General features: G+C 47.4%; 3 long non-coding RNA genes across 20 annotated transcripts; 2 read left to right on the top strand and 1 right to left on the bottom strand.

Annotated features, from left to right (window-relative positions):
• The first annotated feature begins 14,356 nt into the window (after positions 1 to 14,356).
• LOC130854048 (uncharacterized) lies at positions 14,357 to 26,156 on the top strand. 8 transcript variants are annotated; one of them, XR_009053954.1, is made up of 5 exons: positions 14,357 to 14,601; positions 16,855 to 17,039; positions 17,503 to 19,847; positions 21,437 to 21,882; positions 24,348 to 26,156. It is a non-coding gene; the product is annotated as an uncharacterized LOC130854048 (long non-coding RNA). The 8 variants fall into 8 exon arrangements; XR_009053952.1 differs by having other exon boundaries at positions 16,855 to 17,698; positions 18,268 to 19,847; positions 24,348 to 26,155; XR_009053950.1 differs by having other exon boundaries at positions 16,855 to 18,140; positions 18,268 to 19,847; positions 24,348 to 26,155.
• Positions 26,157 to 27,357: 1,201 nt separating this feature from the next.
• LOC130853608 (uncharacterized) lies at positions 27,358 to 50,564 on the bottom strand. 11 transcript variants are annotated; one of them, XR_009053825.1, is made up of 12 exons: positions 50,462 to 50,564; positions 49,013 to 49,579; positions 48,654 to 48,716; positions 44,281 to 46,883; positions 43,898 to 44,053; positions 41,713 to 41,740; positions 41,174 to 41,353; positions 39,319 to 40,316; positions 38,618 to 38,875; positions 38,354 to 38,463; positions 35,725 to 35,919; positions 31,853 to 32,892 (listed from the first exon to the last, which is right to left on the bottom strand). It is a non-coding gene; the product is annotated as an uncharacterized LOC130853608 (long non-coding RNA). The 11 variants fall into 11 exon arrangements; XR_009053823.1 differs by having other exon boundaries at positions 41,174 to 41,740; XR_009053827.1 differs by lacking the exon at positions 41,713 to 41,740.
• Positions 50,565 to 52,430: 1,866 nt separating this feature from the next.
• Positions 52,431 to 66,425, top strand: LOC130854035 (uncharacterized). Its single transcript, XR_009053946.1, has 3 exons — positions 52,431 to 52,553; positions 52,642 to 52,740; positions 66,046 to 66,425. It is a non-coding gene; the product is annotated as an uncharacterized LOC130854035 (long non-coding RNA).
• Positions 66,426 to 67,021: the final 596 nt, after the last annotated feature.

Raw genomic sequence — 67,021 nt, 5'->3', positions numbered from 1 at the left:
TGTGAAAATGGTATAACATAGTATAGTTTTTAGTTCAGAATAAGTGCTTAATAAATGCTCTCGTTCTTCCTTCTACAAGTAATACTCTCTAAATTAATGGGTGCAGCATATTTCTTACAGTAGAGCATTTGACCACATGTTTATTTTATTCATTCCCTAAACATTCCATATCAGAAAGGCAGATCTGCTGTCATTTTTATTTTATAACTGTAAATGTAAACATATCTAGCTTTATTTTTATATAAGTTGAAACAACTTTCAAAAACAAAAAACAAAATACCCGCTTACCCTAGCCTCCTCTTCCTGTCTGGTTTAAACCTAGCTGATCATCATGAAGGCCTTCCAGGCCTTTCACAGTATCTTTTCAGGTTCTTCTGCTCCTGCTTCCCTCCTCTTCCAACCAGACCTGCAGCCCACCCACCGTTCCGTAGATATACTTCACACTTTACTGTCTTAATGTTCTTGCCCTCCCTCATCTTATTTTATCAAAATCCAACTCGATTTCCAAAGCCTATATCTTGTACAGCAGTGGTTCTCTGTGTTGTCCATGTTGTCAGAGGAGTCCCCAGGAGTCTTTCAGGGGATCCACATGGTCAAACTTTTTTTTTTTTTGGCTGCTTTGGGTCTTCATTGCTGCGTGCAGGCTTTGTCTAGTTGTGGCGAGCGGGGGCTACTCTTCGTTGGGGTGTGCAGGCTTCTCAGTGCAGTGGCTTCTCTTGTTGCAGAGCACAAGCTCTAGGCATGTGGGCTTCAGTAGTTGCATCATGTGGGTTCAGTAGTTGTGGCACACAGGCTTAGTTGCTCCACGGCACGTGGGGGCTTCCCGGACCAGGGATTGAACCTGTGTCCCCTGCATTGGCAGGCAGATGCTTAACCACTGCACCACCAGGGAAGCCCTATAAAGGACATTCTTAAGTGAAACTAGCTTTTGCTATTGCATGTGCATGGTGCCACTGCTTTGAATCATAAGGTGCCAGCAGTTTTTCCTATATTTGTACCACAAGTATAAATGTCAATAAAGTGAAAACATGAAAAAGCACTAACGTCTTAGTGTCATGAAAATAGGTTTGGGACTTCCCTGGTGGCGCAGTGGTTAAGAATCCTCGTGCCAATGCAGGGGACACAGGTTCAATCCCTGGTCTAGGAAGATCTCACTTGCCTCAGAGCAGCTAAGCCCGTGCACTACAACGACTGAGCCTGCGCTCTAGAGTCCACGAGCCACAACAGTTGAGCCCGTGTGCCACAACTGCTGAAGCCCTCGCACCTAGAGCCTGTGATCCGCAGCAAGAGAAGCCACCACCCACACCACAATGAAGAGTAGCCCCTGCTTTCCGCAACTACAGAAAGCTCACGCACAGCAACGAAGACCCAATACAGCTAATAAATAAAAAATAAAATAAACAAATTTTAAAAAGAAAACAATGTCCTTCATAAAGGCAGTAAGAATTATGCATTGTATTAATCTCAAGAGCATATCTTTTTAATATTCTGTGTGACTAAATGGGAACTACACAAAAAGCACTTGTGCAATTGAGTTGTGAGCTGAACAAACCACTTTTGTCATGGAATCCATTTTTGCTTGGAAGAACAACTGACAGACAACTACAGGTATTCAGATTTATTTAGCATACATTTTCTCAAAAGTTAACAAAGTGTGGACTTCCTAGGTGGTGCTGTGGCTAAGAACCTGCCTGCCAATGCAGGAGACAAGGGTTCAAGCCCTGCTCTGGGAAGATTCCACGTGCCATGGGGCAACTAAGCCTGTGCGCCACAACTGTTGAGCCTGTGCTCTAGAGTCCATGAGCCACAACTCTTGAACCCGTGTGCTACAGCCATTGAAGCCCACGCACCTAGAGCCCGCGCTTCGCAACAAGAGAAGCCACTACAATGAAGGAGGAGGCCGCGCACCACAATGAAGAGTAGCCCCCGCTCGCAGCAACTAGAGAAAGCCCGTGTGCAGCAAGGAAGACCCAATGCAGCCAATAAATTAAATAAATAAATAAATTTATTAAAAAAAAAAATTAACAAAGTGAGTCACCTCCAGGAAAATAACTGATAGATTTGTTGCCAGTGATACAATGTAAGTCTTCAAGCAAAAAATAGAATTTTGGAAAACATGTATCCACCACTGAGCATGAGACTTTCCTGATGAGACTAGTAGTGATTGGAACAAGTGATTTGTAATGGGTTTAAGTTAATTAAATAGTTTTTCATGTTCTCAGTTTTAATTTCTAATACAATAAATATCAATAGATATAACCACAGAAAACAAGTTCTTTGGGGTTTGTAGTAATTTTTAAGACAGTAAAAGGATCCTTTGACCAAAAAGGTTGAGGACATTCTTGATTACCTCCTCCTCCCTGCCCCTCACTCCAGCCTAAAGATGTGATTTCTCGCCCTCCCACCCGCCCTTAAACTTTCTGTTTCTCATATAATGCCCTGTATTATAATTATCTGTGTGCTTATTGTGTATTCATCTTGGAGATTAGATTTCAAGCTCCTAAAAGTCTTGAATGATCTCCTAGTGGTACAGGGGAAACTGTCTGGGACTGTTGTACCACTGACTTCCTGGGGCACCGTGGCTAAGCCACTGTGTCTTGGGCTTCAAATTCAAAATGAGAGTTGAATTTAACGACATATGAGTTTCCTTACAGCTTGAGATACTTGAGTACCATTCCTCTTAGAATATGTTGTGGATCCAGTTGTTGTGCTAGCCATACGTTAGGAGATGGGGTTCGTGTTGTAGGAAAGAGCCCAGACTCTGGGGTCAGAGAGATGGGGGCTTCAAAAACACATGACCTGCATCCTCTTGGAGCTTTCAGTCAGTGATGGGAAGAGGTGAACCACTGACTGCTGAGGCCATGAGTACTCTCAGAGAGAAGTAATCAGGGTCCTTAGAGAGCACAGATATTGAAATCCAAGTGGGAGGGAAGGAGGCCCATCCTTCTTGTAGATGATGATTCTTAAGTTGTTTCTAAAGAAATACAAGTAAATTTCTTTGGCTTGATTTATACTATAAATGTGGGAGAATGGTGTGGTAAGATATGCTGTACTGGAGAGGTAGGATTGAATTAAGAAGCTGTCCCATGACATCCCATGGGATGGAAGTGGAACTAATTGGAAGAATGCAGTTGAGGGAAGAAGATGATGAACACTTTCTCCAGGTGATGCACACTATTTTTCTGGTACTTTTGTTCACAATCTTCTCCTTCCTTCCAGGAGGACTGCACATCCGCATCTGAACTTGGAGAGAATGACATCTCAAACTTTGAGAATGAAAGGACCTCAGGGAGGCATTCCAAGAAAGCCATGTTAGTTAAGGCTGTGTGAGGACATGTGAAGTTCACCACAAAGGGGCATTCTGGAAGGCGTGGGGAATGGAGTTGGCCAAAGAGGCAACAGTGCAGGGAAGAGGAGGAGCAGGGGATGCCTGGAGATATTGAGCAGTGTTGAGATGAGAGCCTGGGAGGAACTTACATTTCAGCCAAAAGACAGCAGAGAGAGAGATCTGGGGGATTGGCTGGCCTCACAGATCTAACCAGACTCTGGTTCTGACTAGAAACAGGGTGGTTCCTGTGCAGGACATAGGCTCATGGCCCTGGATGATGGCCCACGCCACTAGGCTGCTGTGTCTTGAATCTGGTCAGCGTCTACCCTTTGCTCTCAGGTTTACATAGAATTGATTCTGATAAAATCCAAATTGTTAGGAGACTACAAAGCTCATCTCTGGCTAGAAGAGTACAAAGTACCCAAAAAAAGATGTTTTGTAATGTTTTGTCATTGTCTTCAAAAGGCCATTTATAGGAACTCTGAATACTAGTGAGTGAGGCCTTTCTTCTCAAGGATTTGTTCATCAAAACAAGTTATTATCAGGGGGCTGCGAGGATTGAGATTCAGACAGATAAAGAGGACCAGGAAAGACTGCTGGCCCAGGCTTCAGTTTTGCTAGAGATCAATACTAGAGGAGAGACAAGAAGGCTGGACTCAGGAGATAGTTTTATCATTATTTTTATTTACAGATGAAGAAACTGAGGCACAAAGAATTTGCCCAAAATCACATAGGTTGTAAATAGCAGAGTAAGATTCAAACCTAGATCCACCTGACTGCATCTGCGTGTAAAGGGAAAGGAGAAGTTGCCTTCTGCAAGATGAGCTAGGGCAGAGCCTCAGTTGAGTAACCCAGAGTTTTCACCCTGGTATTCCCCAGCAGAGCCCTGGAAGACTAACTGATGAATACGCTGGACTGTGAGAATACACAATCCCAGCTTTACCAGAATTACACTTTCAGATATTTTCCATGACTTTGTTTAGAGGAAGCAAGATACAGTGCCCAGGTGTAGCTAGGCTTCAGGTTTTCTCCGACAGGTGCTGACATCCAATGAGAAGGAGGCCTGGTTATATGCAGCAGGAAAGAGTTCCAGAGTTCATTAGTCAAGTCTTCCATGGGCTCAGGAATAAGGAATGAGAGCCTGCCCTGAACTTGATAACCCTGGGAGAATATTAGGGCCTGGATTCTTGTCTAGCTCAGCAGTTCTTAACTTTGGCTTCAGTTGAGTTGCCTGGGGAGCTTTAAAAAGTGTCAGTGCCCAGACCCTAGGCCCAGAAACTCTGACTAATTTGTTTTCAGTGAGGCCCAAGCATCAGTATTTTTAAAAAACTCTCCCAGTTACTTCAGTGTGTGACCAGGGTTGATAATCTACTAGTAGTGATATGACCTTGGACATGTCACATTCCTCTTAGGGCTTTGTATCCTCACCTGTTTAAAAAACAAAAAAAAATTTGCTAAGAGCCCTTACTGCCAGTATAAAACTATGAGGTTATACTAAGTGATTTTTAATGTCCCAGGATTAAATTTTTATGAATGTCTTTTCATGCTGTAAGCATTTTAAAGTAATTATTTCATTTAGGGTTCAGGGTATATTGTCATCAGTGTTTCTCTTAGTACCTAGAAACAGCGGGGGGTCAGTGCTGAGTCTGAGGTTTGAGTCCGATAATGACTTATGCACCTTACATGGAAACGAATAGCAACCTCCAAATGTGGACAGTGGACAGTACAAATCCTTCTCCACTAGAAGCATCTCAGAGGCCACCAGAAAGGGAGTCATTGGCACCATCTTCCATCGCAAAGAGCAGCACTCACTAATAATATTAGGTAGAAAACGGGACTCTAGAAAGTAGATGAAAGACTTTTAAGTCAATAGAGAAACTTTACATAACTTAGAAGCCAATGTAAGTTCTTGTATTCAAGATTTTTCTTTTAAAATTGACATCCACAAGATGTGTAGGGGAAACTATGAAAGATTTGCTCTCAAAGAATATGATTTTTTATTTTTACATTTTTCTTAAGGGATAAGGGATTAAACAAGATTTTTCCCAGTGGATTGAGGCATAGCCTACGTCTCTTCAGCCTCAGCATCTGGAGCCTGGAAGGACTCAGCAGGGGCCTTCCAAGTCCCTTCTTTTGGTTTCCCCCCACAGCTGACTATGCACTAATGACTACTCAGGCTTCTTTCCACTCAGCTTCTATGGAAGACGTTTATATATTTAATATAATTGCCAGCACATTTATTCTGAAATATCCCCCGTCCAACAGTAAACCCAGGAAATGAGGAAGAAAGGATTTGTATGGCCCCACCTGAAAAGACGGAGATGAGGCAGGCACGCAGCACCATGTCGCCAGCAAAGGGGCTCCGTGCCCCTCCTTGCCTTTGCCGTGTTCATCAGCACTTAGTGCCCTACACGAGCTGCTGGAGTGGGTGAAGCGAGGAGCACAGGCCTGGAGGCATGTGGCCTGGACTGGAATCTGGGCTCTGCAGCATGCAGAGGACATGGTGTCGGCAGGTCACTCGTCCATCCCAAGCCCCTTCTCCCCCACCTATGGAACAGAGACAGTAAGAACGCTGACCTCGCAGAATTGCTGGGAGGAAGTGAGTGAGATAACCCACGTGAAACATTTAGTATGGTGCCCTGCACTTTGTAAGCGTGAATTCTTTGCTAAGATCTCTGTCAATATAAAAATGCATACCTTAAAGATAACTTTCTGCCATAGTCCTAGATAGGTCTTCTCCTTCAGCGTTCTCCATTTTGCCTTAAACATGTTTCAGTACCACCAAGTTTTGTCGTATAGCTGGAGACCCAAAGCAACCCATTTAAAGGGAGCTTCAAAACACAGGTGCGTTTCACCTGAAGTGCCCGCCTGCACTGTACCATGTTTGGGGAACAGGGCCCAGAGGTGCTAATTTTCAGACAGGAGTAGAGTTGGTAACACATGGGTCATTTCCTAAGGAACTGTGATAATTGGTCTTTTATGTTAGGTGTCTTTGACTCTGGGCAATACCAAAGATCAAAATGTCGACAGCTGCAGGCAGAGCTGGTACAGGGAGGTGATTTCACAACCGAGTGAAATTCGCCGCTGGACATCCCCATTGGCTCATCATTGATCCTAATGTGACCAGAATGGAAACTGCTAACCTATGTGTCAATACTTGTGCTGGAAACACGCATTGCTCCCAGAGAGGGAGAAAGGAAAGCACTTGGTTAAACTTCCCCTTTCATAGTCTAAAATTCCTGCTGCAACTTCGGGTCAGCTGTCTAGTCATCGACCCACATTCTGAGCCCAGCACCAGCCATCCCTGAGGCCCGGAGGACCAGCAAAAAAGGAAGTCCTGAAGAAGCCAGCTACAGCTCGTCACAGTGGACAAGAAAGGGACAGATTTTGCTCCAGGGACTTGGGATTTAAAAAGACCCATCTCTGAGTAAGGCTGACTTAGTGAAACTAATAAATTGAGAATCTAGCCCATAGGGGGCAGACCTGTACTGAGGACTGGATCTCATTTCTTTCTAGGGCTTTGGTCTCTGGGAAAAGCACCCAGAACACTCTTAAACATGCATTCTGGTTTTTTATCAAAATCTGCTTGCTGTTGTTAAAGATACCTTGTAGTGGCGGAGTGAAATGTTTTTCTCTGGCTGAAAAGAGAAATCCTCCCTAGTCTAAACCACCTGTCTTTGTTCTTAGGAGGAAAGGGTAGGCACCAAACACTGGATCAGTCTTACTGAGGAAGTTTCACAGCCCTTTCTACGTGGAAGCACTTGTCATCTTGAGCTTGTGAACCCACCTGAGGAAGAAAAGTGGACCATTTTAACTGATTCACTTCAAAAATCACCTCCTTGAGCACTTCAAGGAATAGAATTGGATCTGAAGTTAAAGCGGAGCAATGAAATGACTCCTCACAAAAGATGGGAAGTCAAGGTGACGGGCTTGGCAAAGGCAACTGAGGAAACTGCAAGGGTAAGCGAGTTTGTGCTGACAGGCTTTCTGAGACCAGGAAACCATATCTTCATGACCTTTAAGCGTGATTGTTCAGCATAAATGTTCCCAAAATACAGTGATTTGGGTTTGTCTTGTTTTTTCATTTAAACATACAGAAAACGAAACAGGAAATAAAAAATTATTTCATACTCTCACTTTTTTGTGTGTTGAAATACAATATATAAAAATGTGAAAATCTCTCCACTATCCCAAAAGGTAAATACTGTTCATTTGATGCCCATCCTTCTGAACTTTTGGATGGATGGTTAGATGGATGGATGGATGGATGGATGGATGGATGGATGGATGGATGGATGGATGATAGAGATATTTCCTGAAATTTTTTCCTTAACAAAAGTGGAGTCCTGCTATTTGTTTGTTTTTACCAGATAGTATATCATGGACATCTTTCCAGACCAGTGTGCATAGACTTATCTCATTTATAATGCTCCATGGTATTCCATGGTATGCATGTTCCAAGATTTCTTTAACTAGTTTTCTATTTATGGAGATTTCTGCTTCAATATTTTTCTGTTAAAAACAGTGCTTCAGGGAATATCTTTGTAGAGATATCTGTACACCTACTAGTATTTCCTACAGATTATTAAAAATGGGATCTGTGGTCAGATTCTGCATTTCTAAGAAGCTTTCAGGAGATGCCTATAGTGCTGGTCTATAAACCATATTTTGAGCAGTCAGGTCATGTAAGTAGTCCATCAAATAACAAGTCCAACTAACCTGATATATATCCACATGCCAGAGGCCATGTGTATACCTTCTGGTTGATGGTGCCAATGGAGCCCAGCCTTTCCTACGCAGTGAAATTATCCTAGACCATCCAAATCAGCCTCTCTGCCATCTAAACACAGTACTAGCAAGTGACCACAGTTAAGGTGGAGCAAAAGTGTTGCCAAGGCCAGCCCCATCTGAATTCATGGTCCACAAAATCGTGAGATTAAGTGGTGGTGGTTTTAAGAAAAAAAAAATTGCTTGATCTAATTAGCACATTTTTAACTTAGATTATATTGTCAAATTACCCTTTCACAAGATTGCATCAATTTATATATTAATACGAACTATGGATGAGAGTGACTAGTTTCTTCCCTAAAGGAATGGGATGAAGAGTCTATATTTGTTGATCATTATTAGCATTTTAAAATATATTTAATTATGAAATATTTCAAACGTACAGGAAAGTACAGAAAGTAGGCTAAAATAGTGGTTCTTACATATTTTTATCACTTCTTGCATCAAATTCAATACTTATTTTTCTCCAGAAAATTGTCCACTTCAGCTACATTGCTAAATTGTGATTTCAACCCAAATTTGGTTAACTTCAAAGCCCAAACTCATTTCATTTACCAGCTTCCCTTTGCCTATAGTGTAACTCAAATTATATTTGGATAAATAGAAGTGGAAGTTTCAGACCTTGGGTCATACTGTGTGAGTAGCTTCTGAAGATCACAGAAATAAAAAGGAAAAGAACAAACATCTGACTGGTCCTCTGGCTCTCTCCTCCCCTCTCCCTTTGCTTTGGCACCACCAGAGGCTGCAGGCAAGATATAAGCCATAACCTCGGAATTAGCAAAGGGCTTCATGGGCAAAGGGGGACAGGACATCGGGCTGGAAGGAAGTTAAGAACGTGAGATCATCAGGAGGTTCCTGTTGGCGGGATTGAGAATGGGAGGAGGTCAGGGAGAAATAGGGAAATGAAGGATCTTTGAGAAATGCCAAGGAGGAAGAGCCAATCAAAGTCATATTCCAAAAAGAAATTGGTGTGTAAATTATGACCACATGGACGGAGAATTCAGGCAACCCAGTCCCCGCCACCTGGAGATAGGAGCACGGAGCTCCCAGTGCAGAAGCCCCTGGCACAGGAAGGCACCTGACATCAGTGGTATTCTCCTCACCTGGGGCAGGTGATTGAGGTAAAGAGATGGAGGGCAAAGCCCTGCGTTCAGGATGCCAGAAGGCAGCTGAGTCCGCTTTTCAGCTGCTGTTCCAATTCCCTGTCGGCTGCCAGGGAAGCCATGAGCCCACCACCCGCAGAGGAGGGCTCCCCACAGAGCCTCCAGGGAGGAAGAGCCTGGTCTGCCTCCACGTACTGTGACTCCCGGTCAGTTAGAAAATGAAGGCTCAAAACAAAGTCACAGAAACACGGATACTGTTTAAATTGTTACCATGAGCACATTACTATATATAAACGCAAAATCACAAGCCATGTGATAATGACAGAATTGAATGACATGGAACATATAAACTGCATCTGTATTTTTTCTCTTTTACGGTGCATTGTAGGCAGTAGTGTCTATGGGGTTTCAGTGGTGTCTTTACCCCCCACTCTCTTCACCCCCCTGTGAGCAGCTGCTGCTGTTCTTGCCCTCCCACAAGGGCGGGATGCCAGGAGCCGCCAGTCTGAAGTGATATGACGAACGTTCAGTCCTGTAGCTCTGTCTCTGCCCCTGAATTTATTGTCTCGCTTGCTGTAATATCAAAATCCCGTGTGCATGTTCCCACGGAGCCACCTGTCTTCCTGTCCCTCAACAGAGCCTGTGCCCGAGGGTCACCCATCCTCCAGCCCCACGGGCCAGCCTGGGTGCTCCGGCATCACCCCGCAGCAGGTCGGTGTTCTTCCAGCCATCGCCACATGCTGCCCGTCGCCCCCCTTGCTGCCCCTGTCCACTGACAACCACAGCAACTGCCACCACTGCGCCCCTAAGGTGAGGGCCCTCCCGGTTCTCACAGGGGTTCCCTCAGAGGTGAGGGGCAGCAGCCTTTCTAGGGTCACAGGCACTGGCACAGGTTTTCAGCTCTGCAGGAGTCCCCCGGCCAGTGGGGGAGCGCGCTGCATCGGGAGGGCGTTAGAAGGCCTGCAGGGGAGCCCCCAGAGTGCAGGGCGCACGGGGCAGGAAGCACATCAACTGCACGGTCCGCTGATTCGCCACCTGCTGGTCCACTTAACGTCCATGAGCAACATTTAAACACAGGAAGGAACTGTGAATGTTCTTGCTAGGTGCTCTGACAGCCAAGCTCTCTTCAGGGTTTCAGCTTAGTATGTCCTGGAGGTACATGCGTTATTCCCTGATTATAAACTGCGTGTTTTCTGAGCAGGGATGGGGCTTTAGCACAGGGGTCGCAGGGAGAGAAGAGGACATCTTAGCATAGGAGCATCAAAACTGGAAAGGACTTGGGACTAGATCATTAACCCAGGCCCTTTGTTTTATAGATGAGTCAATAGGCTTGAAAAGTTGAAGGGACGTGCCTACAGACACACGAGTCAGGAACTTCTTTAGATAAGAGGAGTCTTGGAAAGTATCAAGTCCAGCCAGGGACAGGTGGGCCCCTGGGAGACAGGATCTTTGATGTCCTACCCCTCCCTCCCTTTGACCTGCCTAATTCTTCTCCCTCTCACTTGTCAGGTGTGTGATCTGCCCAGGCCAGATGTCCCCCTGAATTCTTAATCCCTCTTTCTGCCTCCCCTAACTCAACAAGGACAAACCACTTCTGCCCAGTCTGTTGTGGCCTCCCCCAATGAAACGAGCACCCCCCCGCCCACCCGGCTGAAAAACGAGCTGATAAATAAATGCCCCCTACCCCAGCTGTTAAGAGCGGATAGTAACTTCTAGCGGTTCTGCACTCTCATGGATATTCTCTTTGTAACTTAATTTTTGAAAAGGTAATACATTCATATGGCTCACAATTTAAACAATATAAAAATTCTCATTCCTACACCCACCTTTCTTCCATTGAGCCAATTCCCATCCCAACTCTCCGCAGGTAACCATTTTCATTAGTTTCTAGTGTATCTTCTCAGAGTTTCTTTATGCTCATATAAGCAGATACAGATACGTATTTACGGAGAATTCCTAAAAGATTTCAGAACTGCAAGCCAAAAGAATCCTGCTAACAGTAGAACTTTAGACACTTTGAAAATCTCATTGAGCAACAGGTCTTTCCCAGAGCCCTTTTGTCACGACTTAAAAGTGACTGCTTTCTTGTAGTTGAAGTTCCCAATGTTAAAGAAAATTGGTTCCAATGGGACTCTATAACAAGATCATCACCCAAAAAGAACCACAACCCACTGCCTCATTTCCAGGTCTGAAAGGAAGAAAGGGTGAGATTGGGGAAGCTCTGAGACCCCTCTCTTCATTGGCTGATTCATTTGTTGAACATTCTTATGGGCCAGGCACTAAGCCAGGCCTGGGATCACAGATATAGTCCCTGTGCTCATGGCAAAAGGAAGACAACATAGACCAATGCTATCATTTAGATTATTTCAATTGCAATGGACAGAAAATCCACCAAACAGGTCTGTGTTTAAAAAGCGAATTGATTATCTCCCATAATTGAAACGTGCAAAGATAGAGTTGACTTTAGGTACCGCTTGATTCAGAACCCCAGCAATGTCCCTAGGAGATATCTCTTGGCTCTGTTCCCTCTGAGTTGGTTCAACTCTCACTCATGATAGTCCAAGCAAACTCAGGTTCCATATCATCACTCACTCAGGTCTGTGGAAGTGAGTCAGTGGTTTCCCCCAAACCCAAATATCCAGCAGTTGAGTGTCCTTAGCCCTGATTGGCTTAATTGGCTCACCTGCCCATTCCTGAACCAATCACTGAAGCCTACAGGGATGGACTATACTGATTGGTCTAGCCTAGGTCACATGTTCCACTCTCAGCGCCCAGGGGCTGGGTCAACTTTATCCAAACCACGTAAGTGCAGAGTGACGGAGGGGTCGTACCCCTAAATAAGACAAGGGTACTATAGCCCTACACACAGAATAGGCTACTGAGGCACAAACACAGGAAATGTCCACTCCATCCATGTAATTACAAGCACAGTGAATATTTCAAAGGGAAATTGCAGGGTGCCGTGGGGGGCCTGCCCCAGATCAAGGCGTCAGGGACGTTCTCCCTAAGGAAGGAGCGCGCATCAGCCAAGGGAAGGTTGTGGGTTTGTATTCAAGGGAGGGAAGCCTGTCTTGGGAAGGCCCAGATACGGGAGAGAATGAAGCCCTTTCCCGGAACTTAAAGATCTACAACGTGACTGGAGCTCAGCGAGCAGGAGTGGGGAGTGACCAAGACCAGATGGGAAAGGAGCCCATAGGATGGACCTGCCACCTTTAATCCAAGCCGTGGTCCACTGCCAAGCTCCACACGTGGTGAATTCCCTGTGTTCAGTCCTGTCGCCCAGCACAGTTGCTGGAGACCCACTGCTGCGGGAGTGTGCGGGTCCACCCTGGGCAGATCACTTCCCTGCTTGAAAACACACGAGTTCCACATTCAGTAAGGCCTTTAAGGCCCCGCCCGCTCACCAGCTTCCTGTCTCTCCCACTCTTGACTTCTCCCTGCGTTGCTGGTCCCAGGTGCCTAATTCAGAAGGGTATTGGGAGGGGAATCCGGCCAGGTGGGGGTACCAGCTGAGAGCCTGTCCTCAAGACCTGGCCTCACTGTACTCTCCGCTGGACACCCACCCTGCGAACTGAGGCCCAGATAGCAGCTGTCTCAGAGTGTGGAGTCCAGAACAAACGTGGGGAGTTAGCAGTAATCTTCCAGGGTGAGGGGAGGGAAGCAGAGCAAAAAGACGGTCCTGAGGGCTCTCTGGGCTCAGAAAGCTGCTGAAAGCTTTCTCCAGACTCCAGCTTTGAGCTCCTGGGGAAATGTTTCATAACTTCTTTGAGGGAAGCCATGGGAAATGCAACTTCTTCAGAGTCTTATATATAGGAAGGTGAAGAAAGCAAGACAAGAGAGCGTTGGGTCTATATTTAATGCTTCGTACGTCTTATCTTAGGTTCTGGGCAGAATTTTCTCTCCACTTCCTCTCTAGTTTCTGCTCTTTCTGACTTATGTTTAAGCTGCCCAGTTTACATAGGTGTTTTTAATTATGTTGCCTCCATCACTTTCTGGAAGTAGATTAATAAATAAATGAAAGAAGGATATTATGAGAGTGGGTTGTTTTTTTTTAATTCCAAGGAGCCGCCATAGGTGTAAAATAATTTGCTATAGATCTACTCCAGGCCCTCCTGTGTTTTAAAGCATTTCCTTATCTCATGTCTATGCTGTCAAAGCGGAATCAGAGCCACCACTGGTGGACAGTCAGCTTCCTCCATTTAATCAGTTGCTCATTAATACACAATATACAATTTCCTCCTGACAGCCCTAGTGTAACCACAGCTGCAAATGCACATCTGTGTTTAGCTAGCAGACCGGCCAGGCGCACGCCAATCATCTCTTTTATGCGAGACCAAAAAAGTGGATAAAGCCTCACAGGGGCCCCAATGTCCTCTTGAATGTGGTTTATGTGCAGTAATTGCCATCTGCATTTTCTCATTCATCAGCTCAAAAATTACACTCCTCCATATCTACTCTTAGCCTCTGACCTTAGGGCTCCACCAGTGCAACCCCTGGTCACCAAATCTCCACCGCAGCTCCAGACCCTGCCAGTGCACGGCTCCTTCTTCAGCCTCCAGCAATGCAATAAATCTCCACTTTGTCTTTCTTGACGTTAAAACTATGTGAAGTCAGCACAGAGCTTCTTGTTGGCTGGTGTTATGACTGTCAGCAAAACGGGGACGTCCTCCCACCTGAGGGGAGACGCCTGTGGCATCCAGTCCCCCACAATGTTGGGAGTCCCCTCACCAGCCCCATGCCTCAGTGTGTCTGCCCGTTTTCCTTTCCCCAGAGCATCCCCAGGCACATTACAGAGACGGCTGCCAGCTCTTCAAAGCAGAGCTTGATCTGTCCGAATGTCTGTGTGGCCACTGTTTCTCCCTCCTCCTCCCTGCAAGACACTGGAGCTGCACAGAGATGGGGCAGAGAGAACCGCTCTGGGCTCTTCATCTGGCATGCTTCCCAAGCAGGTGCTCCTCACTGCCATCAGCCAGGGCTTGTCGACACCTGCTAAGCCCTTTCCCAACAGAGAAAGTGAGTCCAGCCAAGAGCCTGAGAGCAAGTATCCCCCACCCCGAGGGAGGTCATGTCTGAAGCAACCACCTTTCTTGCAAAGCCTCATACTACTTAGAGTCTTCTTAAAAATAAGCCTGGGTGACTTACCTCCCACACCCAAAGCAGCCTCTGAGGTGCTTTGCTAGCTTAAAGGCCATCCACTCTTGAGATGGCCTCTCTCCGTCTCCCACAAAAGCAGCGGCTCCTGCAATCGTTCTTGGCTATACATCAGAAATTTTCCCCTCCACTTCAGGAAGATTGATTCAACAAGAGTAACCAGCCTGCACAGAGCTGGGGCAGGCTGGAGGAGCCAGGCCAGTCGGGAGAACAGGGCAGGGCCCTACGGAGGTGAGGAGGTGCACCTACAGCCGTGCTGCTCGCGTGTGGTCCTGGTGGGTAGTGTGGGATCACTGGGAGCTTGTTAGAAATGTGGACTCGCCATTCCTGCCCAGGCCCACTGGATCTGATTTTGAATTTTATAGATCCCTGGGTGATTCAAATGGGAAAGCTTGAGAAGCACTGGATTCTCTAGGACTCAATGATTGATTAGATCAGAGTGAGTCTCCAGGTCCTTTCTTTAACTTTCCCCTACAGCTACTGTGAATAATAAATGCCAGGCACAAAGGTCTTCATTGTGCAAAGCGAGAAAGCACAGCTTTCCTTACTTACTTCTAGTAGCAACTCTGGGAGGTTGGAATTATTATCCTCATTTTATAGATGAAGGAACTAGGTTTAAAGAGATCAGACTACACGCCCAAGGTTACAAACTCGAAGAGCTAGGATTTCACCCTGGGCTGCTCAACCTCTAAATCTGCCACTTGAGGCAGGAATTCTTTGCTTTGGGAGCTGCACGTAAAGCCCCAAGGAAAAAGCACCCCCACTTAAAATCCGTGCTGGCAATCACTCTAGGAATCTGGACTGAGGCTCCCTGGGGCCTGCCTGCAGGGATGGGAGGAACAGGAGGGGTTGGGCAGGGCGGTGAGCTGCTCCCATGAAGCAGCTGGGCACAGGTCCCAGCACCCAGCGCCTGTCCAGGCCTGTCCTTCAGCAGCAAGCACCCGCTCCCTCGGAGAAAACAGAGCCCTGTGGGCCTGGGCCTGACGTGGCAGCTCTGGGGCCAGTGGGGGACACAGTATCACAGCTCTCCTTGCACATGCTCCTCTGGAAGCTGCCTTGCCTGCAGCTTCCCTGGGTTACAGCCCCCAGATCCAAGCCCTCTGTCCAGAAGTGCAATTTACAACTGCCCTCTCCAGATCTGCTGCAGGAAGGGAGACCCCTTCCAGGGCCCGAGAGGCGGCTCTTGTCTAACACTCGGAAATGAGTTGTCCGAGGAGACCCACGTGCGGACAAAGCTAGAGACGTTATTGGGAAGGGGCGCCCACGTGGCTCGCGGTGTCAGGTTTTGTGGTGATGGGGTTAGTTTCCGGGTTGTCTCTGGCCAATCACTCTGACGCAGGGTCCTTCCTGGTGGTTCAGGCACCACTCAGCCAAGATGGATTCCAGCAAAAAGGATTCTGGGAGGTGGGTAGGACATATGGACTGGAGTCTCCTCTCTCCTTTTGACCTTTCCCGAAGTCTTCCGGTTGGTGGTAGCTTGTGAGTTTCACATTCCTTACCAAGACCTCCTGTTTAAGGTACCTCATGCAAGTGGTTACTATGGTGCCTGGCCAAGGCAGTCACTTTCAGTCAGTGGTTCCCCTAACAAACCTAGTGCCAGGGTCACTTCTTTGCAAAGTCTGCACAACTGTCCCAGGCAAAATCAAAGGCTCTAGCAGCAGGGACAATTCTGCAAATGTTAATTGGGCATATATTATGTGCCCAGTAACTATGCAGGGTGCTTTTATATACTTCATCTCATTTTTATCTTTAACCTATTGAGATAGGTACTATTATTCCCATTTTACAGTTATGGAAACAGAGGCTGGTGGGTTATGGAGCTAGGGTTTGTCGACTGAAAAAAAATGCACAATGTGAGATTCGTGAGTTAAGTTTCATTTGGGGCAGAATGAGGACTATAGTGCAGAAGACAGCGTCTCAGAGAGCTCTGAGGAACTGCTCCAAAGAGGTGGGGGGAGGTCAGGATAGATGTGATTTTGGTGCAGGGGGCATACATGCAGTCAAGCACGTGTTTTGGCAGACGCTTGTGCTGGTCATGAGGAGCAGATGTCTGTGAGTGATTTTAGTGCTTTTCTAGATATTAGAAGATGCAAGAACTTGGGCTCATAAAATCTTCTGGAAATAGCTAACTATCTGAAGGCCTGTTCTGCCAGTTTTTCCCAGAACAGAGAGTGCCTCATGCCTGATCTCCACCCTAAACTCTTTTTAGGGTGTGCTGAAGGTCAGCGATTACAGTGGCTAGTGACTGAATCTTTGTAGAGGCAGATGGCAAGTGCCAATTTTCAGTTGGCAGATTTAAACCCAGTCTTAACTCCAGATCTAATACTTCTTTACCCAAGAGCCACATTCTTCGTAGATTTAGTGTAGGACTTATCATATTACTTGATAATGACTCAACGGCAAGTGTGTGCACTTTTCCAGTAGACGGTACACCTTTAAAGATCCCCAGCTTAGTCATCTTGTATCCCCATGCTTACCTTACAGTGCCTAGAACATAATATACGCGGAATAGACTATATTGACTTGAAGTATTCAGCAAACTTTCACCAAGCAAAATACTGTGCCAGACCCTGTGCCAGGAGCGAGGGCTACAAAAATGAAAAGCACATAAGAGGGTGAGGGGACAACCTGCATTCGACACACGAACGCTGCCGCGGAGCTAGGTGCTGGTGAGAGTGGAAGAAGGCCCCAAGTGCGGGGGATGCCTGGGGAAGGAGCACTGGAGCTCAGGAAGGGGTGGGGGAGACACCATGGCTGAGGCCTCCGGGAGACTGGAAACGGGAGGAACTTGCCACAAGGAGGATGGGCCGTTTCAGGGGGGGAGGAGCAGAGGCTGCAGCATGGAAGTTTGAGAGAGCCTGGCTTGGCGAGGGTTTTAGGGGAATAATAAATAGCACTCTAAACGGGGTCGCTCCTCCCCAAGGCACAGCTCAGCCCAGCCAGTGAACCCTGGCAAGTGGCACCGGCCGCAGTTGAATGTCTGTGTAGGGTGAAAGGAAGAGACCCCGCTGAGGGTGCGCGGTCCCTCCTCCCGCGTCACAAGGAGCCCACCCCCAGGCCCAGGAGAACAGGACTGCCAGGAGGGCAGCTTCTTCCATACCATTCCCTTGGGAAGTCTGAAATTCCTCCCAGTCTATAGAAATAGAAGACACGAGGCATAGTCCCACCCCCGCCCCAGCGTTCAGAGAGGAAGTCCTGCAGGGCCACAGGCTGCACAGGTAGGGGGCCTCGTGTGCCCTGCAGCGGGAGAGCTGAACCCCCCAAGGGCCACGGATGAAAGGAGAGCTGCATGGAGACAACACCTGGGAGGCACTCTTGGGGCTGCAAGGTGAGGAGGATGGAGAGGAGGACATGAGGGGGAGATTAACCTGTCAGGGGCCACCTCAGAGCTCTGGCCAGGGCTGCGAGGCTGGGAAACGGCGAGGGAATGGAGAGCTATTTAGGAGGTGACACACAGAGTCGATGATTAACTGGGCGTGACAGACAAAAAGAGAGAGGGAATCAGGCTGCACGCCAGGCTCTGGCTAGGCCGCTGGCTGGGGGCAAGGGGACCGCGCTCTGGAGACCGAGAGCAGGAGGGAGAGAGGGTGGCAGGGGAAGAGGAGCTCATTAGGGGACACGCTGGGTTCGAGAGCTATCAGAAGCCACGGTGCCCAGAGGCGTGGATCCTGGGAGAGAAGGCTGGCCTGCAGAGAGATCCAGAAGTCAGCTGACTAGAAGGAGGCACGCTTCCCAGGCAACAGGAGCCTGGAGTGAAAAGGAGCGTGACAGTGAGTCACCAGGACGGCTTTCTCTGCCTCTGTCTCTCCCCACTCCCGGGGAACTCCCGCTCCTCTCAAACACGTCCCAGGGAACTCTTGAACTTGCTTACTTACTTGAACTTACTTCTTGAACTAGACCTCTGCAGCCACGTGGCATCCATGGTCCATGGCTCCCCCTCCCTGCTCCAGCCCACTGGGGACCACCCGGACTCAGAGCCATGCCTGGGTCCCGAAGCCCACCCAAGAGCTCCAGGGCCCACTGGCAAGGGCATTGATGTCTGCATTGAAAGAACAAGTGTTCAACAAGCAGGTGAAGTTGACCACTATTAGAAGCAGCTTCTCTGAAAACGAACAAAACCCACAGCAGGCCAGGCCCCGTCTAGAGCAGGGCTAACTCACTCAGCCTCCACTGCCCCCCTCACCGAAACCACCCCTACACACATCACCACCATCACCATCCCCAGGAATGTCTCCAGCATCTCTGCACCTGGGGATCCAGGCCCCACGGACACCCTAGCCTCAGTCCAAGTCTGCCTCCATTCCTACCCCAGGATTAGCATCTTTCCGTAATGATTGGCTCTGAGAATATCAATTTGCTTCAGAGGGGATAAAAATCCCTAGCCCACCCTGACTGTGCAACTGGAAGGGCATGGTCCAAGCAGACGAGGATCAGTACCCAGAGTCTAGATCATCCAGTCTGCGGCCCAGCATCATCATTCTGTTGGCGCTGCCCTCAAAGCCCATGCAGATTCTAGCCACTGCTCATCACCTCCATCGTTCCCAGCCACTTCTCTCTTGCCTGGATTATTGTGACAGACTCCCAACTGCTCTTCCTATTTCTGCCCTTCAGCCTATTCTTAACACAGCAGCCTGAGTAAAACACCGACCATGCTCTGCTCAAACCCCGTCTTCCCATCTCAGAGTAAAACCCAAGTCCTTACAAACCCTGTGGTGAGGACGTAAGCCTTAACACGACCACCACCCCACACACACCTTGTGATGCTCTGACCTTGACCCTGGACTACTCGTCCTTATTCACAGTGCTCCTCCAGTCCTCAGGCGAAGGACCTTTGCTGTCCACTCAGGCCCTTTGCACCTGCGGTTCCTTCAGCCTGAAATATTCTCCCTGTGCGTGGCCACACGTCCCCCTTCAGTCCTTGCTCGCAGTCTCAATGATTACACTGTCTCAAATGTCATCACCCATACACACACACGCACACAGACACACACACACACTTCCTACCTCCTCACCTGCTTCATTTTTCTCCTCCGCATTTCTCACAACATTGTTTACTTAATGATCTTGTTGATGTGTATTTTATGAAGATCAAACGTTGTTTGTTTTGTTCCCTCTGATCCGCCATTGCCTAGAAGAGTGCTCGCAGACGTGTGCTGGGATAAATCTGTGGGTTGGTCATGATGGAGGGAATGAAACAGTAGCTGGGCTCTTCGCAGGAGATCCCCAGTTCCCTCACAAACAGACCTGGGCGAGTTCGTCCACTGGGCTCCTGGACAGGCACAAGCATGCCTGAGAACTGGGCAACCTTGGCTTCCTTCAAACCAGGGAGCCTTGCTGGCATGCAGGGAGTGACTGAACCCCCCGGGTGGGAGAGAGCTCTCTGGGGAACAGGGCCGCTGAGAGAGCCGGGGCCTGGGAGGACAGCTGGAGAACCGGCATCCCCAAGACACTGTCGGATGGCAACAGTGAAACACTCGGTAAGCAGTGTAAAGTCCTTTACTCAAAGGGCAAACAACCCCAGGGGTAGGGGTGGGGGGAATACAGAGCCTCACAAGCCGAGGAGCCTCCTCCCCAGGGATTTGGGCAAGAGCGAGTTTATAGGGCTTGGAAGGGATGACAGGAAGCAGGGGAAGGTTGGCTCGGAGGTCAGGACGTCCTTGCAAAGCCAGCAGGTCGTATTTTCTAGTGCGCGGTGAGCCGAAGCCGAGTTAGAGGACCATGACTGGTTAGGTGTCCCATAAGTGCTGCCTTAGGTTTGTGAGATCTGAGATGTGGGCCGGGCCACCAGGGTGGCCCCCATTCTGTGGGAAATACGAATTAGGAGAGGAAAGCAGCTGGCGGTGGGTGGGGGGGGGGTGGGGGGTGGGGGGTTGGGGCGTGAGTGAAGAAAGAGGGGTGCCTGAAAATCTAAGGGAACAGAAACTTGCAGGGGGCAGAGAGGGAGCTAGCTGACAGTGAGTGCGGCCCCTGAGAGTCACCAGGCCAGACCTGAAAAGACCATGTCGGTGGGCACCTGGGCGGGTGCCAGGGAAGTAGCACCCGTGGGAGTGAGGAAGTGGAGACGGAGCGAGGAGGCTTTCCACCACTCGCGGCTGCAGGAGGACCGCCATAGGCCGATGGGCAGAGATACATGAAGGAGACAGCCTCATCTCCAGGGAGGGGGAAGCCAGTGTAGAAGAGGCCGAAGGTACAGGAAATCCAGGGGAGGCGGGAAGATGAGCCAGCTGCCTGTAGCTCCGCGAGGAGATGGGGCAGAAGGAAAAGGCTGCTCCCAGAAGCTCGGGGTTGGGGACGGGATTTGGAGGAAGCGGGCGTGCCTGTGGACCCCTTTTTTTAAAAAATAGGAAGTGGGCTCATTCCTGGGGGCGGGGTGGGCCGGAGGAAAGGGTTAGCGTTGAACTCGCGAAGGCAGATGGGAGCCTGAGAGCAGCTGCCCCTGGATACTGGGGTGGGGGCCCCTGGGCTCTGCGATGGAGGCGGTGGAGGCGAGCCTGGGTCCCAGGGCTGGGAGGGGCTGGGAGTGCGGTAAGAGAACTGCAGGACCTTGGGGAGGAAACTGAGCACGTTAAGTGAGAGGAGGCAAGGAACTCAAGTTCATAGCGAGGTCCCAGAGTAGACGGATGATTGATGGGAGGGAAGGAGAGACGGGGCTGGGGAAGGGTTCAGGCAGGAATGCCAGCAATGGTTCCGGCGGTGATGCGAGCGATGGGAGTGATGGGGAGCGGCGGATGAAGCTTGGCTTGCCTGCCGTTCACCTCCTGCTGTGCGGCCAGGTTCCTAACAGGTCGTGGATGGGGGACCCCTGCTTTAGAGATAGGATGACAAGGTCCATGCTGTGGCTGTAGGGAGAGGAGGCTGCACGGATTGTCAGCATGGAAAGAGGTTCGTTGACACGGATGCTGAGGTCTCCCACGATGATGGCAAAGTTAAAGGGAAACTAGCACCTAAGTCCTCAGAGCTTGTGAGGAAGACCCTGGCAGGGGAAGGCACTAGTCAGGCTGGCAGTGGACTGCAGGGGACCGACTGGGAGTTGCCTCCCTATATCCATCCTCTCATTCCTCCTCAGCAAAAGGGATTGGATTTTTTAGCACGAACCATTGTCACCCAGCCTCTTAAAAATCACATTGCCCAGCCTCTCTGGCAGCTTGGAGTGGCCACATGACTACCCTGGGGTACTTCTAGAAGACGACCTGGGACTCCAGCGTGTTGACTGAAGCTTGCGCTGCACACTGGGACTTGAGGAGGGTCCCATCCTTAAAAAAGGCAGAGCTGTGGGCGAGAGTAAGCCTGGGTCCTGAGACCATGAAACCTACTTACCCGCCCTGGACCAGCTACCTCTGAGACTTCTTTGACTCGATAAAATCTTGTGTTTGAGACACTGTTATTTTAGGCTTTCTGACAGCAGGGAAATTAATCCAGAACATTACAGATGGTGTATGAGCAACAGCCCAGATTTCAAAGGAGGACCATTTTGAAGCTACAAGCATATCAACAGTGGCTTCCAGGCTTGAGGTAAGTTGGGGGTGTGAGAACAGACAGCGTCCCTCACAGGGGCTCTGGGCAGCTGCAGTCCTTCCTTAGCTCCGCGAGAAGGAAGAGGGAGATTCTGCAAAGAGCTAGGAGCCGTGGGGGAGGGTGCTGCCGATGGAACAGGGTTTCTAAAAGGCAAACCTAAGAGGCCTGGGAAGGAGCTTGCAGTGAGAAGAGGAGTTGGGAGCCATCAGGTCAGAGCTTGTGGGATGGAACACAGGAGGGTCTCTATTTAAGACAGAGGTCAACACTGAGAGCCCAAGGCCTAGCCAGGCTCACATTTTTCTGTAGAGTTTGGCCAGTCTCCTGCTGAACTTGAGGAGTTTGAGGAGACTGGGCTTCCTTCCTGCAGCTGCCTCCTGCTGGTAGAGAGATGGGCAGGAAGCCAGCGCAGGGTGGGGAGGGCAGGGGAGAGGCTGCCGGCAGCAGGGGAGCCGGAAGAGGAGCTGCCCTCAGCTGAGAGGTCCTGAGGGTGGGGCCCCGTGTTTCCCAGTTTCTTTCCTCGAATATTTCAATCAAGTATTTTCATTGTGTGTTTCTAACCCAGCTTCCATATTAACTTCAGAGGATTCTACATTTCTGCTTAAAGGGCGGGCTCTTAAACAGTGTTGAAAATGTAAACCCCGGGGCAGGCCTGTGGGTTTTGAAGAGGACTGTTTTGTAGGAAGCAGCCTGCCAGGCCGCCAAAGGAGACCAGCAGAAAACTAGCCAGCAGGAGACCCGCTCAGGAACGGTGGCAGGATAGGAACCTGGGACCGGAATTATAAAGGGGCAGCTACAGGGGTCAAAGCCGGAAGAGAGACTCGTCCCAGAGTGAAATGCAGGGGCCACACATGAGAAAGGAAGCAGTGTCCCTGATGAGGACTTCCCGGAGGAGCTGGGTAGACATGCAGTTACGTTAACTAGTTCACAGTGCAGACCCAGGACGAAGTCCAAGAGTCAGTTATAGGAATTTAGCACAAAGTTGGGTGGATTTACAGGCAGGAATTCTTGCTGTTGACACACTTTTTTTTTTTTAAATTTTTATTGCAATATGGTTGATTTACAATGCTGTGTTAGTTTCAGGTGTACAGCAAAATGAATCAGTTATACATATACATATATCCACTTTTTTTTAAGATTCTTTTCCCATAGAGGCCATTCAGAGTATTGAGTAGAGTTCCCTGTGCTATTCAGTAGGTTCTGCTCAGTTATCTATTTTATACATAGTAGTGTGTATGTGTCAATCCCAGTCTCCCAATTTATCCCTCCCTCCACTTATCCCCTGGTAACCATAAGTTTGTATTCCACACCCGTGCCTCTACTTCTGTTTTGTGAATAAGTTCGTTTGTACCTTTTCTTAGATTCCACATATAAGTGATATCATATGATATTTGAGCTGATGATGCCTCGAGTGAGACGTGGGCAGAGGGCTTGGGGTGGGGTGGGGCTGGGCTTGGGGGTAAGATCATGGCTTCCAGCTACGAGGAGGGGAGGCTAGCAGAGGTCAGGGATCAGAGAGGGCCCGTCAGGTTGGGTGAAAGCTGGCAGCCACAGCCACTGTCCTGAAACGCAGATTCCTCTTCCTTCTGTGAATCTCAAATGGAGGAATTCAGCCATACCACCAGAGACAGCGGCCCAAACCGTGGCCGTGGTGCCTGCAAGGAGGGAACCGACGCTTTCCCATGGACCCTGGACCCTAGAGCGTGGTTCTTACTGAAATCACCTGTGCACTATAATCAAAGCAAAAGCAAAAAGCCTGATGTTCAGGTCACAGCCCCAGATCAATCAAATCAGAACCTCCAGGGCCAGGAACCAGGGCCCAGCGGATTGTCAAGCTCTCCAGATGTCTGCAACGTGCAGCCAGAGTTAGAACCTGAGGTTGGCCCCTGGCTCGGCCATAAAGCTGTGTGACTTTGGGCAATTTATCAAACGGCACTTCAGTTTTCTGTGTGAAATGCAGCACCACCTTATAGGGTTCTTGTGAGGCTGGAGTGTGCTTAGGCAGGGCCTCGCATGTCATAACTCTTTGCTAAGCACTAGCTGCTATTATTAACGCTAGTCAGGATTCAGTCTGCAAACCCAACCTGAAAAGCGATGGTTCGTCTCTCTGGCTCTTTTAGGATTTGTCAGATCTCACCCACTTAAATAGTTGGCATGGTTCGTAGAGGTGGGGGTGGGTCAGGCTCTGTGGTGCTGGGTGATCATGTGCTGGTATTTTCTAAACAGGACAGGAGAGAAAACCAAGCCCCACACCGGCTGGTCATTTATGTCTTAAAATGAGAAACTACCTTTTCAGGAAATCGTTATCTCCATTGTACTTTTGGGGGGAAGTGGGTGGGTAACAGTTTTATTAAGATGTAATTCTCTTACTGTATGTTTCACCCACTTAAAGTGCACAGCTCAGTAGTTTTTAGTGCATTCACAGAGGTGCATATTCTCATTGTTGTTGTTTTGTTTTCATAAAGCATTTTCCAAGGGCTTGTTCAATTCCTGCTGTGTCTGGTGATCCTGGTCTGGTCGTGGAAGCTTGGTGTTAATCCAGCCCTGGTTCATCACACACGTCAACACGCCTGGTATGGATGGTTCCCCAAGATGGGACTGAGTGTGATGCTGTTCAAGTTATTTTCAAGTTCCTGTAACAGAAGTCACGTCAGAAAAACTAAGGCACCAGCACCACGGGGTCCAGCGAGCAAAGCCATCCCCTTGGCAGCCAGCCCAGGGAGGAGACAGACAGGAGGGGCGGCGAGGAGGAGAGTGGTCGTTCTAAAGAGAGGGGGACGGAGGGGCGTCGAAGCCTTCGTCTTCCCCTGGCTCATGTCTCACTAGGGTTGGTTAAGCAGGCCTCGTCTTGTCCCACGAGAAGTAGGACAGGTTAGCGTGTTCTAGGCTTGAAGCACATGGGGAAGTTCAGCGCTCCCAGAATTCCCAGGTGGAAGCCCTCTGGGAGGCTCCACCATCTTGAGAGGTGACTGAAGTGGGGGTTCCCTGTGTCAGTTGCAGGACCCTCCGTTCAGGATGGAGCCCTAAATTCTCCCCATCTGCCCGCAGGAATATCCCCTCATCCTTTTGTTTTTATTCAGCGTTAGAGATAATATTTCTCTGAGCAGTCTCAGCCCCCAGTTTCTACAATTTTAGCCAATCCTTTTTTTCTACCATCATCTTAGGTAGTTTTCAGAAGTGTGTTGTTTATATAAACATTTACACACAAACTAAGGTTTTATGCTTTGTGATCTCCAAACACAACTCTCAGGTCTCCACACCAAGAGCAGTATTTCCAGACTCCTGGCCAGAGATGGAGCAGTCATGAAGAATCTCGGGGAGTAAAGAGGCTTCTGACTAGTTAGATGGTGCCAGAAACTGTCTCTCCCACAGAAGGTCTGGTTTGCTTTAAACCAGTGCTTCCCTAACTTCTCAAAAGAAGTCTCTGTTTATTTTTGTATATGGTGTTACAGAATGGTCTCATTTCATTCTTTTACATGTAGCTGTCCAGTTTTCCCAGCACCACTTACTGAAGAGACTTTTCTCCATTGTATATTCTTGCCTCTTTTGTTGTAGATTAATTAAACCATAGGTATGTGGGTTTATTTCTGGGTTTTCTACCCTGTTCCATTGATCTTTATGTCTGTTTTTGTGCCAACACCATAGATAACCAACACAGACCTGCTATATAGCACAGGGAAATATAGTCAATATTTTGTGATAACCAGTAAGGGAAAAGAAACTGAATCACCGTGCTGTACACCTGAAACTAACAGAACACTGTAATCAACTATACTTCAATTGAAAAAAAAAAAGAAGCACCTGTTTAAAAATGCAAATTCCAGAACCCATTCCCCAACCCCCTAAAGCAGAATCTCCAGAAGTCAGGAAAGATGGGTCTACAAGTACCTCCAGGTGATTCTTATCATAGGGAAGCCCCTTTTTTTTTTTGATTGCAGATAACGCCTCACTAGAGATTCCAATTTAATGAGGGGTCGTGGGCCGGGTAGGCGGAACCAGGGTGGATGGATGTTTTTGAACACAGTGACTCTGATGTGTGATCTACTGAGACTCACTGCTGACCTTCAGGCGTACTTTACCTTATTCTCACCAGTTTGATCAAAGCAGCCAAGCTTCAACTGGGCTTCATAATGATGATTTCAATCAGGTTTTCTCCCTTTTGGATAAGGTATGTTAGTTTTCTTTATCACCATTATTTAAAAACAAAAACAAAAGCTCTGCTTTGGAAACTGTCCTGTGCATACTTGCCTCACATAGCCTTCTCAACAAACCACTGAGGTTGGTTCTATCTTGCCCCACTTTACAGATGAGAAAATAAGCTTCCTACTTGCCTAAGATGGCCTAGCGAACACGTAGCAAAGCCATTCTCACCAGATCCCAGACTAGCCGCCAAGTGCTACGCCCATGTGCTCAGCCTGCCCAAACTGGCCCGGAGCACAGGGTGGCACGGAGCCAAGAAGCCTCCCATGACCAGTGTCCCAAGTCAAGAATGAGTCTCCTCCCAGAAGCACACACAGCTGCTTTGTATCAGGCCACCAATGGTGGGCTGTGCTGGAAGTCCCTTTAGGCCAATCATTCCCATTGAAGCATAGGTGGCGCTTCAGAATCACCTGGGGAAGGTGTTAAAAATGATACCTAGGTCCTATCCTCAGAGATCCTAACTCATTAAGTCTGGGATGCAGCCCAGGAGGCTGGAAGTATAGCCGATGATTCTGTTGCAAGTAATTGGAGGGATAGGATGAAAAAAGAAAAAAGGGGAGGAAGAGAAGAAGGAAGGAAGGAAAGTATCAAAAGAAAAGAGTGCCCTGGGTGAGCAATCAGCCCTGACAGGATAAGAAATCCCTCGTGGAGGGGAGGGGCGGGGAGGCTACAGCCTAATGACTTCTCTCTTCCTCCACACCTAGATAATTTTCACTCCTCCGTCAAGTCCCTGTTCCCCTGTCACACCTCCTCTGTGCTGTCTCCATGACTCCAGAAAGAGTTAAGGAGGCCCCCTCAGGAATTCATAGCCTTTAAATCTAGGCATGGGTGCGCATTTTCCTTATCATATTGGCTCAAGTGGCGGTGTTCACCGCTTAATGCTTGGTGGGTGAATGACTCCCCTTGCTGGGGTGAAGCCACACCTCCGGGCTGCTGTCTGCAGAGCTGCCTCTGGGCTGCTGGGGAGCTGGAGGAGACCCAGCTGTCGAGTGGCGTCCAGGCGGGCCTGAGCAGATGTTCAAAGACTAACAAGAGCTGTTACTGCTCCAGAGGTGGTACGCCACACCCCCACCCCCACACACAGGCCGAGACGCTGAGCCCCTTGAGAAGACTGGCCCCGCCAGACCCTTCCCTGAACTGCCTGTGCCGTGCCCGGTGGTAGGCATTGAATCAAGGATGCCGATAGGTTTCATCCAGCTTGTCAGCTCCAGTTGGGGGTAGCAGCTGCCCGAAAGGCCCTGTGGACGTGATGGAGACGGTGTCAGATTCATGGGAAAGAATGCTGAGAATGATTATTAATATCTGCCAGGGGCAAAGGAGGTACTTGCCCGCTGAGTGTTTGCCCACTGCATAAGTTTCCTGGGACTACCACAACAAATGACCACAAACTCAGTGGCTCACAACAACAGAAATTTATTCTCACAGTTCTGGAGGTCAGAAGTCTGAACTTAGTCTCACTGGGTCAAAATCAAGATGTTGGTGGGACTGTACTCTCTCCGAAAGCTCTCAGGGAGATTCCTTTCTTGCCTCTTCCAGCTTCCGGCAGCCCAGGTATCTCATGGCCTGTGGCATCACTCCAATCTCTGCTCCCAGCCTCACGCTGCCTTCCTCCCTGTGCTCAGATCTCCCTCTCCTTTCTTTCATAAGGACACCAGTCACTGCCTTTAGTACCCACCCCAAATCCAGGATGACCTCATCTCAAGCTTCTTAACTACATCTGGAAAGACTCCTTTTCCAAATAAGGTCACATTCACAGGAACCAGGGGTTGGGCCTTGGACTTTTTTTTGAGGGGTAGGGAGGAGTGGGCATTCAACCCACTACATTAGGCTTATACTAAATAAATGTCAGTAATTAAGTGTCCTCTCCCCTCTTCGTTCCCCACCTCCCACCCCCTTGTTCACGCCTTTCAAAACCTAACACTGGTGAACCTCCCCTCCCACTAGGGACGGATGTGCCCTGGTGCCAGTTTGGGCTCATTTCAGGCCTCCCATCCAACAGTCAAACCACAGGGGATGCGGAGGCCCGAGAGAGGCAGAGAGCCTCCCACTCCGACAAGGATGGTAGAATGAATGCCAAGCGCTCTCGAAATGTCACCAGGCGATCACGGGGTAGAACCCCCTACCTCAGGGTGTACCAGACGCAGAACCCAGTGTAAGAGCATGGGTCCAGCTCATGGTCAGGCTGTCCCCACCCCCCTGACTCACGCTTCCCCTGTGCCCACCATGTTCCACCCCGTCTCAGCATCTCCTGCGCAAAGGTCACCTGCATCATGAAAGGCAGTTGTGGTGAAGACCAGGCCACAGAAGACCTGCTCCAAATCCCCCTCTGCCACCTTCTGTGCAGCCTGACCTTGAGCTGCTCATTTCACTGTGAACCTCACTGTGAAATCAGACTAATAATGATGCCTACAGACTTAAATCCTTTCTCCAGCCAGGCCAGGTATTATTAAACAGGTCCTTCCACAGAGGCCAGATGGGCTGAATGAGTAAGTATGAAGGTTCCAGGTCCCCACTAGGCTGTCTATAAGCTGCTTTTTTTGTTTTCTTTTTACTGAATAAAAGTGTCTGACAACACAGCAGGTGCATCGTTCTGCGTTCACCAGGCTTGAGCACACTCCTGTCTTTAACCAGCACTTGCACATTGGTAACTCCTAAATCTTCTCTACCTCCTGCACATCTGATCGCCTGACTCATATCTCGATGCTGCCACCGTCAGACTCTGCATCTCCCAGGCCTCACCTGCTCCTCGTCCTGTAACCTTCATCTGCGTGAGTGGCCACCCAATCCAAACAGGTGTCTCGCCTGCACCCCCAAGTCAGTCACTGAGTGTTACTGGTCCTTCTTCCTTCACATGCCTAGACTCTCTCTCCACCTCTGTATGTCCACCGTGTCTTCCCATAAAGCCACATCATTTCTCAGCTGAAGTAATGAAACAGCCTCCCTTCTTTGTCCCTTCCCTGCCCAGTTCATGTTCACACCGCTGGCGTTTCTAAGACACGCATCTAGTCACGTGCCAGGACCGCACAGGCCCTTTGGGCCAAAGACCACCCTCCTCAGCGTGGCTGTGAGGCTGATGCAACCAGCCCCAGCTACTGCTCAAGCCTCACTCCCACCGTCCCCCAGACCACAGCCCTGTGCAGCTGCTTGAGTTCCGGAACTACCTCTGCTCTGCACTCTGCTCTGCCCTCTCTCATTCCTCCACGCTTTTGCATATTCTGTTTCCTTTGCTGGGAACATTCTCTCAGCCAGTCCTCACGTTATTAACTCTTCCTCAACCTTCAAGACTCAGCTGCTTCAGAAGGCCTTCCTCAGCCTTCCCTCTCCAGGCTCCCATGTGTTTCTCACAACACGTACACAATACCTCACAAATGCCTATTGCTTATCTGGCCACTCCACACGCCACACACCCCTACAACCAGACCGTGAGCTCCTTGAGGTTTGGTTCTGTGTCTCTTCTCTCTGTGTTTCTAGCACCTGGCACAGGGCCTGCCAATAGTGTCTTCATCAACGTTTGTTGAAGTGTTGAATGGCAAGGACAGAGCAGCATGACCTTAAAAGATATATCTGGTTGATTCTTTTTTTATCCATTTTTTGTTTGATTTTAGCATTCCATTTTTTTTATAAATTTATTTATGTATTTATTGGCTGTGTTGGGTTTTTGTTGCTGCACACGGGCTTTCTCTAGTTGTGGTGAGCAGGGGCTACTCTTCACTGGGGTGCGTGGGCTTCTCATTGTGGTGGCTTCTCTTGTTGAGGAGCACAGGCTCTAGGCAGGCAGGCTTCAGTAGTTGTGGCACTTGCGCTCAGTAGTTGTGACTCTTGGCCTCTAGAGTGCAGGCTCAATAGTTGTGGCTCTTGGCTTCTAGAGCATAGGCTCAATAGTTGTGGCACATGGGCTTAGTTGCTCTGCAGCATGTGGGATCCTCCTGGAGCAGGGCTCAAACCCGTGTCCCCTGCGTTGGCAGGTGGATTCTTAACCACTGTGCCACCAGGGAAGTACCTAGCATTCCATATTGAAGAAAGAGATTTCTATGCATGAAAAAAAAATGCCTTTGTTTAGTAAATCACACAAAAATCCAGCAGAAATCAAGAAAATTCTGAAACGACATGGCTGTTTTGGAAAAGCAAGACAAAGAGACAATGTATGCACTAAAGCAATAATATTATTATTAAAATACATGTATTCTGAATCCAAACACCAATGTAAAAGCTTAATGAAGAATCCCAAATAGGGTCTGTGATATGCACATAGGGTCTCTATTAATACATTTAAAGTTTTTGCCCCAGGTTTATTAATTTAAAATTGACATATAATCGGTTGATTCGTATACAAAGTAAAATAGCATATTATTCAATGAACAGAATAGTAAGCAACATCAAGCAATGTTTTATTGAAACATACCAAAGTGTCCTTCACGTGGCCATTTCTTCCAAGGGCTTAACACAAACTCCTACAGAGTGAAGGTCTTTTGCTAGGCAACCTGGCTAACAGAGTCCTTTACAGAACTTGTACTACATGGTGGTCAGCATCTGCTACAAGAATCACTGTTAAAAGTGTCACACCCTCGGGGAGCCAAGCTTCTGATAGAATCTAGATCACTATCGGTTCAAGATTAAATTTCCTGAGTAAGGCCGATGCCGCACACATCCTGTGTGGTTGATTAAAGACGATTCCGTTCTGGCTAGCAGGTGACAAGGATCACATGCTGTGGGAAGGCTGAGCAGTCTGTTAAAGAGATGCAGCCTTCCCCATCTCTACCCGAACATGGGTCACAGCCTCCTCTACATAAATCCCACACACCAGGTATGCTGGATCTTCACTTTCTCCAAATCCATCAGCACCTTCCCACACCTCTGCCATTTTCTCCACCTGGAATGCCCTTCCCCTCTAATTCCTACCCAACAATACCCTGTCCGTATTCCAAAACCCAAGTCATTGGGATAGAGATAACAATCTCCCTGTTGTCCCTTTCTTCCACATTGAACTTTTGACCGGACACTTGGTCACTTGGCTATAGGCTACATTTCCCAACCTCCTCTGTAACTACATGTGGCCAAATGGCCAAATTCTGGCCAACAGGATAGATGAGCCACTCTAGGTCTGTACCTTAAAGCATCTGTTTGTTCCTTCATCCTCTCTTCACCCTTGCCACAGGGTGGGAGTTCAATGTGGCAATGACCAAGCTTTAATCCTACAGCTGAAGACAATACCCAACAGGACCGTGGAACAAAGCAACAGGACAGAGCAAAACTGGGTCCCTGAATGACCCTGTGGAGCTGAGCTGTCCCACGAGCCTAGCCCCGGCTGCATCTGCACTGTTACGGGAGAGGGAAAGAAAATTATACCCTAAGACTGACCTTATATAGACCACTGTGTTTGGGGATCTTTGTGCCATAACTTATTTATCCACCATTTCCTCTTCCCTGAGGGCTGCCTGAAGTCCTGCCATGATTTTGGTGGCAACACTCTACAGGATCCATGTGCCGCTACAGCCACCGCCGTGCACGTTGTCACTCGTGGACTGGAAGATTCTTTTTAAAAAAAAAAATTATTTATTTGGCTGCATCGGGTGTTAGTTGCAGCACACGGGATCTTCACTGTGGCATGTAGGATTCTTCGTTGTGGCCCACAGTCTTCTCTCTAGTTGTAGTGTGGGCTTCGTTACCCCACAGCATGTGGGATCTTAGTTCCCCAGCCAGGGATCAAACCCACGTCCCCTGCATTCGAAGGCAGATTCTTAACCACAGGGCAACAGGGAGAACTATAAGATTCTTTTTTTTTTTTTTTTTTTCAGTTAGTTAGTTATTAATTTATTTATTGGCTGCGTTGGGTCTTCGTTGCAGCACACAGGCTTTCTCTAGTTGTAGCGAACAGGGGCTACTCTTCATTGCAGTGCACAGGCTCCTCATTGCAGTGGCTTCTCTTATTGAGGAGCACGGACTCTAGGCTCTCGGGCTTCAGTAGTTGTGGCACATGGGCTCAATAGTTGTGGCTCTCGGGCTCTAGAGCACAGGCTCAATAGTTGTGGCGCACGGGCTTAGTTGCTCCGAGGCATGTGGGATCTTCCCAGAGCAGGGACTGAACCCATGTCCCCTGCATTGGCAGGCGGATTCTTAATGACTGCGCCACCAGGGAAGTCCCCTAGAAGATTCTTGAGGGCAAAGATTCTGATTTCATCTTTGATGTTCCCCCAGAGCAATTAGCACAGCATCCTTACACGGAAGTCATGTTTGTTGAAGTGAGTGAATACACAGTGTTTCCCACTCAAATACCGTTTTTAGAAAAGAAGCAAAGATAGCAGCACTGCAGTTGACACACAACACATTTCAACAGAAACCAGAAAGAATGGGGCTGACAAATAAGAGGACTGCAGTGCCAAACTGGGAAAAGCAATTCGCCAAAAATAAATGTATTGTGGTAACAAAGACTGAAGAGACCGCACTGAGAAAACACAGATGGTTACTGAAGCCCTGGAGCAGCCCCTCCCTTCCGCCCAGTGACCTCGTCGCCCTCAGGAGGCCCAGGGTGGAGATGGCTACATGCTCTCAGGACCTGGGTGACCACTTGTGCAAACTGGATCCCCTCCCCCGGGCACTTGTTGTGGTACCAGGAGGGAGGAACCGACATTGTTCTCCCAGACCTTGGAAGTATAGGAAGGGGAGAAGATTTCCCAGGCCATCAGGAAGACACTCAGTCACAAGGGTGTGAGGTCTGGGACCAGACTGCTGAGTTTGAATTCCAGTTCAGCTGCTTACCGCTGTGCAACCTTGAACAAGTAGCTTAACCTCTCTGCACCTCCATTTCCTCGCCTGCAAAACAGAGATGATAACAGCACATACTTCTAAGGTTGCTGTAGGATTGAGTTCATACATGAAGGAGCCTAGGACAGGGCCTGGCACAGAGTCCGTGGCAAGCACTGTCATCAATGTCATCCTCGTCTTTGTTGCCGTCACCCTCAGGATAGCTCGCAACACAGAACCCTTTGTGCAGTAGGTAGCAAAATAAAATGCCTGATTTCCAGACTAAAAGTACTGAGGCTCTAAGGGATTACGTGACTCGCCAGGGGTCACCAGGAATAGAAGCTGGACGCGCAGACTGCCCCTCTGGCATCCCAGCTGTAAATCACATGCTAATGGGGAACTCTGCAGCCTCCACGTGGGAACTCTTCTGCTTCCAGAACGGCTCCTGGACTTCAGGAGGGAGCAGCCCCGGGGGGCTAAGAGCTGCAGGGAGACTATCATCCCCTCCTGTTTGAATGGCTTCTCAGGAGTCCAGAAGAGAAGCCAGACCTCTCTGCCCGCTGCCCATCCCCCAACAGCCTCCTGACCCACCTGGGCCCCAGGGAGCTGAGCCTTCTCTGCAGGCTGTGTGGCAGTGGGGAGGCACCAGGAAGAAGTTTGGATGTTTGCTGATAAAAATAGATGAAGATATGTGAGGGGACCAGAGAGTCTCAGATGACACTGTGAGCAAGTCTGTAGAAAGGAAAGGGTGAATGAGGAAGTATAGATGAGAAAATAGAAAAAATGTGCTTGGGCCGTGTCAGAGCACAGGTGCTTCCTGTGACGTCCTGGCTGGCCCGTTAGCTAGGGTGATCTGAATAAAGCCAGACTCTGTGTGTGTGTGTGTGTGTGTGTGTGTGTGTGTGTTCTGGGGTGGGGCGTCATCGATGCAGACACAGCAGGGGACAGAGACACAGGAAGAGTCTAGGAGCCGCACACAGAGAAAAGAAAGTATGGGAGAAGAAAAGAGGAGAAGGGAGAGGAGACAGGAAGGGAAGAAAGACAAAGAGAAGCTGAAAGATGAGAAAAGAGGAGAGGCCGCCGGCCCTGCAGCCACAGAAGTGGGACTGTCTTCACCATGTCACACTCTCAAAGTGACCCCCTCAAACACTGAACAGACTTCTCTTCCTGAGGGAGCTCTCTTTCAGAAAAGTGCTGGAATCTTCCAGTTGCTGGGCGCTGACCAGTATCCCAGGCCCTCTTCGTGGCTAACCTCCCCCTTTATGTCTCTTCCTGATTTGATAGACTCCCTCCCTCTTCCCTGAGCTCTGTTTCTTCCATAAAATTGAAGATGCCATCATGGTCCCTCTCAGCTCCGTGAGTCGGGCAGGCGGAGCCCTCCCGGCGGTGTGCCCACAGAAGGCCTCCCAGAAGCCCCAGGTTGGAGTGGCACGTGACAACCAAGATCTAGAAGCCCTCGGCCCCAAGGTCAACGCCCAGCAGTAGTGGCGAGGCCCAGGCCCCTCTGTCTCCCGGAACAGCAGTCCCTTTCCTCAGGCGGAGCAGACACAAAAGTGACTGCAAAGCGCAGCTCCAGTGGAGCCCCGTCTCTGTCCCTGGAGCGGCGGGCTGTGAGCTGCATGGCTGGCGGCCTCTGCCTGCTGGTTCCAGCCCCTGCGCCCCACGCCTCGGCCGCAGGCCTCCCAGGCCCCCTGGAGCTTGGCAGCTCCACACTTCACTCCGTGCACTTCCTTCCAGGTCAGGCGGGACTCCGGGCCACGTTCCTCCACCGCCCTGGTCTTGACTTCCTGAGAAACCTGAGCCAAACACCTGCTTTGGGATGCATACTTCTTGCATCTGCGTTCAGGTGAAGGAGGTTTCAGATTCCAGGCCTTTCCTGGCCAGGCACCTGCCCCCTTGGCCGGGCCAGCAGGACGGGCCTGGGGATTCCTGCGCCCCAGCAGCTCCAGGCCACAGCCCAGTCTCGGGACCCACTCGTCTCAGCCTCAGCGACATGAATCTACCAACACCCAATTCCAAGTCTTATTAAATCTGTCGTCCCAGCAGGTCTGCCACACAGCAGGTGCATAACAAGGATCTCTGGATGGATGGCTTTCAACGTCTGATTCCTGGGAGTCTATAGACCGTTTTTTAAAAATCTCCTTTCAGGCCAACCCCAGTGCCGTTCAGTCCTCCTCTGCTTCTGCTGCAGGCACAGCGGCCTGTAGGAACCCCTTCTTGACCTTCCAGATGGCAGAGGTCAGAGGACCACCGACTCCAAGGTGTTCCTGGACCATCCCCCAAACCTGGTGTATCCATTTCCTGTGGCTGCCGTATCAAATGGCCCTAAACTGGGTTGCTTCAAACAACAGAAATTTATTCTCTCATGGTTCTGGAAACCAGAAGTCTGAAATCAATATCCCTGGGCTGAAATCAAGGAATTGAGAAGGTGGCACTCCCTCCAGAGACTCTAAGGAAGGAAAGAATCTATTCCTTGCCTCTTCCGACTTCCGGTGGCATTCACTGGCTGGTGGCCACATCACTCCAATCCCTGCCTCCGTGGTCACATCGCCTTCTCTGCTCTGTGTGTCAAATCTCCCTCTGCCTCCCCCTTAAAAGACTACATGTGATTGCATTTGGAGCCCTCCTGAATAATCCAGGATACCCTTCCTATCTTGAGATCCTTAACCACATCTGGATTAAATTTAACTCAATCACATCTAGATTATGACAAAGTCCTTTTATGCTATACAAGGAAGGTGACATTCGCAGGTTATAGGGATTAAGACCTAGATGTATTTGAGGGGCTATTATTTAGTCTAACACACCTGGAAGTTCAAAAACTCTGGATGCAGGAAGATCTAAATCCTCCCCAGCCCTAAATCCATCCCCTTTGCCCACCCCCCACCCCGGCCCAGTCACCTCAGAGAATCAGCAGCAGTTGAGTGAATGAAGATGGAGATGGTGACGTCGAGGAAAGAGCACTGGGCTGAGAGTCCTGGCCTTGAGAGTCACTTTGCCTGTTGCCAGATCTGTGATTTGCACGAGTGGTTTAGTGTATCCAAACGTCTGTTGGACGTCTTCTGTGTGCCAGGCACCATGCTAGGCATGAGCTCCCTGCAGAATGGAGGAAACGGTATGTTCAGCACTGTGCTGATGTAGGGACAGTGCCTGGACTCGTCCCTGACTCACAGGAAGCCCTCAGTAAATTCTAGCTCTTCCTATCATCCATAGTAGGTGTTCAGTAGCTGGGATTTACTTTTCACCCCCAGATTGCATAGGCATGGAAAAGCCAGGACGAAACAGAATCACGGAAGACAACAGAAAAAAAGAGTTCCTCTTGCTTGATTGTCCCAGCCCTGTGTGCGTTGCGTGCGCTTCCATTTTACGGAGGAAAAAGTAAAGCTCCGAAAGTTCAGATCCAGCAGGCAGAGCTGATGTTCACCACATATCCATGTGTGCCCCCCAGTTTCCCAGCTCCCCCGTAGCTAGATGGGCCCATGTGACCACTTCTGTCCAGTGGACTGGGAGCAAGAGTTACAGGTGTAACTAGCTGGATAAGGCAGAGAAAGCACCCTGAATGTCCCCTCAGCTCTCCCTTCCCCCGCTATGGTCACCATAGCGTTCTCAGGCTGAGATGGCATAACCACAATATTGAAACAACCCAGGCTGCCAAGACACTGCTGGAAGAGAGCTGTCTGGCCCACAGAGGGCTTCATACAAGTCAAAAAACAAAAATGTAGAACTTGTGTGTGTCGAGCCACTGAGGCTTGGCATTTGTCATCACGTCACAGCCTATCCTTGACTTAGTGAAAATCCAGGGCTTCTGACCAGGTATTTCTGTCTACACTTACACTCTGTACTTCCACACCTCCCACTCACTTTTTAGTCTCTTTGGTCAGCCTTCCAGCCCATCTGTGTACTGAATTTTCCCTGTGACCACTATACTGCCAAATCCAATTGACAGTATTAGGTTTTTTTCATAATGAATGTCTGAGGTGTGTGATTCTGCTGAAATCTTTTCCTCCCTTGGTTGTTCTAATAGAAAGTAACAGAAAACCTAAACCAAGCTGGCTAAAACAAAAATACAACTCACTACATCACATAGGAAAAGGCTTGGTGGAAGAGTGGATTCCAGGGATGGTTGTGATAGTGGATCACCAATGTCATGAAAGATTCCAGTTCTTTCCATCTCTCCTCTCTGCCAGCTTTGGCATGTGGTCTTGCTCCCTAGGCTGGGTTTCCTTATGATCACAAGATAGCTGCAACTGTTCCTAGTATCCCATGCAGACTGGACAAAGTCCAGAGATAAAATAGAACAATCCCATCCTTCCCTCTGTCTTAAGAATAGGAAACCTTTCCCGGACCCTTTAGACCTCTTCCCCTCATGTTTCATTGGTCAGGATGGGTCACATGTCCATCCCTAAACCAATCACGGATAAGGGGAATAGGGATACCACCACAGGCTTCCACTGTCAAGATCCACTATCTCGAAAAGGAAGAAGCACATACTTATGTCAAGGAGGACAAAAGGACAGAACTTTTTTAGTGTCCTCTCCTGGGTCCTCTTCCTCTGAAGGTACCTTCAGTTTTTACTTCCTCAAGGGTTTTTTGCCCAGACTTCTTCCGGTCCTACTCGATACCCTATCCCCAGCAGTCTCACTCATCCCTATGTTTTCATTTCCACATATATGTCCAGGAGTCCAAATCTACACCTCCTGCTCTAAATTCTCTCAAGCTCTGGACTCAAATATAAAACTGTTTGCTACGTGAGGTCCCAAAGGATCCTCAAACTCACTATGTCTAAATCAGAACTGATCTAAACCTTCCCACCTCAACTTCCTCAAAGTTGTTCTTCTTCTTGGGTCTGTGGTTCGGTTGGTGGCATCACCTTCCACTCCACTGCTCCTTCTCCCACACTCGATTAGTCATCAAGCCCTGGGGCTCCAGCTTGAAACCTCACATCCATCCCCTCTCCCCACCCTCACAGCTGCTGCCTAGGCTCAGGCCTGTGTTTGCTTCCTGGTGCATCACAATAACCTCTTAACTGGCCTCCTTGCTCCAGCCTGGGAAACCTCAATCCACCTAACACGGCCTCCGGAGCAGAGGCATTGCGCCTCTTCTAATCCCCATCCCCCATCTTCTGAACACACCTGTTCCCAACCACCTAGAACACCCAGCAAACTTCTATTCTTCCTTAGTCATCACCTCCTCCAGAAAGCCTTCCCTGATTTGCTCCTGGAACATGCCAGACACAGTCCCCATCCTGTGGGAGGGAGAGGGAAAGGAAACAAAGCTAAGAGATGTCAAGAGGAATTGGAATAATGAGGGGGAGGGCCTCGGGGAAGACCTTCATGGGCACCTGAAAGATAAGTATGAGCGCGCCAGCAGGAGGGGAGAGAGGGGTTTAGGCAGAGGGATTAGCCTGTGGCAAGGCCTTGAGGTAGTAAGGAACACAGTATATCAAAAATATCAAGATGTCAAGTCTAGACTTTCTACAGGCTTCCTTTTCTGGATGTGCCCCTCCCCCACCCCCGGACACTGGGCTCACCTAAAGGGTCTTTCCTACCAGGAAGAGTCCCTAGAGGGCAGGCTCCAGGACTGACTCGACTCCTCCTCTTATGACTGCAGGATGTGGCACCCGGGAGGATCTCGGGGGATCTGGAGAGAATGGAGGAGAATGGATCTGACGAAGTTGTCACGTGTAAACGTGAGCCACTCTGCACAGGCAAGCTTACTCCCAGGGGAGAGGTTTGGGGTGGAAGCCCCCTTTGTATCCACCCTCATGTCCACACCCAGACTTGCCAGCAGACACCTGGCTGCGTGGACAGCAGGAGAGACGCTGCCACCATGCCCCTCAAGAACTGTGCTGTTTGTGTCCCCCTCAAAATTCACATGTGGACACCTAATGCTCAGTGTGATGGCTTTTGCAGATGGGGCCTTTGAGATTAGGTTTAAATGAGGTCATGAGGGCTTGGGATTCGTGCTCTTATAAAAGAGACAGGAGAGAAGATCTCTCTCTCCACCATGCGAAGACACAGCAGGAAGGAGACAGTCTGCAAGCCAGCGTCGACTGAAAGAAAAAACAACATAAAAGTTGTGAGTTAGGTTATTTTCAGGGACTTTACTGAGGACTATAGCCCGGGAATTAGCCTCTCAGCTCTGATGAACTACTCCAACGAAGCAGGGGAGGAGTCAGTATATAAAATTTGGGGGCCAGGAAAAACAATTAATCCAGCACACATCTTAGTGAAAGATGACTGCTAATCACATAGAATAGATATCTGAAGTTAACATGCTTCTCTAGCATGGGAAGACACGAGAATCTGAGGTCACCGAAATCCTTCCTTAGAAATGCATCTTAACTGTGTAGGGGCCTGTTAATCCAAAACACGGAGTGCCTCACGCTGTTTTTTCCATCCCGAATTCCCATCAGGGTGCACCGCCCTGGGTGACTACAGTGGGTTGTGATTTAGCAACTCTGTTTTTCTGTTTACACCAGAAGAGAACACTTACCAGACCATGCTGGCAACCTGATCTCAGACTCCAGAATTGTGAGGAATGCACTTTTCTTTTTTTTTAAATAAATTTATTTATTTATTTATTTATTTATTTGCTGCATTGGGTCTTCATTGCTGCGCACAGGCTTTCTCTAGTTGCAGCTAGCGGGGGCTACTCTTCGTTGTGGTGCATGGGCTTCTCATTCCGGTGGCGTCTCTTGTTGCGAAGCACAGGCTGTAGGTGCATGGGCTTCAGTAGTTGTGGCACATGGGCTCAAAAGTTGTGACGCACGGGCTTACTTGCTCCTCGGCATGTGGGATCTTCCTGGACCAGGGCTCGAACCCATGTTCCCTGCATTGGCAGGTGGATTCTTAACTACTACAGCACCAGGGAAGTCCCAGGAATGCATTTCCGATGTTTAAGCCACCCCCTCTGTGATGTTTTGTTCTTAGCAGCTACCTCCTGGCATATTCTTTCAGGCTCTTCTCCCCAGCAAAAGGATGTGCGATCCACCCAGAGAGAGTGGTAACGAAGGGGAGGTTGCAGGCAGTGGTCCAACTTCACTCCCTTCCTCAGCCCTGCTGCTGGCCCCCCCCACTTGAGTGTGCCCAGGGAGCCTGGGACCCTCCCTCTGAGATGCAAGGCTTAAGCCAGTCCTTTGCTGGTCATGGAACAAATAAAACACAATGGCCACAAGTTCACACAGATACAGAGCCATGGGCCACCTGCACTTTAAAAAGGGCTGCACGTACGGACAGAACACACCTAAACTTCGAGATCCAGAACGGGTCCTTGAGCCAATCCTAACACCATAGAGGCTCAGAGTAGCAGCACTGGAAAGATCCTTGTTGAGCAACCTGTTTCACCCTGTCCCACAGCAGACGGAGGCCCAGACATGCTGTCCTGTCTGTGAAAATTCAGCTATCCGGGGCACAAGGACACCTAAGGCCACCTGATTCTCCACTCAGAACTCTGCCAGCAGCAAGGAACTCTACTCAGTCCCCCGTCGTGACCTAAATGGGAAGGAAATCCAAAAAAGAGGGTTGTATGTATATACATATAGCTGATTTGCTTTGCTCTACAGCAGAAACTCACACATTGTAAAGCAACTGTACTCCATTAAAAATTAATTTTAAAAAATCCTATAGACAGTTATGAATGCAGCCCAAGTACACTGTTTGAAAGTGAATTTGGCATTACTTATTTAGACAAAGACACAAATGTACTTGTAGCTTTATTTGAAAAAAGAAAAAAACTAAAAAACTAAAAACCCAAAGAAAATAAAGCAAAAAGACACTCCGTCCAAATCTTTGGAAAACAGTTGCTCTAAATTGAGGCCCTGGGGGCTTCCCTGGTGGCATAATGGTTAAGAATCCACCTGCCAACGCAGGGGACACAAGTTTGATCCCTGGGCCAGGAAGATCCCACATGCCAGGGAGCAACTAAGCCCATGCACCGCAACTACTGAGCCTGCACTCTAGAGCCTGTGAGCCACAACTACTGAGCCCATGCACCACAACTACTGAAGCCCGAGTGCCTGGAGCCCGTGCTCCACAAGAAGAAAAGCCACCGCAATGAGAAATCAGCGTACCACAACGAAGAGCAGCCCCCACTCACCACAACTAGAGAAAGCTCGTGTGCAGCAATGAAGACCCAATGCAGCCAAAAATAAAAATAAATAATAAAATAAATCTTTAAAAAATAAAAAAATAAAATAAATTGAGGACCTGCCCTGACTCATCAAAACAAATCTAGCCAATGACATTTCTTTTACTCTTGAGGAATGAAAGTCAACACTTTAACTGTAAGAACTCTATTATGGGTACAAATTTCCAGTTATAAAATAAACACGTCCTGGGATGTAACGTACCGCACGGCGACGACAGTTAATAATACTGTATTGTGTATTTGCAAGTTGCTAAGAGAGAAGATCTTACACATTATCATTTCAAGAAAAAATCTGTAGCTATGTTTGGAGATGGATGTTAACGTGAATTATTGTGGTGATCATTCGCGATATACACAAATATAAAATCATTATGTTGTACACCTGAAACGAATATAATGTTACATGTTAATTATACTTCAATAAAAAACAAAAAAAACCCCATACTATTTAAAAAAATTTTTCCTCTAAAAAAAAGAACTCTGCCAGGCAACCCACAATGGCTCTTAGTGCTCACAGGGGATGAATCAGATCACAGGGAACTACAAAAATAGGGATGGAGACTTTGCGTCAGAGACAAGGCTCCCAGAGAAGGCAGCCCATCCGAGGAGGAAAGCCCGCCCTGCTAGACGGAACATGTGCACGTGCACCCACCCCACCCCTCAACCCAGCTCCTCCCTGGCTGGGCGTTAGGACAGACCCAGGCAGAGAGATCCGGGAATTACCCTCCGCTTTAGTCTCACCTTTTCCTGGGGACTCACTCTGGGAGGCCTGGCCAAAGCAACAACACAATTAGTGCAAATTTAGAGAAAATCTAGAGAATAAAAGACCTCAATCACCCAGGTGCCTACACAACAGGTTGAAAAGCTGTTCGGAACCACTGGGGGCAGGGCATCCAGTAGGAGGGTGACGTGGAGGGCGAGTGAGCATGGGTAACCTGTCAAACCCAGACAAGCAGCCCCTATTTTCTTACAGTCTTTCTTTTTCATCATTTGTTTGGGGACAGAGGGTAGCCGCAGAATCTACAGGTCCCAGGGATCACAGAAAGCAAAACTTGCTGCAGGCTTTAGCCTGACAGCCTGGGGCGGATTCTTCCTTATCTGACTTTTCTTCATCTGGCATCTGACCTTTCCAAACTATCACCACTCCCTTACCTGCTGCTTCCACCCTCCCCCACCCACCAGGCTGTGGAGATGTGGTTGCTGCCAGGGGGAAGGATGACTTATCTACACGATCAGGAAGAGATGGGTTCTAGGGGAAGCCCTAGGACCAGGGTCCTCCTGCGGATGAGTCCTGGGAAGGGCTGCTTTTCCTGACACGTGCCACAGTCACGTGAGACTCAGGTCGGGAACCTCCTCTGGGGAGGGTGAGTGTGGATCTGCTGAGAGCAGAGACTCTAAGGGCGAAAGGAGGTGGTTATACCTGGTTCTCGCGTGTTCATAGTAATACGGGCCCCAAATAAGGGCATGAGGGCTCCCCCATGAACCCAAGTCCCCGTGACACGTCCCCTGAACGAGCAGTGCTCAGGAACATGTGTGTCCCCCGCCAGGATGCTGCATGAGGGACTGCCCAGCCTTCTGCGGGTTACATCCCCTTTGTGAGTACGGTAGGCTGAACAGTGGCCCCGGAAAGATTTCCACTTCCTAAACCTAGAGCTCCTGAATGCTACCTTACGCAGAGAAAAAGGGAGGGAGGGGAATTTTGCAGGTGTAATTAAGGGTCTTGAGATGGGAAGATTATCCTGCATTTCCTGGGGGGCCCCAAATGCAATCACATGTATATAAGAGGAGGCGGAGGGACATCTGACACACACAGAAGAGGAGAAGGCGACCACAGGGGCAGATATTGGGGCGATGTGGCCACAAGCCAAGGAATGCTGCAGCCACCAGAGGCTAGAGGAAACAAGGAACAGAGTCTCCCTCAGAGCCTCCACAGGGTGTTAGCCCTGCTGACACCTTGATTTCAGCCCATTGATACTGACTTTGCGCTCATGGCTGCCAGAACTGTCAGAGAACAAATTTCTGTTGTTTTAAGCCACCTAGTTTCTGGCAGTTTGTTATAGGAGCTACAGGAAATGAATACAGTGAGTGATCTCATAGGATTCATTCCTGCTATTCATTAGACAAACATCTGTCAGGTGCCCATTCTATGCTGGGCACTGCTGTTGGTGCTGAGATGCATGGGACAGAGCAGGCCTTGCCCCACGGAGCTGCAGTCCAGCTGGGTGATGAGGGCCAAAGGGCACGTAGGTGATTATGTGAAAGAGCTTGCTCCAAATAATTACAGACAGCATCACAGATGAGGAAAAGGAGAGAATGGTCATTTTAAATGATTCTTTTTAAAGGCAGCTTTAAAAAAAAAACCACACAGACCTCCATAAAATAGTCGCAACTAGAGCACAAATTATATACAAGTACACTTGTGAACACAAATGTGCTCTTCAGGGAAACACAAAGCTCTCTGGATCCTAGCCACACCCCAGAAAGCCTTCTGTGCCTGCCTCTTGGGCCAGTGTTGGTTGGTCCCTGCCCTTCTCCCCTTCAGGGAACACAGGCTCCTGCAAAGGGTGCGAGGCCTCAGCCCTCACAGGCTGGTAGAAATGACCTAACCCAGGAAGACACTAGCAATAGGGTCCTGAACGAGTGACTTTTCAGTGTTAACATAGAGATTGACTGCATATAATTTACACCAAACTTGAGGATGAGGTCATGACTCTGGGCTCGCTTTAGATGAGTCAAAACATGTTGGGCCTACAAGACTCCAGGCTCCAGCAAACTCGTGCTTTCCCACATGAAAGCTGGTCACATCCGCAGGCAGTGACCTCAGGTAACCACTCTGCCAGTGAACTCCAGCACAGGCCACCTCCAAAGCTGGCTAAGCTCCTAGCACCACCCAGGCATGACCAGGTAACCTGAGTCTGCAAAATACCTGCTGATCTTCTTGGCCACAGGACTCACTCTGTCTGAACAGCCCAGGAGCAGGCGTGGGGCCAATCCAGGGCAGGCAGGAGGCCAGGACCGTCCACACTTTGCCCCACCACCAGGGCCCTCGCTTCTGAGGTTTAACAGCACCCTTTCCTTCCACCTGTTTTGAGAATTAACACGTTCAACATTTGGAAATACACTTTGGAAAGTGCTAGGTGTAGAGACAAGGCCTAGTGATGTTTCTAATCATTGGTATTACTCAGTTGTCCCTGGAAACAATGAACTCTACATTGTCTTTGCTGGGTACAAAAAAATCTTCCTCTAAACTGGGTTTCAGTAGATCCAACTGTGTGTGTTAGCTGATTCCCACCCCACCCCCACACTCACCCTCCTCCAAGCTGGCCGCTCCAAGGCAGTTTCCAAAGTGGAGCCTGTGTAGTAAAGAATTAACCTTCCCCAAGACAGGTCTGGACTTTGTCCTCAGCTCCTGCAAGGTATTGCTAAATTCTTAGACTGTCCTGCCTGATAAGCGTTTACCTGGGGCCTTGGACCACACTGGATAGTCTAACAACGTGATTTATGGTGGAGGCTTTGGCCACATGGTATCAGCTCAACCTCCAGAGGGCTGGAGATAAAAGATCAACCAGGCAGGTGGTCCACTATGGCTACCTGACTGCACCTAAGCAAAAATTCTGGACACCAAGGCTCAGGTGAGCTTCTTTGGTTGGCGATATCCCATGCGTACTGTCACACATCATTGCCAGGAAAAGTTGGCGCTGTCCACGACTCCACTGGGAGAGGACAGCCAGCAGCTCCTCTCCTGGAACTTTCTGCTCCAGGTGTTTCTTCCCTTGGCTGATTGCTTTCACTGTAATAAACTGTAGCCATAAGTATAGTAGCTTTCAGTGAATTCTGTAAGTTCTTCTAGTAATTTATCAGAATTGAAAGTGGTCTCAGCAACATAGATGGACCTAGAGATTATCATACTAAGTGAAGTAAGTCAGAGAGAGAAAAGCAAATATCATATGATATCACTTATACATGGAATCTAAAGTAATGATACAAATGAACTTATTTACAAAACAGAAATAGACGCACAGTCATAGAAAACAAACTTACGGTTACCAAAAGGGAAAGTGAGGAAAGAGATAAATTTGGAATTTGGGATTAACAGATACACACTACTACATATAAAATAGATAAACAACAAGGACCTACTGTATACTACAGGGAACTACATTCAGTGTCTTGTAATAACCTATAATGGAAAAGAATCTGAAAAAGAATATGTATAAATATATAACTGAATCATTTTGCTGTATACCAGAAACATTATAAATCAACTATACTTCACTTTAAAAACAAACGAAAATAAAAACAAAAACCTGAGGGTAGTCCTGGGGACCCCGGGACTTGCAATTGGCATCAGAAGTGAGGGTGGTCTTGAGGGGGGACTGCCTCCACACCCTGTAAATTCTTAACCTTTTCATGTCCTGACTCCTTCAGCAGTCAGGCTGGCGAAGCCTGTTGACTTTTCTTAGGATAAGTTTCTTAATTGCATAAAATGAAATATAAAGTATTAAAAAAAAAACACTTACAATGAAATGTAACTGTATCAAAATATGTGCTTCTTTATTAACACATTAAATAACAAGTTCTAACAGCAGATTTAATATCTAGTTTTGAAGTAGTATCAAGCATAGCCAATATTTCATGTGGACTTGTGTTGGTATCGAAGTCACAGGTGTTTTACTATTAGTGTATTTTGTTGCCAACATTCATAATTGAAGGAGATTCTTAATTTCAATTAGAGATTAGTGAAAATAAAAGGTCTAATTATTTTCCTATCTAAGGTCACAAACCCCACAAACTCTACCCACAGACCATCAAGGGGTCCATGGGCTTGGGTCCAGATCAAGAGGCCTGGTCAAGGGCTTGGATGATAATCTCACCCTTCATAGCTGTTCAGGTAGAGCTGCTGCTCTCCATATTAGTATTAATAATAATAGCTAATGCTCAGTGCTTGCCCTGTGCTAGGCATAATAAACGTGAAAGTGTTAATTACACAAATTTGAACCATTATTTTTATATTACATCATTTAATGAAGATGAGCTTTCTGGGTGGGTTAACAAAATAACAGCTACCGCTTTTGGTGCGTTTAACATGGGCCAGGCTCACGCCATGTGCCTTCAGTGCATTCTTGACTTAGGCCTCCTTACGACCGAATGAGGTGGGTCTGCTCTTCTTCCCATTAACAGACAAGGAGGCTTAGAGAGTTTAAGCAACTTATTCAAATTAGAACGCTGGTAATTGGTAGAACAAGGAATTCAAACCCAGATCTCTTCGACTCAAGACAAAGCACAGCCCCCCAAACCTGGCAGAATGGCCCTCTGCAAACAGAGATGGCCACGAGGGGCCACCAGGTGACCTGACCACAACCGCCAGGCAGAAAGACTGACCACTGAATGGAAAAAGAGATAGCACAAGCTCCTGCGTGGATTCACAAGTCACGGATTGCCTAGGCTGTGAAGAAGTTCCTGTGCTAATCATTAGCGTTCAGATTCCAGAACCACGTGGATCACAGAAGACTGAGCTTCCGGGTGAAGAACTTCCCGGTTTCTGTGAGAACGACCTTGCTCTGCGTGCAGAGAAAGCCGCAGGTGCCCCACTGAGCTAGCAGCATCCTCCACACCAGGCCTTGTGGGCTTTGCAATCTCCAAAGGAAAGAAACCTCAAAGTTCCTATTTGGTATGAACTCCAGATTCTACAGAGCAGTTATTGGCAGGAAAGCCCATCAAAGGACCAGGATGCCAGAGGCAAAGGCAGGTAGCAAGAGGAGGGCCAGGACAGAGGTAGAGGGGAAAAAAAAAAACCTTAAAGCAGGGACTTCCCTGGGGGTCCAGTGATTAAGACTCCACGTTTCTACTGCAGGGGGCACAGGTTCCATCCCTGGTCGGGGAACAAAGACCCAACATGTTGCGTGGCACAGCTGGAAAAAAAAAAAATGTTAAAACAAAACAAAATGACAAAAGAACAAAAACAAAACCTTAAAGCAGGACAAGTCACAGAACAGGAAACTGTGGCACCCATGCCACCGCTCCCTATGTCTTCACCCACAGCAGACCCTGCTAATGGGATACTTATAATCCTCCCAGCTGAGATTGAATGCAGCTTCAGAATCCTTCTCAACACAGCTGTCCAGGTAGCTACAACCAATGCATTGAACTCGACACACCAGTCGGAATCTATTTTCCATCAGAGCCAGGCATACAAAAAGTAGAGGAGAAATGTTATGCTCTTGAAACAGTGACATGAAACAAGACGAGCTCACATTTATTGAGTGTTTCTCTTGGGCCTGTCCCTATTCTAAGCACTTTCCATGTAGTAACGTACATTTTCCTCCCTCGCAGCAATCCTGTAAGGTTGATACTATTATTATCCATATGGGAAAACTGAGGCACAGATAGGTTAATTCACTTGCCCAAAGTCAGGATTTGAATCCAGGCAGTCTGGGTCCAAAACTTGCATACTGAAATCATCTCTGTGCTGTGTTGATCCTGTCCACGTGCAGGGGTGTCTTCAGCTGACGATCCCAGCAAAAGACAAAGATGAGAGTGGCTTTACAGTTTTGTAGGTTGGCAGCAAAGGTGACTCATAACGTCTTCAAAGACTGTTCTCTGAAGCCCTTGGACATTTCTGTCAGGAAATGCCCTTGCTCTGCTCCAGCTTCTCACCGCGGCCCATCTCCCCACCTCCCCCCTCCCCACCGCCGCTCACCTGCCCAGGGCCGGTCACACCTGAGGCAGGTAGGCCAGCCTAGCAGGAAGCTCGTCTGAGCCCCGTGGCTGAGGCTGGGCCTCTCCCTCCCTCCTCACCTTGCATGTGTTCCCTGACCCACCGCGGACCTCACTGCAGATCCCAATCTGGCCCAGCTAGACCTGGGATGTCTCTGGAATCCTCACATTCTGTTAATATCAGAAGTTGACAAAAACAGATGCAGAGGAAGCCAGCTCCACCCCTGCCTGTGGTCCCAATGGCGACCCGTCCGATCTCCAAGGAAACAAGCCAGAATCCAAGCACATGACTCAACCACCGGATCACATCTTCTCTTTTCAAAGATGGAGCCAATGAGCTTTAGGGGGGTGATACAACCCCAGCCTCTGCAACAGAAAAGGCCCACACCTGCCTTGGAAGGTAGCTGCTCTCAGCAGCAGGGACAAATGTGGCATCTGAGCTACACCCAAGGTCACCACCAACGCCCCCTCAAAGCTCCACATTCAGAGACCGCTGAGCAAGGCAGCCAGCAGGCGGCCGCGGCAGAGCCCCGCAAAGTGCTGTCCACAGGGCCACCCTTTCCCCCAGCCCCCAGCGCTCCCTCCTCCTTGGCAGGGCACGGACAGGGAAGTGAGATCTTCTCAGGGGCACTAGCAGCTCTGCAGTGTTGGAAGCAGCAGCCGTAGTTATTACCTAGAGCGCCCAGGGCCAGGCCCAATGGGCTCCCCCACCCAAATCCTGACGGGGAGTCAGATGGGAGAGTCTGGGCAGACTGGAGGGTGGGTCCCAAACGGGCTCGGCTAGTCCAGACCATGTTAGCATCAGCTGTCATTTGAATTAAATGGCCTCCCTTCATCCTTCTACCCATGAAAAAGGCGAATTTTCAGAAACCTCATGTAAAGCTCTCTAAGCACTTTCTAAGATTTTGTAGAACACTTTGCAGTACATAATATCCTTTCATAGGTAACATTTCTTTTACTCTTACGTGAACTCTGAGAGGTGTAAAGGACAGATCACTATGGCCATGGGGTAGATGAGGAAAGAGGTTCTGGAAGAGAATGTGAAAAGCCACCATCACACAGCAAGTAAAATGGCAGAAAAAATCCAAACCCAGATCTGAGTGCAAAGTCCCAGCTCTTTCCACTATATCAGGCCAGCTCCCCGCTGTGCCGATACTTCATCTGCAGCCCGTTCACCCTTACCAGGCTCCTGGGGTACCATGAAGCAAAGGCCAAAGAGAAATGGATCTCTGGGTGCTCGCAGCCTCCCCCAGCCTGTGGCTCCTGCACTTTGCAAGCCCTCCCCCACTCCCCCTCTTCTTCCCCCCCCCCCACCTCCACCTACCTGGCAATTACTGCTGGAGCCAATAGGTTAGGCCATTAGACACTCGGCCAACATTAGGTCAGCATTCCCCAACCACAGGTAGGGCAGGGAGCAGCCAAAATGAGGGGGTTAGACGATTCTGTCTATGCTGGGATTATAAATGCATAATCCTCTGCACTTATCTCCAGCTTTTTGTAGAGAAAGCATTTCACAAATAGGTCAGAGTTAGGGTGAGTCAGACAGAAGCCACTCACATCTGCTTAGGTCAAGAAAACCCAGGTGGAGAGAATGTTCTAAGCGGTTCCCTGCTGCCAACACGATCGTCCTGTGGAACTCTGGTGGGAGCTTCTCACAGGGCCTGTCCAGGAAACTCCACGCACATAACTTTTCAGCCTCACCGTATCTTCCTTTTGCATGGGGGGATCTGGGCCTGGTTCACCAAAGCTCCTCAGGCCTCGTCTGGAGAGATGGCCAGGCCCCGAAAGGTCATCCAGTTCACACGTGATCCTCCTTATTGCTGAGGTCCCCTCTGGAATTTCTGCCCTTTTCCTCACCCTCTCCCCTCACTGTGGTGCCGGGGAATCCTTCCTGGCCCAGAAAAAAGCAATCCGGTAAAATTATGGCAGCGTTGCCAGAAGCGGTGAGAGGAGGTCAGCAGAGGAGAGAGTGGTGATTGGGTAAAGAGAAGGCAACCAGTTTACTGATGGGGCCGGACTGGCTGTGTAATTGGACGTCGCCTTTGCTTTTTCTCCCTCTTGCCTTTCAAACCTTCACTCCTGGTTCTCTCTTCCCCTCTTGGCACAGTATCTTGGAAAAATCTGAAAATGTTCTGGTCACTCTCAGATATTAACCAGTGATCCTTATTTTCAGATATTAAAATTTTCAGGCCAATCTAAGTAAAAATCTGAATCTCTCAGCCAACTCAAGGCTTATTCCCTCTTCTTCTTCAGCCCCATACCCAACACAGGCACAGACACCTGCCCTGGAGAGGGTCATGAACTCTTCCTCCTGACTTTCTACTCCTTCCTCCTCATTCACTACCAGCTTTGGGTCTCCGGGTTTGGGGCAGGGAAGAGAAATGAGAAGCAGAGGGGAAAATGTCCTTTTGGTTAATGGATTTTCTACTCCTCTCTGACGAGAATTAGCAAATAAAAAAATAGGATGCCCAGTTAAATATGAATGTCAGATAAACAATGAATAATTTTTTGGCATAAGAATGTTGCATGCCATATTTAGGCAGCCTGTATTTCATCTGACAAAGATCCTCTGTGCCAAATGCCTCCAAGTTATGGAAAGTGAATTCGTTTCCTATTGCTGCCCTAACAAACTGCCACAAACTTAGAGGCTTACAGCAACAAACATTTATTCTCTTATACTTCTTGAGATCTTAAATCTAAAATGGTCTGCGTTTCTTCTGGAGGCTCAAAGGGAGAATCCCTTTCCTGGCCTTATTCAGCTTTTAGGGGCTACCTGCATTCCTTGGCACGTGGCCCTCTCCTCCACCTTCAAAGCCAGCAGCCTCTTCTCTCCTCTCTGACTTCGGCTTCTGTCCTCACATCTCTCTTAAAATGACTCTTGTGATTATATTGGGCCTGCATGGATAATCCAGGTTAATTTCCCCATTGCAAGATCCTTAATTTAATCGCATCTGCAAAGTCCTTTCTGTAATTAAGGCAATATAGTCACAGGTTCTAGAGATTAGGACATGGACATCTTTGGAGGCTGTTGTTTACCAGTTGTCTACAGGCAGGCTTTCCCCTACTCCTCAAGGGGGCCTGTAGTGGGTTCTTGAAGACCCCTTACTGGGGATCCCCAGCACTGCCCCATTCTCTGATCTAGGCGACATGGGTGATGCCCTCTCCACCTAACTTTCTACAAACATCCCTTAGCTCCTGCTTGAAGTTCAGCCCACAGAGGCACTTTTAACTGGGGTGTCCCTTCCTTAGCAGGCAGAAATCTTGGGTGGGGGGCTTTCAAGACCCTTGAGCCTAGCTGTCTCCCAAGGTGTCAGTCACATCACCGTGGACCCCAGGGAAACCCTCCAGCAAATTCTGGAAGTGTATGCCACGCCCAAGGAATAGTTTAAAGAAGCCACATTGCGGTGGGGTGGGGCGCTGCCTGTTCCTTCTCATTAAAGAAATCCTTAGCTCTCTGAGCAATCCTCAGGCTTTTCTTAGATCTAGGCTGGAGATGGGGGATGTGCCAAGACCAGAAGTCACAGGACCGGTTTGGATACTTCTTAGCGAGTTCCTCTTCTTAGCGAGTTCCTCAGGGACGGTCTAGCACCCTGCTTTAAAATGTGTGTGTTGGTGGAGGTGAGGAGGGGAGGGGGGTCGCTATTGTTCTAGGCTTTAGGTTTCAGCCAGTATCCCCAGACACCCGGAAAAGTCCAGCCTAGCCTTCTAGACAAAGAAAAACGTGATCCAGGAAAGAAATTTGCAGTAAAGTATGGGTGCCACCTATCCCAGAGGTACTAGGCTTTAACAGAGGAGAGGGCAATGACTGACTAAAAGTACGCACCACTAGTGAAAAGATGTCCCCCATCAATGATAAACCTTCCCAGGAAGCCTGTCATACACTTGGCGCTGCCCACCTGAACCCAGAATCAACATTCTACAGGGGGTGCTGGGCCCTGAGACACACCTGAGTCGGCACAAAGGGCTCATGATGGCCAGCGGGAAGCCAGCTGGAATGGTGCTGGGATAGCCCACAGGCTTGGTTTGCACGCCCACCCTGCAGGTCCGGAGTGGCCGACTGTATGTGGAAAGGCACGGAGGCTGCTCTGGATTTGGTGAGACAGGGTGTCACAATCGGCGTGCGTCCCTGCCACGGACACAGGGCCAGAGTCTGGAACACTCTCTGACAGAGCCGGAAGGTGGCTGCAGGGTCGGCCATGGGTGTGGATACTGACTCCACCACGTACGAGTTGTGTGGCACTGGGGTTTTTGCTTAACCTCTGGACCCCCTTTTCTATCAACGGATAGAAACTATCTATGATCAAGGATGCTTATGAAAAGTAAACGAAGTAATGTTTGCAGAGCACCTGGAACCCAATAAGTGTTGTTTCGCTCTCTCCTCCTCTAAGATGCCCTCACGTCAGATACACTTTCTTTGTATCTATGTATCAGTGGGTGTGTTTACCATTCAGTGCCTACATCATACAGATATAAACCCAATCTGGGACAAAGGACAGAAGCATCATTAATTAGTGGCCCACCCTGGGTGTGACAAAATTCCTCTGGCGTTGGCTTTCAGGTGTGCCTGCTGGTTGGGAGTTCTGCAGGGACAGGTTTTTGGTTTATAAAGATCAGGTGGTTTTGCTGTGAGCCCATGAGCTAATCTCACTCCCTCCACACTCTGCACCCCCCCCCCAACCCCACCCCAACACACACACCTTACTGGAGGCCAGGGAGAGGAGGGGAGAGCAGAAGCCTGCCCCCACCCCCCCACCCCCAGGACACCTGCACAAAGCAAGGTGTCATGGAAATCTTTACCATTCACTGCAGAGAAACCAATTCAAACCAAGCGCAGAGCAGCCTTTCCATCCTCGTATTAATACAAGGTGCTGGACTAAGCACTTTAGTTGCATCTTTTCATTATGTCTCACAGCAACCCAATGACTTTGGCTATTTATTAAACCTAATTTGCAGAGAAGGAACCAGGACGCAGAGAAGCACTAAGGTGAGCTGACAACGTCTGCACCAGAGCTGACCCAGGTCTACGCTACGGGACCTCTGCTCTCCCCTCAGGTGAGACCTGCTCCACTTGCCACCTGCAAGTCTCCTGACCCAATACAAGTTTCTAAGAAGCTTCTCCCCTCCCTAAGAGGACTGACAGCCTCACCTTACCTCCACCCCAAGCAACCCCAAAAAAGGCAGGAGGAAAGCCCACCGCACTGATCTGCTCACATCCCACTGTGCCCCGGCTCTAGTGGGCGGGCCGTCACGCACCCCACCCCTGGCAGGGACCCCCACTCCGGGGTGGGGGTAGCCTCTTTTGGCTTCGGCAGGCACAACAGGACCTGGGAGATGCTGGGTAGATGGCAGGGACACACGGGCTCTGCAGCCCCTCTCGCTGCTGGGGGTGGGGGGTGGGGGGACAAGGCAGACCCAGCACCCAGGGGAATCTGATGGTGTGACCCGGGCAGCCTTTATAGTGCTGAAGAGCCCAGAAGGGAGGAGGGCTCCTGCCCGTCAGGGGAGCCAGAAAGGCGCTCTGATTCACGGACAGGTGTGAGCAGAGCCTGGGAGGGCGTGGGCGGTGGGGCTGCTGAGCCTGGAGCTGCTAATCCCCTGAGCTGCGTGTGACCCGGCCTCTCCTCTGCGCTGTCGGGCTTGCTCGAGAACCTGGGGGGAGGCGATGCATACCACGTCAAGCTTCTGAAAGAGATCAAGCGCCCTTCTTCTGGAGTTTCCAGTCCAAAAGGAGGCCCCAGAAACGGAACAGCCACCCTCACACCAACCGCTCCTGTTTGAACAGCACTTGACCTTTTTTAGGGCATTTCGTAATACAAGTCCAAGCCAGAAATCCTGGTTAACCTCTCTCCCTCTGTCTTTGTGTACCTTCTGTACCAGCCCAAGAAGACTCTGTTGGTTGAATCCTTTCATGGGAATTAATGAGAGCCTCACAGGGACCTGGGAGGTGGTCATGGTTACAAATCCAGGCTTACAGATGGTAGGAAAGGGAGGAAACTGACATTTGTGAGGGATAGAGTACTAGATTCAGCAAATAAACGTAGAGACTTCAAAACAGTCTAGGGACTTCTCTGGCTGTCCAGCGGTTAAGACTGCGAGCCTCTACTACAGGGAACACAGGCTTGATCCCTGGTAAGGGAACTAAAATCCCACATGCCCCACGGTGAGGCCAGAAAACAAAACAAAAGTTTAGGCCCCATAATGCCTCTGGCTGATAAATTATCCTTGGGAGTGCCTCTGTGATCCCCACAGTTTCTGGCCACTTCCTTCCGTAAGCCACCTTAGGGAGTGCCTATCACAGTCTGGTTTGCACCCTTCCAAGGAGGTCAGTTTCAGCTCTATGCCCTCTGGCCTAATTCAATTAATGAACAAAACAATATGACTGAGAGACCCACCAGGTTCCTAAAAATGAAAGGCCAATGTGTCAATCTCCCCAAATTAATTTATGGCTTCATTAATTCTATTCAAAACTCAAACGGGGACTTCCCTGGTGGCACAGTGGTTAAGAATCCACCTGCCAATGTAGGGGACACGGGTTGGATCCCTGTGCCGAGAAGCTCCAACATGCCGTGGAGCAACTAAGCCTGTGCACCACAACTACTGAGCCTGTGCTCTAGAGCCCACGAGTCACAACTACTGAACCTGCAAGCCTAGAGCCCACGCTCCGAAACAAGAGAAGCCACATGATGAGAAGCCAGTGTACTGCAACAAAGGGTAGCCCCCACTCACCGCAACTAGAGAAAGCATGCACAAAGCAACGAAGACCTAAACTCAGCCAAAAAATTAAAAATAAATAAATACAACCAGTTAATTGTAAACAACAATAAAAAATCAAATAGGAATTTTTGGTGAAACCAAAAAATTTAAAGGGAAAAATAGTAATAATTAGGGATGGGTGCATCTTCATTTTAACACTTCTTATTAAATTAAAATAGTAAGTGTATGCAAGTTATAGGCAAATACATTAACAGAGCAGAATTAAGAATCCAGAATTGTACCTTATACAAAGAACCTGACAAAGGACACACCTCAAATATAAGGCAAAAGCATAGTTTACTTAACAAAAGATTGTAAGGAGCAATACAATGGAGAAAAGACAGTCTTTTCAACAAATAGTGTTGGAACAACCAGACATCCACATGCAAAAAAAAAAAAAATCTAGACAAAGATCTTACATTCTTCACAATTCAAAATGGATCATAAAATGTAAAACTATAAAATTCCTATAAAATAACATAGGAGAAAATCCAGGTGATCTGGGTATGGTGATGACTTTTTAGATACAACTCCAAAGGCACAGCCCATGAAATATCTAACAGATAAGTTGGACTTCACTAAAATTAAAAATCCCACTGTGAAAAAGACACTGTCAAGAGAATGAAAAGACAAGTCACAAGGTGGAAGAAAATATTTGCAAAAGGCATATCTGATGAAGGATTGGTATCCAAAATATACAAAGAACTCAAAACTCAACAACAAGAAAATAAGCAACTTGATTTAAAAATGGGCTAAAGATCTGAACAGACACTTCATCAAAGAAGACAAGATGTGTGGATGGCAAGTAAGCATATTAAAATGTACTCAACATCATATGTCATTAGGGAAATGAAAATTGAAACAACGAGATACCACTATACACCTATCAGAATGGCCGAAATCCAGAACACTGACACAAGGATGTAGGATAATGAGAACTCTCTTCACTTTTGGTGCAAATTAGTACATTTTGGAAGACAGTTTGGTGGTTTCTTACAAAACTAGACATACTCTTACCTTAAGACCCAACAATTGCACTCCTTGGTACTTACCCAAATAAGATGAAAACCTATGCTGATACAAAAATCTGCACATGAGTATTTACAGCAGCTTTATTTATAATTGCCAAAACTTGGAAGCAACCGAGATTTCCTGCAGTAGGCAAATGGATAAATAAACTGGTATGTCAATATAATGAAATATTATTCAACACTAAAAAGAAATGCTATCAAGCCATGAAAAAAATATGGAGGAAAGTTAAATGCATGTTACTAAGTGAAAGAAGCCAATATGAACAGGCTACAAACTCCAAGGTTCCAACTATAGTATAGGATTCCAGCTGTATGATGACATCTTGGAAAAGGCAAAACTATGGAGACAGTAAAAAGATCAGTGGTTGCCAGGGGTTGGGGATGGGGAGGGATGCATAGGTGGAGTACAGAGGATTTTCAGGGCAGTGAAACTATTCTATAGGATACTATAATGGTGAACACCTGTTATTATACATTTGTCAAAACCCATAGAATGCACAACACCAAAAATGAACCCTAATATAAACTATGGACTTTGGGTAATAATGTCGTGTCAGTGTAGGATTACCGATTGTCACAAATGTACCACTCTGGTGGGGGATTTTGATATTGAAGGAGGCTGGGGGTAGTGGGGTGGGGGAACAGGGTGAAACAGGGAATTCTGTACTTTCTGCTCAACTTTGCTGTGAACCCAAAACTGCTCTAAAAATGTCAATTTAAATTTTTTTTAAAGTTAAGGTTATGAGGAAATAGAAATTTGGAAAAATATTTAGAACACAATGTCATTTCACACTCAAAAAAACTTTTAAGTTAAAATGCAAAAAAAAAAATTAAGACATAAAATATAACAAAATACAGGTATTTTATCTTATATCTGGATAGGGAAAGACTACATATGCATAACAACAACAAAAGAAATTACAAAGGAAATGATCAATTAATTTAACCACTAAACAACTTAAAACTCATGGCAAAAATCTTAGCATTCACTCAAATTTTTAAAATATTACTATTAATATGAAAAACTGTAATAGTTAAAGGATAAAGCAACAAGACCTCAATAGAAAAATGCATATAACATGACTGAAGAATTACAAAAGAAGTAACTTCTTTAGTGACTAATAAATCTGTAAAAAATGAAATTCCAATAAAAAGAGCAATGGAATGTCATTTCCTTCCATTAATTTAGCAAATATTGTCCAGTGATAATACTCAATATTGATAATGCTATGATGCTCAAAGCCACGTAAAATGATATGGTTTTTCTCAGAAGTGATTTGACAGTAGGTATCTATAAATTTTTATTTTTTTTGGCTGCACCACACAACCTGTGGGATCTTAGTTCCCTAACCAGGGATCAAACCCACACCCCCTGCAGTGAAAGTGCAGAGTCCTAACCATTGGGCCACCAGGGAAGTCCTGACAATATGTATGTAGAGCCTTAAAAATGTTCACTTTGATCTAGTACTTCCATTTCAAGAAGAAAAATAATCTGAAATATGAACAAACATTTGTGCCCAAAAATGTTCATCACAGTGCTATTTGTAATGCTGAAAGTTTAGAAAAATACAAATGCCTAACAATAGGGGAACAATTATAATTCTACAATCATTAAAAATATTTATGAATAATTTTCCCCAAAGGAAAACAGCTTTACGCATCTGTTCTGATGATAAAAAATAGTCTGTGTTCATGGTAAGTCCAAACAAGATTAAAGAGCATAAAGGAAAAAATGACAATTACCCCAAATCCCATCATCAACAGGCAATCACTATCCACATTCCAACAAATTATCTTCCACACATCTTTCTGGGCATATAATTTTACAAATGAATCATGGTATCCATTTTCTCAAACTGCTTATTCCACTGAGTCTCTAATAGACATTTTTAGATAATAATAAATACAGACATGTTTTTTGGTCATTATTTCTAATGACCATATTGTATTCCAGAATATAGCTTGCCTGTTACTTGGATAACTAAGATCCTACTGATGGACATTCCCTACATTTTTGCTATTATAATCATCACAAGGAACACACTCATGGGATCACCTTTGCACACGTGTCCAATTATCTCCTTAGGATACAATCAGAAACCGGCCTCTCTGGGTGGTAAAGTATGTCTAGTAATACATACTGTGAAGCTGCCTCCAGAAAGTCTCAACCAACTACACCTCCAGCAAGAGTTTCTGAAAGGCCATTGCCCCACCATTGGATACTGTTCATCTTTGTAATCGCCACCAATTGCTACCAAACATGGACTGTCTGATTGTTTTAATTGGTATTTTTGTAATTATGAGTGAGAATGAACACATTTTCATACATTTATTTCTCATTTGCTTTTCATCTTTTGTGAACTGCTGTTTATGTCTTTTGCTCACTTTTTAAAGACCTTCCCTTTTTGAAATTGATTTGTAAATGTCCTTTATATATTAGTGATATTATCTCAGTGTCAAATATGTTGCAAACATATTTCCTTAGCTTGTCATTTCCATTTCAACTTTATTACTCTTAATCTTGTGTTTTTTTAATTGTATGTACTTGAATCTATAAAATATTCCTTTATCATTTCCCTTTGGTATCATACCTTCTGCATTTCAGGACTATAAAAATAATTACCCATATTTTAGTATTTTATAGTTCATTTTTAATCTGAATTTTTTATTATTTATAGTTTATTTTGGTATAAAATATGAGGTAAGGGTCAGGCTTTATGGTTTTCCTGTTAGATAGTTGTCAGAGATTTGAAATGCCACCTTCATCATATATACATATAGATAAACACTGAATTAGTTTGCTAGGGCTGCCATAACAAAATGGCAGATTTGGATGACTTAGATTTATTTTCTCACAGTTCTGAAGCTAGAAACCTGAGATCAAGGTGTCAGCAGCCTTGATTTCTTCTAAGGCCACTCTCCTTGGCTTTAGATGGCTTCTCCCTGTGTCTTCACATGATCTTCCCTCTGTGCATAATGTCTGTGTCCTGATCTGCTCTTCTTACACTGCCACCAATTGTACTGGATTAAGCCAACCTAACGGCCTCATATTAACTTAATCACCTGTTTAAAGACCCTCCAATATCTTAAATACAGTCACATTCTAAGGTACTAGAGGTTAGGACTTCAACATATGAATGTTGGGGAGATATAATTCAGCCTCTCTCTCTCTCTCTCTCTCACATACACACACACACACACACACACACACACACACACACACACACTCACTTGGGTCTGCACTGTCTTGTTTCATTGAACTCTCTATTCCTGCATTGGTATCATACACACTTACTTGCGATAGCCTTGTAATGCCCTTTAATACTTAGTGGGCAAGTACCTCCTTGCAACTTGCCTTTTTCGCAATTGTCCTGGCTATTTTCATATTGCTCCCCTCCCCCTGTGAATTTCAGAATTCACTTGGAATCACTTTGGGATTTTTATTGAGATAGCATAGGATTTATAGATTGGCTTGAGAATGTGCATCTTTAAACATTGTGTCTTCTTATGTGTTATAGGTTGAATTGTGTCCCCTCAAAAAGATATGCTGAAGTCCTAACCCCTGGAACCTGTAAATATGACACTATTTGGAAATAGGGTCTTTTCAGATATAGTCAAGTTGAAGTCATTAGGATGGGCCCTAATTCAATATGACGTGTCCTTATAAGAAGAGAAGCAGAGACATAGGGACAGAAACACACAGAGAATGCTATTAATGCCACAGGCAGAGAGTGGAGTGATGTGTCTACAAGCCAAGGAATGCCAAGAGTTCCTGCAACACCTGATGCTGAGAGAGCCATTAAGTAGATTCTTTTCTAGAGCCTTCAGAGAGAGTCTGCTGACACTGATTTCAGAATTCCAGCCTCCAGAACTGTGACAGTAAAGTTCTTGGCCACTTAGTTTGTGGTAATTTGTTATGGCAGCCCTGGGAAACTAATACACCGTCCAATAACATGATTTGTCTTTCCATGTATTCAAACCTTATTTCTCTCAGAAGAGTTTCATAAAGATTTTATTTTGTTTTGGTTTTCTTTTTGGTTACATGTATTCTTAGGTATTTAATTTTTTGATACTCTTGTAAGTGGAGTATCTTCACTATTACATTTTCTAACTGGTTGTTGCTGAGATACAAGAAACCATTAAAAAAATTTTAAAAATAAAAAAGAAATCATTAATTTTATACGTATTTAATTTGTACTTGTACACTACAGGAAACTCTATTACTTCCAAAAGCTAATTAATGATTCTCTTTTTAATGATTCTCTTGTACAATCATATCATCTTCAAATGAAGATAATTTTGCCTTCTCTCCAATATTTAGACATCTTGTTTCATTATCTTGCTCACTGTATTGACATGCACTTTTTTTTTTTTTGGGCACATGGGCTTAGTTGCTCCGTGGCATGTGGGATCTTCCTGGAGCTGGGATCAAACCTGTGACCTCTGCATTGGCAGGCGGATTCTCAACCACTGCACCACCTAGGAAGCCCCTGACATGCACTTTTAAACAGGGAGAAAAGGGTGACATTTGTCTTTCTCTAACAGGACGATGTCTAATCAAACATATCACTATTAGTTTGAGATTTTTAAAAATCACATGATGAATTTTCACATGGCTTTTCAGTGTCAAAATGATCATATGAAGTATTCACATAAGATTGATTATACTAACAGATTTGCTCATATTTTGTTATCGCTGCATTCCTGAAATGAAATTCACTTGGTCATGGTACATTCCTTAAAGTAGACTGATGGATCTTATGCCCAGTAGTTTATTTGATATTTTTCATCAATCTTTTATAAATAAGATTGAAATGCAAGATAGGTGTGCACCCTGTGTGCTATTGTTTCCATCTTGTGCAATTAAAGTTTGTGTTGTGTTTTTTTTTGCTTGGGAAAATGCTTATGCTGTAACGTATATTCAGTGTTTGCCTTTATATGCAGGGCAGAAAACAAAAGACATCATAATGGTAACACTGGTTACCTAAATGGTGGAATTATAAGGTTTTTCCCTTTAATTTTCTATAATGATTGAGCATCACTTTTATAACAGAATGTTTTAAATATATGCCACTAAAAAAGAGTGGATGGAAATATATTAGCAGTTATCTCTGGGAGAGGGAATGAGACATGACTTTTATCCTCTTTGTCATTCTATGAATCTGTCTGTCCATCAGTACCTCCCCTTTCTGTCCATCCCCCATCCTCCTGACCGAAAAAAATATAAATATACATATTTACATAACTACTTTCTTAACTGCTACGAACTCGGGACTTGTCAGATTATAATAAACCAGTGCAAACAGATCTAAACTCTTCTCAGGATAAAATGAATAGGAAATTCTGTGGCTATTAAGTAGGGTCTAAGTAGAGAAGGCTGTCAGCTGTGAACATCCTATTTTGCTAACTGGAGTCAGGTAGGAGTTATGCCTCTGCTTTCGTGGAAGCAGATGATTTGTGGGGGGGGGGGTCTCAGCAAAATGATGACGTCTTGCTCCTTTAGGAAGTTAGCATCTTAGCTCCAGTGGGACAAGAAGGACTTTAAACAGCCTGCAGCCTCACAAACCGCACCAGTCCCACACAAGGCACCGGCATGTGGATACTGGCATCTTTCTTCCAAAGATTCCTAGGCACTACACCCACTTTGACTAACTTTCTTGAATTGTTTTTAAAAAATTGCTGGAATCCATGAGGGAAGATGCCTCACCTCATGAACCGTGTAGCTGCCTCTGGCCACTGCGTCTTCCCAGATGAGGCCCTGCAGAACAGACAGGGCTGCACAAACAAGCAGAACACGGTCAGCACTCTGAGTCACAAAGTGGGGGCAGTTGGATACACGGCAATAGATAACCAGATGCTTATTTTAGGCTGATTGGAAAACAGGCTATCTTACAACTGTTCAGGATAAATGATTCCCCAAAGCACTGCAGAACTTCCACAGGAACCATGCAAGCAGATAAGCCACAGGGCTGTGAGCATTCTGCTAGATAGCCGCCCCCTGGAAGCCGTAGTTCAGCTCTTACTCCCTACGTAAAAGCTGAACAACAGATCTCCATTAATCATTAGGCAGCTCACAGTGGTGAAGGGACAAATCTGATGAGGGATTTCAAAAAGAAAATAAAATATATATATCATCTTGCAAAACAAACAAAAATCACCAATTTCCAGAGTTGTGAGCCTTAAAAAATAAAAGTTGCATAGTGCCTTCATGTGGTTGATCAGGTTAGCCCTCAACCGAAGGCAAGAGCAAAGCCTGGACTAGTAGGGCCTCTGGCTCTGGAGGACCTTTCATCCGCCCACATATGGGGCCACACTGACTATTAAAGGAGAAAAATTAATCATTCAGTCAGTCAGCAGAGGAATTCAGTTTCCAAACAATTATCTTATATGTGTGTCCATCTCCAGTTTTCCAAGTGCTTCTCAAAATCTCATTTCATTTGATCCAAAGAAGTGCTTACAATGGAGACAAGGCAGATCATTCCTAAAAAATAGCTTCAATTCTGTGAGTGACTACTGTATGCCCACAACTGGCCTAAGAGCTTCAAAAACCTTATATCATTTATCCTCACAACAACCCTCTGAGATTAGGAACGATTGTTATCCCCAGTTTACAGCTAAGGGAACCAGGGATTGAGGAAATTAAGTAAATGCAAATTTATGCAAATTCTTATGTTCCCAATTTATGAATGAAGGAACCAAGGTCAAGTTACTCGGCAAGTTCACAAGGTTCATAACTGTTCGAACCAAGTCTTTTTTTTTAAAGCTCTTTATTGTAATATGATTGCTTTACACTGTTGTGCCAATTTTTGAGGTACACCAAAGCGAATCAGCTGTATTTATATATATATCCCCATATCCCCTCCCTCCCGTGACTCCCTCCCACTCTCCCTATCCTGGCCCTCTAAGGCATCACCCATCATCAAGTTTATCTCCTTATGTTATGCAGGAACTTCCCACAAGCTATCTATTTTACACTTGGTAGTGTATATACGTCAGTGCTACTCTCTCACTTCGTCCCAACTTCCCCTTTGCCCGCCCCGCCCCCCGCCCCCAACCTGTGTCCTCAAGTCCATCAAACCAAGTTTCAACTCAAGGCCGATGTGACTCCAAAGCCCATGTTCTTAACCTTCAGGATGCCCGCCCTCCCTGGGTCACAGGTAGGTTAACCCAGGGACAGAGAGCCTCAGGTCAGCGGGCAGTGTGGGAGAAGGAGCCTCACTATTCGTGTTTACACACCACGCCACTCCCCAGTTAAAACCTCCACTGCCAATTCTGAGATTTGTAGGGAGAGTTTTCAAACTTTTTCCTGTGAAAAGTTCCCCTTGGGAAAGTCAGATGATATCACCTTCCTTCACTGAAACTGTGTGATTCCAAGGGATTCCCTGCTACTTCCTCTGCTGAGGGTGCCCGACGTCGTGAATGGATTTAAGAACGTCCTCAAGAGGCCAAACCAGCAAAGGGAAGTGCCAGGGATGCTAGCATGTACCTGAGCGAATCTGTGGGAACAGCCCAGGCTATGCTGTGGCCAGTAAGCCCCAAATAAGGCTGCAGCAGTGGGGAGCTGTGTCCTGGCTTCACCCGCAAAGGATGATGGTTTGCTTGCTGTCCCTCCAGCTGGCCGGCAGGGGCAGGCAGCCCGAGTCACACGGACGGGGCTCAGCAGCCTGGGGTTCCCACGTCCTCCTCCCCGCAACAGATGTGCCAGGGAATCCTCCACCTACAACTTACAAGAAATCCTGGGCCGCACATCCTGGAATGGCTCCCAAAGCCAGAGGGAGCATTTCTTTCTCAGGCTCCGGCAGATGACAGAGGATGGTGGCACCAACATGGAACACACTGAGTCGGGATGAAAGAGAGGAAGCAGTTCAACAGTGACAGATCTCGTGATAACTGCAACTCAGAGATAAAACAAGCCTCACTCCCGGGTGTCTGTTGCTCCCCACTCCCGCTGTGACCTCTGCAAAGGGAAGTTGGCCGGAGCCCCTCAAAGAGCACGTACAACCTTGGCTGGCAAGGCTTTGCGACTGGGTACTAGAGATGCGACCTCACCACTTGGTTTTGGCACAAGGATCTATATCTGAAGGACCTCTATCGTCGCTTTTTCTCTCCTGGCAGGGTCGGAAGGTAGAGGGACCTTAGAGGGGGGCACCAGGGCGCCACAGCAGAAGAAGCAACCGAAGTACGAACAGGGTCCATTCCCAAATCTTTCTGCTAGTTCTCCTCCTCCTTTGAGTGCTGAGTAGGTCCGTATATTTGTTCCAGCAACAAGCCGAAAACTGCATTTGAATACCTAAAGTAAGACTAAGCTACTACAGGAAAACAAAAACAAACAGAAAACATATCTCAAGCTTTTAGAGGAAAAATAAGCACCTTGAATTTGTTTCTGGCAGTAAACCTGTGGGAGAGAAACACTCCACACACAGCCCTCCTACCCTTAATGACCAAGTGTGATGGTGGGGCTTGGCCAGGTTAAGGTCCCAAAGCAGATGCACTCAACCTTGGCTACATGTTAGCTTAACCAGGGTAACTGTTAATAAATTCTGATATCCAAGCTCACCAGACAAATCACAGTCTCAGGAGTAAGATCTGGGCATTGGTTATTTTCACAGAAGCTTCCCCTCCCCGTCCCCACCCCTTCATGTGCAGCCTGGGTTAAGAACCACTGGCCTAAAGGCTAAGAAAGAGAGGCCCATAGCAGCCACTATCATGTTCAGACACAAAATATGTATCACCATCGCTGAACTATAGACCCAACTTATGAAATCCTGCCCCAGGCATGTGGTTAGTTTCACGTTGCTTTCTCTGCGCCCACCACTCCAAGAGTGGCCGTGCAGTGCATGGTGGCCGTGTGTTGTTTTTGGAATCAAGCATCTCTGTGTTTCTTTGTGGGCAGTGCTACTGGGACTGTCCATCGAGGTCCCCAGATCCTGGCTAAGGGAGGGGCAGATGACCCAAACTAAGGCGATCCAGCCCTCTCTCCCAGAAATCTGACTCTGGGGTGAAGTAACACAGGAGTAGAAAATGGTTGGAGCTGAGTCATGCTGGTATGGGCCCAGAAATAACTAAGAGTCCTGGAGTCGTCCTGCCACCTAAGGCCCTGACATTTCTTCAAGTCTGTGAGCTGCCCCAGGAACCAACAAGTGCCTTCTTGCTTTAATTAGCTAGAATTGGCTTCTACTGCTTGCAGTCAAGGAACTCTGATGACTTCATTGATCAGAGCAGGTGAGGTTATGCTCTGCTAATGCTCGACGCCATCCCAGTCCACTGGGGATCTGCTCTGTGTCATCCCCTCCCTGGTACCCAGGCTGATGGAGCAGCCATCCCGGGAATACTGCTAATCACTATGGCAGAGTTTCCTTAAGAGGGTCTCACACTGTCTACTAGATGCTCTTGCCCTGAGTGGCACGACAGTGCTCACAGCTCATTGGCCAGAACCAATCAGAATTCCGCAGCCCCACCCAACTGTTAAGTGCAACTCCGCAGTGCAAACAGCATTAGTCCAACGGCTACATTAGTCCAACAATTCAAAAATACTGAAGACAATCTGCCAAATTACTGTTTCAGTAGTTTTCAGGGCTGGCTTGGAAGACTGACCACCATTCAAAACAACGTTCCTATAAGAAATTAGGTGGGCTTCCCTGGTGGCGCCGTGGTTAAGAATCTGCCTGCCAATGCAGGGGACATGGGTTCCATCCCTGGTCTGGGAAGATCCCACGTGGCATGGAGCAACAAAGCCCATGTGCCACAACTACTGAGCCTGTGCCCTAGAGCCTGCGAGCCACAACTACTGAGCCCACGTGCCACAATTACTGAAGCCTGTGCACCTAGAGCCTGTGTTCCACAGCAAGAGAAGCCACCGCAATGAGAAGCCTGCGCACCACAACGGAGAGCAGCAAGTCCACGGGCAGCAAGGAAGACCCAACACAGCCCAAATAAATAAATAAATAATGAAATAAATCTTAAAAAAGAAAAAAGAAAAGAAAAAAGAAATTAGGTGCCAAGTTCCAAGTTGTTGACTTGTAAAAGAAGGTGGAACACAATCTGCTAATTTGGGCTTCCTATACTTACATAATTATTTTAGAAACATGGCCCCAGAATTTGACAGGCTGGACTGGATTATTCAACCAAAGCCACGACAAAGAGCACCAGCTACATAATTTGTGGGGCCCAATTATGGGACCCCCTGTTCAAAAAGCAAGAAACAAGTATTAAAGTTACTACCATATAAAGATTTTCCCTTTCTTCCATGGGTGTTTTTTATTTGCTATTTAATATTGTTCTCGGTAAAGAAAAATTTTAGTGTTAGCATGAATTTTACTGTTTAACTTTATATCATGCAAATGATCTTACGTTTGTTTAAATGCAAACATAAGAGCATTTTACAAAACTATTTCAGAGTTAGTACATGCATATGTATTTTGTTCTGGACAGAAGAGTGGAAATGCTGCATGAAACTAACTAAACTGTTAATTTTACTTCGCTTCTTCACCACAAAACAGAATACCAGCCATCCACCACCTTACTGACAAGTAAGGAGGGGCTAAAAGATCTCTCTCTCCATTTGCTTCCGCAGCATCGTTTTCAGAGCAAGTGATCGGCGCACCCAGGAGAGGAACAGCACTGGGAGAGGATACCAGCGTGTTTTTTGCCTTCTTTCTGTTCTCAAAGCAAGCTCTGATTCAAACAAAAAGTGCATCTTCTCAGGCTGTGGGAGCCCTGCCGACCCAGGCGCAGACACAACGCGCTCACCTTGCGTCTGCTCTCCAACGGGTACGCGCGGTGGGCGCACAGAAGCGGGGTGCGCTGGGGGCACCGGAAACCATGCGGAAAGGACACCGGGGACTCGCATTGCATGTCCCTCTCTCCCACGTGCACGTTCCGTGGTCCCACTGGACTTCCCTTACAAAGCACAAGTTCAAAGAAAAAATTATTAAGAATTTTTGACTTGGTGTACCCCCCCAAAAAATAATAAATAAATAAAATTAAAAAAAAAAAAAGAATTTTTGAGATAGTGACGACAGAGCCTTAAAGCACAGGCCCTTTCTGAGCACAGGTCCCTGTGATGGCACAGAGCACACTCACTGAGCCTCTCCCTTCACCCCTAACTCTGCCACAAAACCAGCAAGGCCCGTATTAGCAATTCTGAGGAAGTGTACTAAGAGGTATGAGGTGGGCTTGAGCTGTAGGGTAGGGCCTGCCGTTATTCTTTCATGCCAACAGACGTTCATTGAACAGCTACTATGTGCCAGGCACTGTTCTAGGTGACAGAGATAAAACAGTAAAAATAAACAAAAAGCCCTGGCCTCAAGAAGCTAAGTTCTAGCAGAAGAGACAATAAACAAAATGTGTAAACAAAATAGTGTGTTGGGTGGTAATTAAGTGCTAAGGAAGGAAAAACAAGTCCGGGAGGGGGCAGGAAGGATTGGATTGAGGGTGCAGCTCTAGGTGTTAAAGTGTAACCTTTTACAGCCATTTACTGCAATAGTGAAGAATAAGGAAAGGTCACAGGTGCAAGTTGAGCGAGCTGATGGGGAAACATGGTAGGTGCC

This window comes from Hippopotamus amphibius, chromosome 5, assembly GCF_030028045.1.
Source record: "Hippopotamus amphibius kiboko isolate mHipAmp2 chromosome 5, mHipAmp2.hap2, whole genome shotgun sequence".
In the NCBI taxonomy this organism is placed as follows: domain Eukaryota; kingdom Metazoa; phylum Chordata; class Mammalia; order Artiodactyla; family Hippopotamidae; genus Hippopotamus; species Hippopotamus amphibius.
This window is presented reverse-complemented; position numbering and strand designations above follow the sequence as displayed.